The sequence below is a fragment of the Olea europaea genome, unplaced genomic scaffold (assembly GCF_002742605.1).
Source record: "Olea europaea var. sylvestris unplaced genomic scaffold, O_europaea_v1 scaffold1040, whole genome shotgun sequence".
Classification (NCBI taxonomy): Eukaryota; Viridiplantae; Streptophyta; class Magnoliopsida; order Lamiales; family Oleaceae; genus Olea; species Olea europaea.
The window spans coordinates 156,131-220,061 of record NW_019227739.1 but is presented as its reverse complement, the minus strand read 5'-3'; the positions used below and the strand labels follow the sequence as shown (position 1 = coordinate 220,061).

The 63,931-nt window shown below is 37.1% G+C and overlaps 8 protein-coding genes, 1 non-coding gene and 1 pseudogene across 15 annotated transcripts; 4 read left to right on the top strand and 6 right to left on the bottom strand.

Annotated features, from left to right (window-relative positions):
* Positions 1-3,236: 3,236 nt before the first annotated feature.
* On the bottom strand, positions 3,237-7,848 carry LOC111372879 (protein tas-like). Its single transcript, XM_022995300.1, has 12 exons — positions 7,720-7,848; positions 7,529-7,628; positions 7,326-7,434; positions 6,517-6,605; positions 6,246-6,302; positions 5,936-6,044; positions 5,744-5,845; positions 5,564-5,628; positions 4,814-4,917; positions 4,656-4,720; positions 4,255-4,309; positions 3,237-3,583 (listed from the first exon to the last, which is right to left on the bottom strand). Exons 1-12 carry the CDS (start codon positions 7,775-7,777, stop codon positions 3,423-3,425), a joined length of 1,074 nt encoding a protein of 357 aa, XP_022851068.1. The 5' UTR covers positions 7,778-7,848; the 3' UTR covers positions 3,237-3,422.
* A 65-nt stretch (positions 7,849-7,913) lies between these two features.
* Positions 7,914-7,986, bottom strand: TRNAA-UGC. Its single transcript has one exon. It is a non-coding gene; the product is annotated as a tRNA-Ala (tRNA).
* Positions 7,987-11,908: 3,922 nt separating this feature from the next.
* On the bottom strand, positions 11,909-13,868 carry LOC111372878 (probable leucine-rich repeat receptor-like protein kinase At1g35710). Its single transcript, XM_022995299.1, has one exon. It carries the CDS (start codon positions 13,562-13,564, stop codon positions 12,347-12,349), a length of 1,218 nt encoding a protein of 405 aa, XP_022851067.1. The 5' UTR covers positions 13,565-13,868; the 3' UTR covers positions 11,909-12,346.
* A 5,378-nt stretch (positions 13,869-19,246) lies between these two features.
* Positions 19,247-22,484, bottom strand: LOC111372877 (histidine-containing phosphotransfer protein 1-like). Of its 2 annotated transcripts, none has more exons than XM_022995298.1 (6): positions 22,218-22,484; positions 21,930-22,033; positions 21,757-21,825; positions 21,405-21,476; positions 20,263-20,335; positions 19,247-19,465 (listed from the first exon to the last, which is right to left on the bottom strand). In XM_022995298.1, exons 1-6 carry the CDS (start codon positions 22,278-22,280, stop codon positions 19,391-19,393), a joined length of 456 nt encoding a protein of 151 aa, XP_022851066.1. In that variant the 5' UTR covers positions 22,281-22,484; the 3' UTR covers positions 19,247-19,390. The 2 variants fall into 2 exon arrangements, with proteins under 2 accessions (XP_022851066.1, XP_022851065.1); XM_022995297.1 differs by having other exon boundaries at positions 21,930-22,060; positions 22,218-22,482.
* Positions 22,485-24,239: 1,755 nt separating this feature from the next.
* Positions 24,240-30,658, bottom strand: LOC111372876 (autophagy-related protein 18g). Its single transcript, XM_022995296.1, has 9 exons — positions 30,118-30,658; positions 28,308-28,766; positions 27,466-27,879; positions 27,025-27,264; positions 26,100-26,912; positions 25,827-25,984; positions 25,321-25,448; positions 24,625-25,119; positions 24,240-24,539 (listed from the first exon to the last, which is right to left on the bottom strand). The coding sequence occupies exons 1-9, from the start codon at positions 30,280-30,282 to the stop codon at positions 24,535-24,537; spliced, it is 2,877 nt and encodes a 958-aa protein (XP_022851064.1). The 5' UTR covers positions 30,283-30,658; the 3' UTR covers positions 24,240-24,534.
* Positions 30,659-32,336: 1,678 nt separating this feature from the next.
* Positions 32,337-36,188, bottom strand: LOC111372875 (receptor-like cytosolic serine/threonine-protein kinase RBK2). Of its 5 annotated transcripts, none has more exons than XM_022995291.1 (9): positions 35,812-36,188; positions 34,890-35,273; positions 34,557-34,808; positions 34,328-34,479; positions 34,114-34,193; positions 33,882-34,017; positions 33,631-33,780; positions 33,144-33,287; positions 32,337-32,667 (listed from the first exon to the last, which is right to left on the bottom strand). In XM_022995291.1, exons 2-9 carry the CDS (start codon positions 35,254-35,256, stop codon positions 32,650-32,652), a joined length of 1,299 nt encoding a protein of 432 aa, XP_022851059.1. In that variant the 5' UTR covers positions 35,257-35,273; positions 35,812-36,188; the 3' UTR covers positions 32,337-32,649. The 5 variants fall into 5 exon arrangements, with proteins under 5 accessions (XP_022851059.1, XP_022851061.1, XP_022851060.1 ...); XM_022995293.1 differs by lacking the exon at positions 32,337-32,667 and adding an exon at positions 35,606-35,700 and having other exon boundaries at positions 32,721-33,287; XM_022995292.1 differs by lacking the exon at positions 32,337-32,667 and having other exon boundaries at positions 32,721-33,287; positions 35,812-35,866; positions 35,965-36,188.
* Positions 36,189-42,433: 6,245 nt separating this feature from the next.
* On the top strand, positions 42,434-45,798 carry LOC111372874 (probable LRR receptor-like serine/threonine-protein kinase RKF3). Of its 2 annotated transcripts, none has more exons than XM_022995290.1 (2): positions 42,434-44,591; positions 44,679-45,159. In XM_022995290.1, the coding sequence occupies exon 1, from the start codon at positions 42,665-42,667 to the stop codon at positions 44,585-44,587; it is 1,923 nt and encodes a 640-aa protein (XP_022851058.1). In that variant the 5' UTR covers positions 42,434-42,664; the 3' UTR covers positions 44,588-44,591; positions 44,679-45,159. The 2 variants fall into 2 exon arrangements, 1 of the variants encoding a protein (XP_022851058.1); XR_002698835.1 differs by adding an exon at positions 45,228-45,798 and having other exon boundaries at positions 42,435-44,910.
* A 2,807-nt stretch (positions 45,799-48,605) lies between these two features.
* Positions 48,606-52,012, top strand: LOC111372872 (annotated as a pseudogene).
* On the top strand, positions 51,999-52,810 carry LOC111372873 (sugar transporter ERD6-like 7). The gene is made up of 2 exons (XM_022995289.1): positions 51,999-52,136; positions 52,206-52,810. The coding sequence occupies exons 1-2, from the start codon at positions 52,002-52,004 to the stop codon at positions 52,560-52,562; spliced, it is 492 nt and encodes a 163-aa protein (XP_022851057.1). The 5' UTR covers positions 51,999-52,001; the 3' UTR covers positions 52,563-52,810.
* A 2,444-nt stretch (positions 52,811-55,254) lies between these two features.
* LOC111372871 lies at positions 55,255-56,920 on the top strand. The gene is made up of 2 exons (XM_022995287.1): positions 55,255-55,411; positions 55,487-56,920. The coding sequence occupies exon 2, from the start codon at positions 55,618-55,620 to the stop codon at positions 56,218-56,220; it is 603 nt and encodes a 200-aa protein (XP_022851055.1). The 5' UTR covers positions 55,255-55,411; positions 55,487-55,617; the 3' UTR covers positions 56,221-56,920.
* The last annotated feature ends 7,011 nt before the right edge of the window (positions 56,921-63,931 follow it).

Here is a 63,931-nt window from a genome sequence, read left to right as displayed (position 1 = left end):
TCTTTCCAAGCAACCAAAGGTTTTTCGGAGCCCCAAAGAAATTTCTAGCAAAGACTAATAATTCTTGAAGTGATTGTAGCCAGAATAGGGAAAATAGAAAGCCAAAAGCATTCAACACCTTGAAGCATTGTCCTAATAAGTTCTACCTTATCGACATAAGATAAGGATGAGCAATTCCAAACTCCAATAGAAGCACCAATTTTATTAAGGAATGGATCATAACAAATCACTTTGAGCTTCCCCGAAGCAAGAGGAATACCCAAGTAACGGAAAGGCATAGTACCTTTCGAGAATTCGGTGAGTTCAATGATATTATCAAGCTCATGCCCATAAATACCAGTTGTATACAAGCTGGATTTAAAGTGTTCATCCTCAAACCCAATACAAAATCAAAGTTAGCAAGGCAATCCATAAGAATTTGCACTCGTCTAACTTAATTGTAGATTTGGACGGAAGTCATTAATGAGAACAATCTGCATGAATTAGTGTTTAGTTGGTGATGAAAACTCTTAAAAATATTTAATGAGGACGAAATGGAGACAAAATGAAAAAGTTAGGGGACCGACGGTGTAATAAACTCATGTTTATAATTAGATGGCTTTAATTTTCATTTTTAAGCTTTTATTAATTTGAATATTGAATTTTTAAAGTGTACACAAGATTGGATTAGATTTCAATCTACTTTCATTCTATGTTGAAGAATGAAAAATGATTGTACTTGTTGGGTTGCGTGTCTATATAATGGCCTCGTTTGTTTCTCATTTTGGTAAGAATGAGAATGAAAAATATAGTCATAATGGGTCTCACACAAGAAATATAAATTCAAATTTAATGGTTTGATGTGATGGATGACAGTCATATTTTTCATTTTAATGGGGAAATAATGAGAAACAAACAGGGGCAATATCTTTTTTTATGATAAAATAATAATTTATAATAAATATCTTGTGTTTTATTTATTATTGAGCATGCAAATTAAAGTGCCTACTTGTAATTATATAAGTTGGATACTTGCATTGACACCGTTGATATTTTGATTATAAATATTTTGTTTACAATCAATGTATAAGGGTTGACACCTTGTACCAGAAGGTTGTAGTGTTGATTGATTCAATATTCAAGTTTGTGATTTGTCATTATCTCAGAGATAGTTAAAGATGACACCATATAATTTGAGTGTATTGAACAAACCACGTGTCGAGTTTTATTTTATAACATGACCGTACGAAAAAATAAATTCCACTTGATCACTGCAATTTCATCTAAATCCCTTGACATAGTTATGTATATCTTTTTGTAATTTTAATGGTTCTTTGATTCATTAATGAGTGAGATGAATTGGATTGGTCAAATATCTCAATAAGTTGGGAGCTTGAGAATGAGCAAAATAGAAAATATGAACTCGTGTCCGGAACCATTATTATGAAAAATGGGTAGAATGACTACTTAAATATTTTTGTTGAACAGTTAAAATCTGAGCTCAGTATTTAGTACGAGTCGGCGCGGTCCGATTTGGTCAGATTCCAAAGGGAAACGAACCGAACCGAATACCAATAAGAATTTTAGAAATGGAACCATTAGTTCCATAGCTAACTATTGAATCGAACCGGAACCAAATCAATCGGTTCCGATTCGGTCCGGTCCGATTCTTTACATTGAAAATGTAAAAATAAAATGTTCACTAATAAAAAATCTAAAAATGCTACCAACGTGATACTTTTAACAAAATATAGAAGAATCGAACATACTATTCAAAAATTTATTTAGGTATAGATTTACAAAGTGAAAACAAAATAAAAATTTCACATCTTATAAATGAAATTATATATTGTAAATAAATTTATTTAGGTATAGATTTACCCAATATTCTAATTTGGATTGAGAATGAATTAATCGAAGAGATAAGGAAAGAATCGGAGAGAAGAAGGAAAGTGCTCGAGTCTAAAATTAAGAAGAAACCCGATTATTTTTTATAAAAGTGTTGAAGATTGAGTGATATATTTTACCAAAAATATTCTTATGAGAACCGTCTGGTTCTCGATGGTTCTCATATTAGAACCGGGAACTGGACCAGTACCGATCGATTCTTAATAATTTGTCCTGAAATCAAATTATTTTTTAGAAGATCCGGAACCGAACCAGCCAGTTCTAAACGGTTCCGGTCCAGTTCCATCGATTCTGGGAAAAAATGTCCACTCCTCGTATTTAGTGAAGGCTAAACTTTGATATCTGGACTTAATTTATAGGACCGTTGAAGAAAAATGATACTTAAGTTAGTGAGAATAATTAGAAGTGCAAAATGATCATTTATGTCCACACCTAATTATCGAATCTTGGAAGGGGATAAAATACATATACGGCACGTAAGATAAAAATATTACAGATTTATTGACTTTTGTGATCTTATATATTCAGAGAGTTAAGTCTTTTACCTTTAATGAAAAAAGTAACGACCAATAATTAGATTAGGTCGTCTAAAATCGATTAGACAAGATCTATTTATTGGAGTTTAGATAATATATGTTTGATTAGGGCCTTTTGATAGCTTCATAAAGTATTGAAACTTGATTAAAGTAATTATAATAGTTTTGAGCTCAATTATTATTACAATAATTTTGTGTACTTATTGAAGATACTTTGAAAGTTTTAAAATTAATTATAATTGAAATTGAAATTCTAGAAGTCACACATGTAATTAAATTAAACTAATTGATTTTAAACTTTAATTAAAATTTCTATTTGAATTTTAATTAGAACTCTTATTTGAATATGAAATTATTATTGTACAAAAAATTGTAACATTATAACTTCATAAATAGATATTAAATGGAAACTAGACATCCCATGCAATTGTACAACAATCAAAATATATAATTTCATTGTGTTCAAATTTGGAGAGAGAAAAAATTATTTTTATTGCCTTATTCAAATGTCCAGCTCAAGAATTAGTTTTCTGATTTAATTAAAAAAAGTTACTCGCCCACTAATGTGATCTTAACTTTAAAGAATACTACAAAAGATTTGGAGGTTTAAAACATCAATTTCTTGAAATTAAAAGGTTGAAAGTTCTCGATTCAAAATTTATTCAAGAATTTACCATTGAATTTAAGTAAAAATTTGAATCTTTTTTCCTTAATGCAACATACACACGAATATCTAGACGATTCTATTTATTTTGTTAAAGAGTTTTTTTTAATCTCTAGATAATTCCGCTTCCGCATTCCAACAATACCTACTTGTCATAATAGCGATTAAAGCTATATTTTTAATGAATAAATTTGTAATTCAACAAATTGATATGTATACCCTCTAACAAAATGGAGTGCACGTATGACATTTCCTAAATTACAAGTTATATAGTTTATTTTTCTGCCAAAAGGGCAGGAGGGAAGTGAAAAATAAAATGGAAAATAGGATATTTATCAGGGACAGGGATTTGGAAATGCAGAATGCACCCTGTCAATTTCTGCAACTATTTCTGGAATAAGCTCGACTCTGCAACCATCGAGTACCTCTTCGAGTTGCCATGGCTTCGTTGCTCCAAAAACAGCACTTGCAACAAGAGGGTGCCTCAAAACGAAAGCTGTCCAAATCATTCCAAGTGTAAGAAGCATACGAAAATAAATAGGCATTACAAGAACTACAAAAAGGATTAACAACCTATACCTCTAGGACCACAACCATAAGCAGCAGATATATGTCAATATGTAAGTTTCATGAAGCTAAACAAACCACTCAAGCGTTCATAAATATCAAGTAGATAGAAAACGTGCTGCCTAGTAAATTCATAAATGATGTACATTTCCATATCCAGGAAGAGTTCTCCAACTCCAGTGTTTCAGTCTATCGTTTATAAACAATGGTATTCCATTTGGAACCCTCTCATGCAGTAAGTTTTGACCATATCTATCTAATCTAGACAAAGCCAGAAAGATGAGAAAATTGGGAGTCACAAGTTTGCATTTCTATGTCTGATATAGCAGCAATTCTCTCATATTGAATTTCATAAGGTCAAAGCATCATTCCATTGAGAAAAAGGGAAATCAACTTCTGCCAGTAATCCAATCTATCACTAAGAACTCTCATATAATAAGGAGGAAAAAAAAAAGAAACGGTAGGACGACGGATAAGGTAAATAAATTTAAGTGGTTATCACGAAGAAGTAAATACAAGAGCTGCAAGGATATGATTTAATATTTAAAAACAACTGGTGTTGTTTGAACGTGAGCAACGGCAAGATAGATTATGTTATACCTATTGCAAGAGAAACTGGATCAATGCCATAATTTGCAGCAATGTCAAGGTACAACTGCAAGATACAATTAAAAGCATCAATCAGCAGTGGCATGTGAATTATGCCACATGCAATCTAACACCCATAAGAGCTAGATAAAGATTGGATGTTGATTTACCGCCTGAGAAAAGAATCGTAAAGTCTAAAGCAGCATCAAATTGAAGAAAGCTTCCACCATTATAGTAAACAGGTGTTAATTTATGGCCAACATTTTCACAATGCTGATTGAAATTAGCGATTCTTAACTCTCAAAAAAATAAAATAAAATAAAATAAATCTTGTCCCAGTATTTCTTCAGTCAGCAGTCAACTATAGAATCTAACAAACTGATGAATCGGTGATGGAGGAAGAACTAGCTTACTTCAGTAGTTTTTCTAACTAAACCATTTGACAAGTTGTATCTCGACTCCCCTTCAACATAACGCCCTAAAAGACATGCAGGCAGTCTTGTGAGAAAATTAAGCAGTCTTGTAAGAAAATTAAGCAGACCACAGTAATCCTGTAGTAGGTAGAACTAACCTCTGAAGAGATTCAGACGAGCATCAGCAGGACACCCATCTAGTGAGAGATACTTCCCAGAAAGGATGCCCATGGCCAAAGGGCTGTAAGCTAATAAGCTTACCCTTGAAAATTTGCAACAACAAACATCATGATTAACGATGGGACTGGAGGGTAATTACTTTAAATAAATGGAGATGTCTCATCTTTTGATAATGTTAAATGTATGATCTTTCTTAATGGAAGTCCATGAAAAAACTAAAGTGTTGCACCAGGTCATTTTTGTTGTAGCCATCCAGATGTCCGATTTCTGGAACAACTAAATGATCGATGGGTGCAATGAACACAAAGATTACTTCCCTTTAGTGATAACAGGAAAATATAACATTCATAAAAGCAAAGAATCTACCCTCCAAAAAATTTATCCCTCCTTTTCAGAACACCATTGCATTCAGTATTTGCAAAACTATATAAAGTTCTCCAACTAATAGAAGGATATGCACTCATTCAATTTTGATGTTCATAATTCGTTAAACTCTCTGTTAAATAAGTGACTCAAAAGTCAAAACCAAGCCACGCAATTGTGCATATTGTTCATATAATGAAATTATTAGCTCCAGCAATATTGTACAAATAATTAGAGCATGATACTACTTTTTACCATCATATATTGTGATGCTTGATAGAGACACTTTCTTTATAAGCAATTACACCACAGGTAGTTCAAATTGCAAGACTGCTATCGACAGATTTATGTAGTACAGTAAATACCTCTCATGATGACAACATTCAGCCATCCCTGAATCAAAAGTTCGGCAGAGCAGGTTGTATGAGTTCTGGAAATAATGTTCAAAACTATGCTTAGGGGGAGAGAGAGAGCAAGCGAGCACAATGAAGAAGAGAAGCAGCAGCAGCATCACTATTTTTTATCAGAGCTAAACCATACTACACCTGCACAGATACTATCCTGGGATAGCCAGATCCACATTCAGCAACGTGTAGGAACTTCATAAGACCATATGGTGTTTCATTACTCAGCCCGATGTATCTTATCTGCAAAATATATATTTTACTGCAACAAAAGTATATTTCCGATACATTTAATGCTGACAGCAAAGTACATTATCGTATATCATCACTGACCTTACCAGCATCAATGGCTCTGGCTAAAGCACTAAGCTGTTCATCAATACTCACAGATGAAAAATTTTGGGTTGGATCATACTCAGTTTCACCAAACATAGGAACATAGCTGTAAGAAAATTCATGGAAAGGTTGAAAAAGAGAATTGTGAATGATTTTTCATTTTAAGTTTAGGGAGATCCAAAGTTATTTTTCAAAGCTAAGTGATATAGTTTTCAATATATATATATATATATAAGGAAGAAGAAGATAAAAATGAAATTGTTATTCTCGGATCGAAGATCTAATAATAAAGAGTCGACATACAAACCGATCGGGCCAATGAATTTGATACAAGTCGATATAGTCACTTTGCAGGCGTAATAAACTGCAATACATTTTGCTGTAAAAGGTTAATACTAAATAATCAACTGTAGACAGCAAATGTAGCACTTCGAATCAAAGCACAATGATAGAAAACTGCAATGATGGCTATCAGAAGGAATCAGTAGAAGCCAGAAATTTCGGTGATGAATAGAAACATAATCAACGTGTAAAGCATCGAATGATAAATGAAAATGAAAAACAAAGTTCAGCATAACCTGTTGTCTATGGCCTCAGTTATATTCAAGGTGTCCAGACTTTCAGGTCCATTTCGAATCCAAGTCATCTGTCCAGATGGTCCACTAACCTATCCCCATATAGTTCAAAAGAATTTTAAAAAGTATACATGAGCAGCCAATTCATTGATAAACAAACAATCCATATATTGTCCGAGAAAACAACCTTTAGTACATCAAATAATGCTCTGTGCTGCTAAGCAACATGTTAGTATATATGTGGACAAACAAATAAATAAAAGTCCAATCTTATCCATCGTGCGAATATAACAGAGTTTCTTTTCATATCTGTTAAGTCTTGTGGCCACTTTTTGTCCTAATGGGACTGAATTAACGTTGATTTCTGCACGTTGAGCTCTAAGAGACTACAAGCTGAGTTGTCTACACCATCAAACTATCAAGCTCTCTCTGAATATCTTTTAGTTTATAGTCAGCTGCTGAAGATTTTAAGCTACTTGAATCTCAAATACAATTAAGCACTAGATTATTCTTCAGTTAGACTCCCTCAAGTCTTCAAAGTTAAACAAATGGCCAGCTCACTTTGATAGCAGCAACTCAATTATGCTCAGTTTAAGCTCAATTCATACACATAACAAGGAATTATATGATTTTCTTTTCGCAATACATAGAAATCAATTCGAAGATAAGATCCTGATAACAAGGAATTTATGATCTCTTTATGCATTTCATCTACTCAAATCGAAAAGTACAATATATACTTTAATTATTGTGTAGTGTGCACGTACAGGTGTAATTATATATGCATATATTATCAAGTAAACCAGTAAGACCTTTGTAGCAAAGATTACACGTTCGCGAGAGATCTTTCGACTTCGCATCCAACGGCCGAAGTACTCCTCGCTTCTTCCTTGAGTTTCTGCACGCTGCGGTACTGGATACCTAACCATCGAATATCCGAAATTAAGAGTGAAGCTAAAAAAGAGACACGGTAAAAAAAAAAAAATGTACAGATAAAGCAAAAAATATGCCATACATTTCAGCAGAATCAAAGAAATTGATTCCAGAATCGAAGGCCTTATCCAGAAGTTGAAAGGATTGAGGCACCGTGTTTTGCTCGCCGAAAGTCATGGTCCCTGTGTCCATAATTACAGAAACATAATTAAATTGAGAAATTCTTCCAAGAATTAGTAGAAGAGGAATTGAAAAGTAAAAAAGAAAAAAAACCTAAGCAGAGTTTCGAGACTGTCATATCTGGAGCGAGATTGAAAAGAGGAACCGCCATTGATGTGAAAGAGTTGGAGCACAGTGTTAATTACTTGAGAGGATAAAGTGAAAAATTGAAAATCCCATCAAATAAAAAATGGAAGTGCTACGTGGCATTCAGTTAAAAAATAAAAATAAAAATGAAATAATTAACATGGAGATGCGGGGGATCGAACCCCGTGCCTCTCGCATGCAAAGCGAGCGCTCTACCATTTGAGCTACATCCCCAGACTGATTTAAAGCCTGTACAAAAGTTATAACTTGTTTTTATCATGAACCATTTAGTAGCTCATATCCTCTCTAGATTTGATGCTATTTTATTTATTTATTTATATTTTTTCATGTTGCTCAATTGATGAATCGACAATATCGAAGCCATGAAGTTATATGTATGTCATATGTTGAAAGCCAAATTTCATTTTGTGGTCATGGGCTTGATATGTTGATGAATAAATTTCACATCGAAAGATTATGCTCTTGTTTGAGCCTCATTTTTTTGGGAAAATTGAATTTTTGAATAGTGTATTAATGGGAAATGTGTGGTTAAAAAATAAGAAAATATTTTGGATTTACGTGTAATATTATTTTATTGAAAAATGTGTGGTTGAAATAATGTAAAAATACTGTTGAAAAATGAATTTTTCCAAAAAAATGGAGTTCAAACAAGGGCTATATAAAATAAAGAACTAACGTACAAAACTTTGGGATTTTCCTCTAACATGGTATTAGAACTTATTGAACTCGAGCCCATAACAAATATCAACAATAAACCGTCATATGCATCAAATCCTTGAATTTTTAATAGGAAAAAAGTGGGTCCCAAAAAAAGGAAGAAGAAGATAATCGACTTAATATTGATGATTAATTATTCTTTATCCAGAGGGTTATTCTTGGGTGTTGTCAAAGGGGCTTTCCCCTTATCCAAATTGAAACTTCCTAAAGTTGTCTTTGTGGGGAAGATGGAATAACTCAGGTCTTGCAGCAAAAAACTATTATGTCAAGTGCAATCTACCAACTACTATTAAGAAATTCATGAACTCAAAAAGATGGTACTACAATCTTACATTGGAAGTTTAAAAGTTGAGGTAGACACGAGTGTGTAATAATATGGAACAACCTTGCAAGCTAATAATGGTACAATGAGAGGCTTAAAGCTTATGGTTTTGCTTTGAGAAGCCGCTCTATCATTACGTATATCTTCATGAAACCTAAAAGCACACTCTATTAACTACCTGCAATCATTTACTCTACCCATATTTTTTCATTTCATAGAGAATGCATGAATTTTTATTTTTTATTTTTTTTAACTTGAGGGCATTTGCTCTACCAAATGAAGATAATTAATAGATGAAGAGGTACATTAATTTTGCATCAAAGTCACGAGTGAGATGCTATTCTAAAAGACTTGAATTTTGGACTTAAGGTAGGAGGGGGTATTAAATGGGACGGGCTACTCGTCGACTTGGCTCGGCTCGCCCCCATTAACGAATTGAGTAGCGAAAATTTCGTACAAGTTGGCTCATGAGTCGAGGTAGCTCACTTGCCAATCATTGGCTCGTGTGCATAATAACTCGTCAATGACTTATGAGGCGACTAATCATGAATGAATGAAAAGCAATATCAGTAATATAACAAAATTTAAAATTTAAAAAAGAATTGGTCAATCTTTAGCCATCAAGAAGCAAGTTCGTGGAATAGATCAACTCACGTGACGAGTCAAGCTGCTCCACTCTTCCCATTTAAGACCCCCTAACTTATGAGGTGAGGGAATGGTTCAGGACACTCCAAAAAGTATAGAACTCACAAAAGAAGGGCGAAAGCCACTCTCCTTATTATTAGAGAATATGTCTTGTTTTTAGGAGAAGTAGCCTTTCAGGTATCATTTTGTAGTTTAGTTTCGGTTCCCATGATGACTTGACCTGTGGTTGACAAATGCTCTTCATACAAATGACATGTGAAATGTTGATCTATTATTATGTCCACTTCAAAATATCAAGAATGTGTACTTGTATACTTTGATAGCGTTTCTCAGTAGAATTAGCATTTCACGTGCTTACAAGTCACATAAAAATGTCTAGGTATTTTTTGTGTCACTCTTTTGTGGTAAGCGGCTTTAATTTGTCAAATAAACTTTAAGGGCTTAAGAATTCTCTGTTCTTTTTGCCCTTTTACAGAGGGATGAAGCATAAACATGATTAGAATATTGACTTGGCTTGCAAAAAATTACATAATCATGTTTGGACATTAATTACTATTTAAAGCATTCAAATTGAAACTCTCATAAAGCAAATCATATCTTTGAACTCTTTTAGACTCTTCAATTTCAATAATTAAGAAATTATTAGTGCCTTGCCTAAACAACACATAACATAACTTTACAATACTAGCATCGTTTAAGCACTTTCACAAAAAATTATATTCATCTAGCTGGGCTATCCCGATTCAATATGTCGGTCTCGTTGCGCCCAACCTCGACTCCACCTTTTTTTTCTGTTTTTCAGAAGTTAAAAAGTAACACAAAACTCAACCCTCAAGTCTCGTTGAGAAGTATAAATCGAGCATCGACCCAAAATTTCTAGGAAAAAAATGGTTTACTTGTGCAAGAGAAGCTTGCTTTGGGAAATTAAGCCCTCGTTTGAGCCCCATTATTTATAAATTATAATGAGATTAAAGTGTTTTTTTGAAAAATGAGTGGTTGAAAAGTTTTTGATTTACATGTAATATTATTTTATTGAAAATTATATGGTTAAAAATAGGAGGGAGAAACATTTAATTTAATTTTAATGTAGTGAGAAATGATGGGGTCAAATGGGGGCTCAAACAAAAATTATTATGAGCTGCTAGCTTTCGTCACTGTTTTGACTGACAAGATTTCTTGATTAACATATGATTCCCCGTCAAAAGTAAAAGACAAACAAAGCGATCCAGAATTGCCCATCTCACTCCTCCAATTGATTATGTTTCTTGTTTAATTTAGAGTTAATTATTTCAGTGTTCACTGAACTTAGATCCATATATTTGATTGGTCGTTGATGTTTAAAATGTCAAATTTTGATCATTGAATTTAGGTTCATGTCTTTAATTGCTTAGTAAAGTTAAAAATGTTGAGTTTTGATCACCAAACATTGAAAAATATTGTATATTACTCATTGAAAACTAGATATTTTTCAAAATTCAACATTTATACTAGTAAGTAAAATACAATATTTTTCAAAGTTCAGTGATTAAAATTCGATATTTTAAATTTCAGTAAACAATTGAAGACATGAACCTAATTCAGTGACCAAAATTTGATATTTTAAACTTCAGTGACCAATAAAAACTTGGACCTAAGTTAAATGACCATTGGAACAATTAATTCTTTAATTTAGCAAAAAATAAAAAATAAAAATTTAAGGCTAAATTAGCAAGTAGCCACCGTTTGGCCACATTTTGCGGAAATGAAAATGAGTGGTTGAAAAAGAAAGAAATTTTTTTTTATTTACGTGTAATATTATTTTACAAAAAATTTTGTGATTGAAAATAGGATAGAGAAAAATAGAACGTAATGGAATGAAAAATTAATAGGGTCTAATTCAACTACATATTTTATAAAAGTCACAAATTTTATCAATTTTTCAACACATGTTCTATTAACTTTTATTAAAAATCTAATTTTTTTCAACTTAATTTGTAAAAGTTGGCAACCTCTTTATTTTTAAGCCTTCATAATCAATCAATCAATAAATGCAACACGACATCCACGCCCGAATAAGAAAAGAACTACAAAATTTTTAATACATATGTCCTACTTGCTTCATTAATTAAATCGCACTAATTGATGCTAGTTTTGTTATTAATTGACTTATATTCTTAGCAATAAAAATACTAAAGAATAGAAAACAAGAAAATATTTATTATAAAATAAAAATTCTGATCTTAGTCCTGACAATTCTCAACGTCTTCTGATTCTAAACAGTATTTATTTGTACAAATGCAAAACAAGAAGCTCAGAGCCAATGATATGATGGACAAATAAAAAGAACACAAATAAATAAAGCATTATTCAAAGATTGTCCGACTTGAGAATATCAATAAAGAATCATGCTTGTTGTATAATCATTTTTACAACAAGTTTGACAATATATCACGTGACGGGTTATCATTGAACAGTTCGAAAAATATTTTATCTTTCTCATCAATACTTTTTTGACACCTACACCATTGTCAAATATGTTGTACAAATTCATTGTACAAATGGCTTATTCCATACCATTAAATCAATTGAGCTACCTATCCATTCTTGATACTTGTCATTGAATAAATGAAAGCATTATAAAAACAATAAGAAATTAACATAATAGATAAACCATTAGTTACCTAATTACAAATCAAATACCAAAAATTAGCAAACCTAATTATATTTTAGCCAGCCCATAAATTGAAATCAACTTAGCTACATTGTCTCTTATGATGATTATTATCCACAATTTAATTTTATTTTATCAGATTAATTAATTACCCATATCATTGCAAAAACAAATAAATGAATTTAATTTTAATGCCCCAAAACCACTGCAATTCCCAACGTGTCCCGTTCTTCTCCAGCTTACCCTTTCCACTGAATGCACTGCTCAGTAGGCCTTGTTTTTTGCTTCCCAGCTTTGAATGGGCATGGCGTCTCTATAGGCGGCACCATACAATTATACTGTAGGCACAATGAGCTGCTTAGTGGAATCGCAGCTGAAGGATTAATCTCGATTCCAGTCAAATAATTGTGCTGCAAATACAGGATTTGTATACCGGCGGATAATAGCTGGTCGACGAAGCTACCCGGTACTTCTCCGGTGAACCGGTTGTTGTTTAGGTATAAGTTTTGGACTGTAGAGAATAATGGAGAAATCCCACCTGAAAGCCGGTTGAAGCTGAGATCAACAGTTGGGATTGTAACCTGATCGACAGGTTCTACTGGGCCAGAAAACTGGTTTCTTTGCAGTTGAAGGTTAGTGAGTGGGAATGTGAATAAATTGCCGGGAATGGAGCCGGTGAACTGGTTCAAGCTGAGGTCGAGGTAGTTCAGCCTGTCTAAACGGGTCAGCAGCAGGTCCACTGGCCCTGTCAGCCGGTTCCATGATAATGAGAGGTATTGGAGTGATGGGGGTAGGCCAAGTGGGGAAATGGAACCGGCGAGATCATTGTGCTTGAGATCGAGCCGGGTTAGGGTCTGGGATACGAACGGCGGGACTAAACCAGACAGCTTGTTGTGACAAAGAATGATGTTCGATAACGCCGGTAGAGTTCCGATAGACCACGGAATGCTACCTGAAAACTGATTAAAGCTAAGATCAAGCGTTTGCAGTCCCCGGAGCTCGCCCAGAGTCGCCGGAATATCACCGGAGATGAAGTTCCTGCTGACAGCAAGAAACCTGAGGTTCTTCAACTGAGACAGAGTTTGAGGCAGAGACCCTATGATCCGGCCCGGAACTACAGTAAACTCCGAAAGAGCAGACAGTTTCCCAATCGCCGGGTCTATCCGACCAGTTAAACCCGGAGACCCGGCCCGTGGATCACCAAGATTCAGAGCTATCACTTTATCTCCATCACAGTACACACCAGCAAAATTGCATGGATCCGAAGTAAAATCCCACGAACCAAAATAATTCGACCCGGGCAAATCATCCAAACTCTTCCGGATCGACTGCAATGCCAGGAAATCAATCGGGTCCAAAATTGCACCCACCGGAAAACTACATTCCAGAAGGACGAAAATGAAATGAATCAAAACTCTAAACCTATAATCTCTCCTTTTCCTCACTGAACACCACATTTTAGGAGTATGACTGAAAGAAAAAGAACTTATCACAAGGGATTTATAAAGGATTTCTGAAAGTGTTCTTCAACTTCTGGTGGGAAAAATGAGGTCGTGAAAGCTTTAATGGAGACAGCAAAAAGGTTGCAGAGAGAATGGCTTCACATGAAAGCAAAAACAAAAACAAAAACAAAAAATAAAAAAATAATAATAATAAAAGCTGAAAAATCAAGAAAATTGCAGCGATTTTCGTGAAGTGGGGCTTGTGGGAGAAGGTAGAGAAAGTGGGGAGTGAAATGACTGCAGCAAGTACAAAGAGACAGCAGGTTAATGATATTTTACGTATTTTAGGGGTTTAGGTTTTGATTTTTGTTAAAATTAATGTGGGTTTTTGTTTCTTTATTAGGGGAGGTTCGGTGAGATAAACGGTAGTCCGAGCCTACGTGGGAGGGTAAGATTACTAGGTTTCGATTTTAACGGCGGTTTAGACGAGGACCCCGTGACGGTTTGGTTGTTGCCACCGCATAAATTTGATAAATAATTAAGTTTTTTTAATGAGATTATTAAAATTTTGACTGAAAGATAAATGATTTGGGGTGGTAGAGGGTAACCTTTTGGATGTGTGCATTAATGCCACCTCTAATATTGTGCTGCCACGTAAGAAGTCAAAGAAGGGTAGAATGGGAACGGATAAAGGCGGTTTGGGGCGGAGCAATGACGGTGACAGCCGGAGTCAAATTTTGGTGTCCTTTGTGGCTTCGCGTCCAAGATGTTACTCTCATTTGAGAATAATTAGTTTAGTTTTGGATTCGAATGATATTTCATTCATAATCAAAACCCAATCATTTAGGGGGGCTGTTCTCTTTGAATTTTGTAATTTTGAGTTTCGAATTTATTTTGGATTTTGTATTTTGAGTGTTCATTTTGAGATCTTTGAAAACACAATCTTTTTGTCATTTTAGAAAACTGTTTCTCAAAACCTGAAATTGAAGAATGTGTTTACTTGTAAATTTTGAGAATAATTTTTTATAATATTTTCTTCAAAAAACCACTACAACACCATGACAACTGCACCACAAAGCCGCCACGACTAGAATCACCTTTGCCAATCAATCACCACCGCCATCGCAACCACCACAACCAGTCAAAATTTACTTGTAAATTTTGAGAATAATTTTTTATAACATTTTCTTGAAAAAACCACTACAACACCATCACAACTCCACCACAAAGCCGCCACGACTAGAATCCAACCAGTCACCAAGACAACCAATCACCGCCACAAAATCGACCGTCGTTACCACCACCATCAACACCATTGCGAAAATCGTCATTGTTGACCGCCGGTACAACCATCAACGAAAACCAAAATCGCCACAACCATCAACCAAAACCAAAGAACCCCCAACAGTGAGAGAGAGAGAAGAAACCAAATCGCCACCACCATCAACACCCATCCCCGCTCACCGTGCTGTGAACGTCGGGCCCAACCATAGCAGCATCGCGAGGAACGAATAGGTTGTAACACTGCTGTGGTTTGGAGCGGAGGTCGCGACGCTGCTGTAGTTTGGAGCAGCGTCGCCTCGTCGGCGCTAGCGTTGACGCCACCACCATCAACCACTCCTTCGTCGTTGACGTCAAGAAGGGAGAAGGAGGAGATGGCCCAAAGGAGAGAATGAAGCTGAAAGTCTCACGGCCATCCACTTTTTTTTCTCTCTCTTATTTTGCGTGTTTTGATTTTGGGCGTGTTTTTAGTATTTTCAACAGAATTTGTGTTTTTTCACAAATTTTCTCACGGCCACTCCTTCGTTGTTTTGTGTTTTTTCACAATTTTTTTTTGTTTTCGAAAACGGGAAAGAGAAGGCGTTTTCATTGTTTTGAAAAATCGAAAATAGAAAACGACCAGTAAAACGTCAAAGAGAACAGCTCCTTATTCTTTAACATCGATCCATTTACAATTCATTGATGTTGATTCTCCAATATCGGATGTTTTCAAACAACGAGTTTCATCTGAACTTCATCTTGATTATGGATATGTAAGAATGTATTTCTAAATGTAAATAAAAAATTGTGTATGATATGGCCCACAAAAAGAAATACAACAACAATTAAGAGTTGTTAAATTGTTGGATAATTCTTGTTGTACATTAAAGGTTGAACCCCAACCTTAAGGGTCCCCCACAGCCCCTACCCTAGAGCATCGTGAAGGAGGTAAATCGCAGGTTATGCCTCCAAGGGTACAGGGTGGAAGGCTGCTTGTACACTTGCACTTACTCAAGAGCCAAATCCATATTTCAGGATTCGAACCCTTCACGCGGCAGTCTCAAGCAAAGCTGGATTTCTCCACCCTCCCCTTTTACCACTTGAAGATGTGCCCTGGGGGCAATTCTTATTGTACATTAGCTTGTATATAAGAGTGTCCATGGCATTGGCCGATGTGCCTGTGAGCCCAAACTTGACAGGCGTCTTGACCAATGCCGAGGCGTTGGGTGTCCATTATGGACACCTTTATGTACAAGCTAATGTACATGTAAATCTTCCTAAATTGTTTTAGTATTGCTGTTTCAATTTGTTTTTATAGTTTTTCCGGTGCTTGTTTGACCTTTTTGACTAGCTTGTTTCCAAGCCTAACTGAGATTTCAAACGTGCTCAACGCCCCGCGCCCTGTTATTGGGCTGGATTTGACCCAGGCCAAATAGGTTAATTCTTGAGATTTATGCAATTCAACAATTTTCACTTGATTTTGATTTTTTTTTAGTTTCTTCTGCTTTTAATTATTGGAGAAAATGTGCGTGCCACTAAGAGCCAAGGGCAACATTACAAGGTTTGTTGGGGTTGCTCATATTTAATGATGCAAAAAATCAAAATTAGGTACGTAGAATGTACAACGATGGTCACATCAACTACATTCTTCTATATTGTATCTAATGATTATACTTCTTGTCATTAATTATCAACATCTTAAATACCAGTTCAAACATTTTAAAACTTACCCAAAAAGGAAAAAAAAAAAAAAAAGAAAAAAAAAATGAAGAAGTCGAATTAGAGTCAAATTGGGATATGTGATTTTCTATCATTTTCAAGAATACTTCTTTGCACTTACATTAAGCATATAGCTCGTCTTCCTAACCTAAAGAGTCAAAAATCTGATGTTGATTATTAAGCATATTGCTCTCGTCTTGTTACTTTGAATCGAAATTTTTTTTCGTTATCTTCTCTTACTCATTTGAGAGTTCTAGAGAAAGATCATTGCTAAATGCATTTGTGATCTTATAAACGGTAGACCAATCAAGCGAATCTCAAATAAGTTTATGCTTAACTATTTTTTTTTCTTAATTTCTTTTGCCCTCAACCTCTTCTTAGCCCTGTATTGATAAATTATTTTAAGATTAAGAAATTTCGAGAGGTTAGTTTATAATTTTTCCAAATACTTTCTATGAATTATGTTTTAATCCATGTCCAAATTTGAGCAATGACATTGCTTTAGTATTTGGGTTGTGTAGATATGTAACTCCTTTTGGAATTGATATGAACATCATAGGGACAATGCCAACACCCCTCAAATGGTCCAATAGATGGAGTAATTGCACGGGAATGTGTGTTTTTATTTGCACCAACCCCAACAAACTTTGTAGACTCTCATCATTTTCAAGCGAAGATTTTTTTTCCTGAATAAATTCGAAATAAGAAAAGAGGCATTACGACGTCGACTTGTTACTTAGACGCTCTGAGTAGTTATCGTTGTTGATAGTCAGTACAATATTAGGCACCAGAGAAGTTTCTTCTACATATTTTTTAGATTAATTTTCTAGTTGTCATGCCCCATAAAACATTAATATAGTTTTTGTTGCAAGAGTGTATCTTTAATTTGTCTCGAGTTACAATTCAATCGTTCGATATTTTCCAGTATTTACCTTCTACTCCCTAAAAATGATACTTATGTTTATTTATTTATATACATTAGGTATGTTGTCTCTTTCATTCAGCCATGTGAATTGCTTTTCATTACTACAAGGTGACACATCTCCATGCATATGTAATTATCATGTTCGTTTCGGGTTAAGAAGATGTTAAAATCCGTCCAATGCCCAGAAACTTCTTTGACATATAAGAATTCAAATATTTTAGCATCTCTTACCGTGGTTCATCTTGAACAAGATAAGTAATATACTCGTAGCTGTATATGTTATAAGTGATCAAATTATTAAAGTTTGACGATGTTGAAAAAGAGAATTTTTGCAACCACATTTTCTTGTAATGATATTTTAATGCTAGAATTTCAACTGTACTAGAAATACATTATTGGGCAAATATCTGAAAATTTTAAAGTTCAATTTATTTTCTGAAAAGTAAATGCAAATAAAAATAAAAGGGAAAATGATAAAAAGTAAATTAAAGTAGCTGCAGAAACCCATAAAATGGAAAACTCTGCTGAGACCTTAGGCAATTCATGGAAAAGTGGATGTGAAATGTCAAGAGGAATCTTGCATGTATATATAACAAATTAACAATTAATGTGATAGAAGAATTGTTACTGTCGACCAGTTTAGTTCATTTTATATTTTGGTATCATGGGCCTGGACCAGTGATCTCGTCTTTGGCTTAAAAAGCCCCACATGAATTGCATGATGTTTACGTTGAATACTCAAGTCATTTCATTCTAATTTCAGGAGAGGAGAAGATGAAAAATCGTAGAGACATTGACATGGTGAAAGTGAAACTCACCTTATATGATATGAAATTTAGATGAAGCGGCAAAAAGATAGGGCAAAAACTTACTTACGGATCATTTGCCTTTAATGCAAATAATGTGTTCGAGATAAGAATGGTATAAAGAGAATACCCATTATTAATTCGCGTAATCAATAACGATTTTAAAAGACGTATTGAAATTTACTTTCACTTGATAGAAAATTTGTATTTTTGTAAACTTTTTTTCTAGTTAAAGTTTGAGAAAATGACAAATCAAAGCATCCCTTTGAAGTTTGTACCAAAATTGCCAATTCTTGAAATAAAGAAAATGGTGGGGGGTTGGATGTTGAGAATTTCACAGAATTCAACTCTTTTTCTTTGCTTTTACTTTCTTCCTCTATTTTTACTTTGAAAATTTGTCATTTACCTTTTTTACTTTATATTCTCTTATCTATTTAGGTAGCAGAAGATATTATACTTATATTTCGAACCGAATAATTTTTTTTTTATTTTTTATTTTTAATTTTTGTTTAAAGTAGAATTTTTTGAAATGAATACGCGTATAAACTTGCAGCTTGTTTTAAAACTTTTATCAATTTTTTAACCGATCAAACTTCAATTTTAATCACATTTTATAGGACTCACAATTTCTATCAACTTTTCAATTACATAATTCATTAATTTTTATCAAAACCTGCTAAAATATTTTATCAAAAACTTCGTCAAACAACCTCTAGACATGAAAATAGGAAAAAAAAAGAAGAAAAAATAATGGTCTCTTTCACAATTAATAAGGGAGACCACGATCACGTTGGGGCTACAATTGGAGGGTTGACTTGCACATGCTGAAAGTGTAAGGTGAGAGGGATGTAAAGAGAATTGGCTTAACTTTGAAGGGGTAAAATTGTCTATAAATGAAATTAAAATTCAACAAAAATAGCACTAGAATACAGTTATAGTGATTTGTAAGCAAATATGAAACGTAGATGCAATGAAATGCGTGGAGAATGGAGAGAAAACCAAAGGCAACACGGCCAATTTTTCTGATCCTTCTGATATTCCATATGTGCAATTTTTACTACATATAACAGAATCTAGCAGACAAAGCAGCTAAATAACAAGAAAAAGCGCTCGAAGTTGTTGGCCTTGGCCCTATTGTTTCCACAGCAACGGTACTTGTTCTAGCAAGGGAACCGTCCCTCCAGCTTGCAAGATTTGCTGCTCCATCTGCATTTAACACGGGGAAGTTCAGAAGCAAGAAAAACATATTCGAAAAAATTCTTCATCAAAAGAAATAAGGGCCAGTAAGACCCGCTAAAACATGTACGGGTTATACACATACATGAATGATTCAATGTAAGAAAAATTTGACATTTTTTGTAGTCGAAATAACTCAATTCGTTTGGTAAGTCTTTTACTTCTTGTAGAAGAGCTTCTTGAGAAAACTCTCTAAAAGTTCTTCTAGCCAGACACGCTTCCAAAAAAATATCCAAAAATGTTCAAAAACAACTTTTGACCTTTCAAAATCTCCATCAAACATGCCCTAAATCTGCTTAAGGTAAAGTTGTTTATTGAAAAATATAAAGGAAACAGATAGATCAAGAAAATGGCCAAGAAAACAAATCTGTATTTACGTCTTTTCAGTTATATAAGAACTGGATTAGACAAAATAGGAACTCCTTCAATAGGCATGCAAATTGTTTGAGCCGCATGACTTTAGGGTGATAAGACAATTCCTCAACTTTTATCAGGATTCAAAGAAACAAAGATAGCTTCTATTTATTTTTTTTTTAAAGAAAGTAACTGAGACTTCTGTAACAGCTTAATCTTCATAAGCCTGTGAACGTCCATTATTTTCTCACAGAGATTAAAGTTGTGCATAGGCTAGAAGACTCCTTTTCTATGCATCATATTAATTTTGCATGCAAGAGGCTTCATTATGCTGTGATGATATTTGAACGAAATTTCAGTTTACTATTCGTTAAATTTGCTTATATATAAGTTCACCATAAAGTAATACTTACCCTTAACAAAGTTTCCAGCTTGTTCTTCACCAGATAGAATTCTTGTTTAACCAAGTTAAGATATCTCGAGCACCTGCACCAAAATTCTTTCGTTTAGCCAATACAAAATTCTCTAATACGAGGAAGTGACTTTTGACCACCGGTCGTATTGTTTCAGAAAAAACGTCAGTGATGTAACTATGTTATCAAAGAATATTTTACAAATATTATTCTTCCAACAGAGATCATGTCGAGCTAAGCTTAAAAAGGATCTCTAAGCTTAAATAAGTAAATTTTTTTGAATATATTGATTTTTTATTGGTTGGAAATCTGTAGACCAGCGATACAAGAGTTTGCTTCTAAATTAACTAACTTTCCGTAATTAAAAGAAAGGAAAATGTAACATACCCAAATTTGTTGGGAAAGAAAAAGTTACTCAAAACTAACTTTTTACTTGCTTCTAAGCTTAGCCAATCATGCTCAGCCTCTCATATTAGCCAAAAAAGTTCGAGATATAGCTAAAAAAGATATTGTATATCTCTCCATCAATGATTTGCAATTTGCTGACTACAACTAGTGACGATAGAGGTTATTAGGTTTACACGTCGTGACTACTTCCACACTGATCATCACAACCAATGTTTAGAAAGGCTCAATCAACAACAAACGAAATCATTCAATGCATATCCAAAGGTTTTGTTTTCATCCAGTCCCATGCACTGCCCCATTTTATTATTTTGAACAAAGTGAAATTTACCATCTTGATTCAGATTAAAAAGAGTTGATCCATAATGGACACTCGTGATCCAGCGCCTTCTAGAGGTTTTAGAAGCCGTGATTTAGAGCAAATGGGATTGATGCTTTTAGTATGGGCATTATTCTTCGTGATAGAACTAAAACAAAAAATCAAAAGAGGATGAAAGCTTTTCCTCAATAGCAAATGCACATGTTCCATTTTCATATGTAACTCAAATAGAACATACGATCATGTCCAAGTCCAAATTAAGTGGACAATGCAATCCAAAATCATACTAAAGAATGTGACATAATCTTTCAATATTTGACCAGCCGAGCCTTACAAATAGATTCTTTCATAATGCTTACTCCAAATAGCACTAAGACAAAAATCAATTAAATGAAAGTATGGAACATAGTCAACTCACCCGTCAAGATTCTTCTCCTCACAAAAGTTTCTTAAGGCAACACATGCATTCTTCACTCTTTGTGCACCTACACTGTGATGTCCAAATTACAGAAAAAAATTCACAATGAAGAATAACTCTGAATTTCTTGACCAGATCTGAATGTAACAATAGCTTTTCTTATTGGCTACTTCACATTAATTCATATGTAAATAATTAATGATGAGCAAATTAAACCACAAATATCAAAATTCAAGAATTTAGTTAACGAAACAGTGAAGAATGTAAAATAGTTAAGCAAAAATTACCAAAGCCAAGCTTATTTCTTTTACTAAATATGCAAAATCGAAAAAAATAAAATAAAAATTGATACCTGGAGCTGCTACCCTTGAACTGGTGGACATAGCCATCAACCTTCTTAAAATCTACAACCTGCTGTTGACTATATTGTTGAAATAAAAAAAGTAAAAAAACAAAACAACCATCAATAAAAGTGAAGGTCTTAAACACAAAATAAAAACCCAAAATAGAGAAATTGAAACTAACAGAGAAGAAGCCAAATCATTCAAAAGTTTTTCAGAATCTTCAAAGAAAATTGAAACCACTTCCCCCACAAATTCTGGGTTGCTGTCATCTTGTAATTTCTGCAGCTGAACATACTGATCATCTAAATATGCCTTTATAACACAAGAATAAGAAAACCCATGTAAAAAAAAACGTCAAATTGAACAAAATAAAAAAAGAGCACTTTAATTTTTTTCCAAGAAGATCTGTTTTCCATCATTTCTTGGGAAAAAAAGGGAAAAAAATATATTTAAAAAAAAAAGTAGTTACCTCACGAAACAGAGAAGTTATGAAGTCAACATATTGTCTCTGCAACTGTCCCACAACTTCCATTTACTTTTGCTTTCGCTCAGGCTGAAGTTGTTCAATTTTCTGGTGCACACAACCGCTCAGAAATAGGGTCTTTTTGTTTGTGTCTGTCCTAAACGTTAAGTTTCACCTTGCAGATCTCATATATGATATGCCCAAGTGAACGTACAATCATTTTAGGAAAGAAAGTTGAAACGGATTAGAATGGTATGTATTAATGATGAAATTAAAACCTAAAATCATTGACTAACCAGCGATTAGTGGAACTTTGGAGTGATTTGTTAAGATTTGGGCTCAACCTCGGAGTGGCCCGAGATCTTTTTAAATTGATCAATATTTCAGTATTTAATTGATGTGAAATTTTTATCGTTTAACACGTTCCTACAAAATGGTAGCTCGTTTGAACAGATCAATTTTGCAATCCATTGCTCATTAATTGAGATTTATAATCGGATCGAATCACTCGTTCAAACTTAATGGCTCTGATACTATGTTAAAATTTGGGGTCTATCTTAATAAGGTCAATCTTGTTAAGAGGAGTAACCCAAGATCTTTTTAAATTTGTCAATATTTCGATATTTAACCTATGTGAAATTTTTATCCTTTAACATGATTTAAGGATATTCGGAAAAATTGTGTGTTTGTTTGATAGGGATATTGTTAATTGATTTTTTGATCGTTAGAGAGATAAAGTGGGTCTTATTCGCGAAAGAAGAATTCAAAAATGACGATTGAAATAGTAAAATATCGATGAAAAAATTGATATAAAAATATTGCCTTAAAAGCGTGGCGATTACACACCCTGTAATTTCAAAAACAATATTTTATTACCATATTGGCCACACCACCTAATTTTTGCCTTTTTCTTTCTTACTTATTCGGGTGAAATTAGGGATGTAAACGAGCCGAGTCGAGCCGAACGACTCAGGCTCGTTCCGATTAAAATGACCAAGCTTTTTTGCGGACTCTTTTGCTCGGCCAGCAAAAAAAAAAAGGCTCGGCCCAAGATTTTGCTCGGGCTTTTTTCGGGCCGAGTCGGGCAGACTCGTTTTTTCCCCTTTTTTGTTCGTTGCCTTTAAAAGGTAGCAGTTTTGCCGCCAAAATTTATTTATTTTTGGAGCTCACGGGCCAGCTCGAACAAAGCCTGTGTCCCCGAAATGGGGCTAGGCTCGGGCCTACCGAGCCGGCTCAGGAAAACGAGCCCGATTGCCATCCATAGGCGAAATAGTATTTTCATAATGTTACACAAAATAAATTTAAGGATTTATGTTGGATATTTATAACTGGATCAAGCGTCCAATTGTTTTCTGAAGACTCGTACTCGTTGGTTTCACGTAGATCTTGATTTCGAGAGTTTAAACTTTGATCAAGTGCTTCAAAATTTGAAAATTTGAAGACGGGATGTGAAGTTAATCTTATAGAATATTTATTAGACTAGTTAATTGTTATACTCTTGTCGTATTGACCTTTGACTTGCCAAATAATACAAATAGTTAAAAATGTATTCCGTAAATGCAAAAATACTTTGTACCTGAGTGTTATGGCAAAGAGGGTTACGTAAAGCATGTAGACAAAGATTAATTTGTAACTACAAAAGATTTAACACCTGTTTGATGGTCATTATCTTGAAAAAAATTAAAATAATAATAATTTTTTGAATAGTAATTTTTCGAATATTGTGTAGTTAAAAAATAAGCAAAAGTTTTAATTTTATGTGCAAAATATTTTTTTATGTAAATGCATGATTGAAAATAAATATGAAATTTAAGAGGTTATGATTTAAAAGAAGACAAACAAGTGCTCAAAGTATTATATGAAACAACAAAATTAATTCATGCAGCTGACATCCAATTTTATTTAGTATAAGGCTTAAATCATTGTTAAATTTGTTATTCTACCATTTCTTCATGCCGGTCAAGAGCGTTTTATGGGCAAGGCAAGTATCATTCCATTAACAACAATTAGCCATTAGCTACAACATAATTAACAACAAATCCCAAAATGGAATTAATAGTTTAAATTTTTGTTTCATTACTTTTCATTTGTTTTTCCCTCTTTTTTTTTTTTTTAGCAGACGAGCTGTTCACAGTAAATCTGTACATACCACGAATTTAAGCCCAGGAAAACTTCCACCGAACATCTTCTTTCACGTCTCTTAACGATTTCTATATACAGAATATACATAAAGAGTTGCTGAGCACACACACCTCATAATTTGAGAATGAAATTCTTCAAGATGGTAGAACACAATTTGTACAATTTAATGCACAAGAAGCAATTAACCTGCAATTGAAAAAAAATTGCATGATACCAAAAAACAGTACAATAAAAGAGAAATGAGACATTTTATAATTCAATCTGTGGTTACCTTCTTCGGAGAATTCGAAAACACCACCAATCCATTCATCGTCTTCGGTTTTTTCCTTGTCGTTGGAATTACTGCTACTGCCTTCCTCCTGATTATTTTCAACGTCGATTGTTTGGTGGGGTTCGCGAATATCTGGCTTATTACAGTAGCCTTCCTTGAAGAACTGCCCAAAATCTACCGTTTTCTCCATTCCTGAAGGCATAAGAATGTCTTCAACTGAGTCAGTATTGTCAGCGTCCAATAATGGGGTCTCGTTCCCAGATGAGCACGACATACTCGCGGTTGTATTATTATCGACATTAAAATCTACTCTACCCTGTTCACGAGCTAAGGGCATGTCATTCCCAGATCTCTGGTCCATTATGGAAGTCTTGAGACTGGTACTCTGTTCTCTACCTACGTGTAATTCACTGGGAGAATTGCTAAAGTGCATTGGAGACTTATCAATGTTCATGTGCTCCAAATCAAGCAAATTCTCAATTCGCCTGGATGATCCTGATAAAAAAAGTCGAGAAGTGAGTTTGACATCAAAATATAACAGTTTTATACGTGAGATCTTTTATTTTAAGGAATGAGATTTCATAAAGGTAATTTCTTGCTGTTGATAAATCCAGTAAATTCACAAAGTATTCAGGATGCTCGATCCACCAAAAGAACTAGGGGAACTAACGCATTAATAGGAGACAAAGGACTAACCACCATCAGAGCTTTCAGTAGAACTAAATGATGGTGGCTCTGAATGACAAATGATACTCGCTTCATTTGTCTTCTCTCTAGGATCCGAAGACAGCACATTAGGATATCTTCCCTCAAAAGGCACTGATCTTGGATGAATAACTCGATTTTCTGAAAACAGTTGTAATATCGCAGCAATACCACTTCAATTGTCCTAAAACTTCTTTCAGGACCACCATATGATTGTCCGAAAACTTCTTTCAGGACCACCATATGACAAATTACGTGATATTTGAGTTAGCAAAATACATATAGAACCACCAACACCGCCAACCACATTTGAAAAAGTTTCCCATGCTAATCATATATATCAATCCTAAGTAGCGACTTCCATCAATGTAAGAAATTCAAATGACTTAATCCACTACTGGACAAGATCCAAAATAAATTTACCAGACAGGAACAGATTATGAACATCAAGACAACAAAAATTGACCAAAACAAGAAAACATTAAGACAGCAATCACCTGTTTATCCAGGGAGTTCTCAAGACAGGGAAATGATCAAATACTGGCAGCAAATCCTTTTGTCTTACTTCAACTTCATGTGAAGAAACCTTCTCAATTTCAAATTCCCCACCTGAATAACATTCCGCTCTCGAGGGTTCCATAACATAGAAATGTATCTAAGAATTCAAAGTTGATAACCATCAAAACAGCACATAATACAATGATACAAGTAATAATACTATTAGAAGTACCTCGGACATGTGTACCAAACAGAAGAAAATATATAAATACCTCAGTCTTTTGCCATACTGGTAAACTAGAGGAGTTTATTTTCACTTCAGCATTGGACAAGTACCAGTGTGATCTCTCAGGGGACGAAAAGGAATCACTCTGGACTAGTTTCTTTTCCTTAGCACTTTCCTTCTCCTGGAAAACCGTTTTTGAGTCATCATCTATCTCAGGATCATTCTGTCCATCAAAGCTGCTCCCAAAAACGCATTCCTCTCTTTCCAGATTATCCGATCTTCTACAAACGTCCCACCATTGAATAGGTTCAGCTTTGACCTTCAACTCTTCGTTTTGTGTTGGTGCTTGTGGACCTGACCAAGTTTCTGCTTTAAAATCAATTACTTCTATCCCCACAGATGACAGAAGTTCATGCTGAACCACAAAGCCTGATGGAGTGTAAACTAAGACGTGTTCCAAGGAACAAGCCCTTGATGGAACATTCGCAAAACTACTTGACTTGGAACTGTGGAAAATGACAGCAAGAGCTCCAGATGGCACGCATATCTTCCCTGCCATCGAAGAAGCAGCATTGCTTACTGAATTAAGCAAACCTGAGTCACTGCTTTTTATCCGGCTCACCACAGAGAGGGTGCAAGGAGGTGGAGGCGAAGAACATTTCTCATTTACAGCGAAAGATGAAGTAGGCCACCACGGTGGAGATGAAAATGGATACAAGGTACCTTGGATATGAGAATGTAGAGCTTGAATCCCAGCATCTCCACCAAAGGGGGATAGAACAAAAATATGGCAAGTCCCTTTTGATGAAACAATAGCAATCCACTGGCTGTCATGACTAAAACAAATGTCTTGGATGACCTGTTGTGTAAAAATAAAAAGGGAGGTAGCAAATTACATGAAAATGAGGGACCCCTTGGGAAGAAGATGATACTAACAATAAATAAACCTAGAGAAATGGATGTATTCATACAGCTGTAGTTATTCCACGATGCAGCTTGTAGAGATGTACATATGAAGTGTTCCAGTCATGGCAGCCTGATTCACTGCGCGTTTGAGAAGGCATGATCCTGAAAATATTTATGTTGTTTCCATGTACTGAAGCAGTGACCAAAAGGGTCCCACTTGGATCAAAACACAAAGCAGATATTGGACTCGTATGAGCTCTAAACTGGGATATAACTTCTAGCGAAACAACATCCTTGACAACAACCTGCAATTTACAAATGCGACAAGGTAAAACGATAATAACAATAGTAACTCTCTCGCGTGAGTGAAAATGCAGAAAATTTTAAGTTAGAGCATGGTTAAAGGGAGAATTTACACATAAAATACTTAAAACCCATTTTCTGGCCAACCCATTTGTTCAATTAACTGAAAGGGAATACTTATTGTATCACAGCATTAAACTCACCACTCCAGCATCTTCTGGTTCAGAAGTTAATAGCTTCCCACCTTTCCAGCCAGGAGAACTAGAACCATCAGGAAGCAGCTCTGGGTAGTACTTGGATAATTTTTTGTAGCCCATGTCCCCCAGGGTGAGTATTCCCGTTGCCAGTTGCTTGCTGGACTCCAATGCATAACGAGCCATCAAACTGCTGCCCGGAGATGTTGATGGACTCACACTCGATGCCAGTTTTTTTGGACTCAACCTACCTGTGTTCAATATAATAGGGCGACTAGGAGGATATGCCAACCACCTTGATCCCATGGCCATTGGACCATAGCCTGTGCCAATCACAACTGTTCCTTGCTCTCCGAATCGGGGAACAGGATAGGTGAGAACAGTAAATTTCTTCTCAAGAGTGATAGTATCAATGCAGTATATCTGTTCAACGAAATGTAAACCAGTTATTGATAAAATCATAGTCCTGTAAAGCATTGTACTTGGATCAATTTTTTATCATCAGAATAATGTGCACTTCAGTAAATAATCAAGTTGCTTTTAGAGCTAGAAGAAAATAATTCAGACCATTGTGAGATTGAAAGTCAAGGACCCAAAAACCCACAACATGCAGAAACCACAGGGACAAATACAGGAAGAATGCAGAGCAAGGAAAAAGAGTGGGCACATGTAATTTAACAATTGGCGTATTTCTACTTATGACCCTGCTGATTTATTGGCTGTTGTGACAAATTTAGGAAAATATATAGATAATTCACATCTCACTTCTAATTTTACACTTTGAAGACAGCTTACCCTCTACTCTTGTAACTATTATTTAATTGAAAAAATGAAGGAAACCAAAACCTTACCTGTTCTTCAAGACCCACAGCTACAATTCGAGGACTGCATCTGACCATAAAGACAGCAGATTTAAAATTGATAACTTTCACATATACATTTGATCGAAGGGAGTAAAATCTAACAGCTGTAGGAGGGTCGACAGAGTTCCCAGATTGAGACTCAGCAGAACCATATCTACCACACCCATAGCTATAGTTCTGAACCGGGCTCGGTCTGTCATCCTCATCGCCCCCAACCACCACCATCAAGGGATATGATGATCTGTACTTTTCAGCACCATCACATTTAGCAGGAAGAGGAAGCATCTGTAAGAATGTAACTGGACCGTCACGTTTGGAAACCAATTCACTTAGACTTGATGCCTCTTCAACATCAAAAACCTGAAAACCATTCTGATAACCAAGTAAGAGAACGCGTCTGAAGACAGCTGGACCAAGCTCCAATTTGTCAAAGCCAACCCATAATACCTGTTCAGTAAATGGAATCAGGTCTTGTAAACATCACCATAAAAACTAATATTAAAATGTCAATCAGACAAGAAAGATTGACTCTGAAGGAAAATATAGTTACCAAATGAAGCATGTTTAAAACTTTGACAATGTATACATTCATAAGCAAGAATGAAAATTCAGAAACAAAGAAAAGGAGTTCTTTTTATTGATAGTAGCCACAAGTAGACAGGAAATACCTAAAAAGAAAAATTCCTATTACCAATGATAAAATCATTGAGAGCCCTTGACTCCAGCTATTTTCATCCTGAACTCAAAGATAATAACTAAGAGTAGGCTGCTCATTATTTCCATGGTACATAAGATAAAAAATAAAAGGAAGGAGGCTTTTGGTAATATGGTAACACAAACAGAATGAAGGTAAATGCATATGTAACCCACAAAATCTTGCAGTTGTCAGCCTGTTCCCCGACTAAATCAATGGAATATAGTTGCAATTTTAGCCGTATCTGAGTCATCCAACCTAGCTAAAAGTAGTGTAGTAGTTTCCATTAACAAAAAAATGCAGAATAATATATAAATAAGGTTATTTCAGAATCTGCTAAAGAGTGATATACTTGCAGTATTCATGTGGTATAGATCACATGATATCCACTGAGAACAACCGTACATACAATTGAATCACAGGTTGGGATGATGTCTAGCAACTTTCTATCGAAACACATTAAAACCTAGTAAGTGTTATACAAGCCGAAGAAGAGAAACAAGAAGGAATTCCACTGCAATCAGAACAATAATCATGGAGAGCACTAAAATAATAACACTAAGGGTACCAAATGACAGAATTAGCTAGAAATATAAGCTCTCTGGATTGCTATTCTCTTATAAAACAAGTCTCTTAAATCTTAACAAATTCACACGTACAACTCTAAAAAAATCCCCTATATTTGTGTGTAACGGTATGCAGTGCATAAAAATAACTGCAAGGGTAAAATCCTTTTCTGAATCATCTCAACTCTGCTAGTCTGCTACTTTTACGTTGAGCAAGATAAGGTTTTGCCTTTACACATTAATTTATGATAAACTAATTGGTTTCTGAGTTTTTTTTTTGGTGAAATAATAAGTTCACATAAACAAAGCTTAAATTTAGTTTATAACATAATTCTTCAAATTAAATAATAATAATAAAAAACTAATCAGATAATTTTCCAGAATCAAACTTCTCAATGTCAATCTATAACATCCAAAGCCTAGAGAAATGCATAAGAAATGACGATGAAAGTAAAAAAGGCAAATCAAATAAAAAAAAAAAAAAAACTGAAAAACCGGCGAGATTTACGGAAAACTAAATACACAACAAACAAAAGACCTGCTCTTTGCGATCGTCGGACGAAGAAGAAATGGAAGCGGCTACTGTGGCACCGGCTGAGCGCACGGCGGTGCTCGCATTCGTCGACACTGTCTTAATACAAGACGATATGATTCTCAAAGAATTAGGTAGCAATTTGCTGTTCTTGCCCTTGCTTTTCTTCATTTTTATTTTTTTTCTTATTTTTTTTATTACTTCCCTTATATTTTTCTCTCTCAACCGTTCCCAACCACCACCGACTCAGCGGAAACCTCCAAATCTACTCCACCGCTTCGGTGTTCTGCTTCAACTAACCAGGCTTCTGCCACAGTGGCCGACGAATCAGCCGCGTCGTGTTCGATCATCCGATTTTCGATCGCCGGAGGAATGACAACGCCGTCACAAAAACACGCAAGATTTACCGATTTTCAGATTTCAATTTCCGTGTGCGGTTTTGGCGTTTGACTACAAGCAAAATGCCTTTCTTTACTGTTTCTGAAATCGGAGACCATTTATATTCCCACGCGATCCCTCTTTGTGGTTCTGTTTACGCAGAAGGCAAAATCAGAAAATCTATAAGAAAATCAAAATGTATTTTTTTTTATTTCTTTACATCTTTTTATCTGTCTATCTTTAAAATAAATAATAATCAAAAAACAAAAATAAAAAGGATATCAAAAATAAATAAATAAAAGTTTTATTTATTTTAGTATTTCTTATTATTTAGTGGGAGTTCTCAATTAAGATTGTGGTGAATTTTTATAATCAATAAGAATTTAAGCGTCCTCAATTGAAAATTTTAATTTAGGTGTTTCTATTTGAAATGTTAATGAGATTCAATAAAACCCCTTAAAATTTAGGCATTTCTACTTTTTTGGGAAAACCGGTTTTCGGGTATCTAGGCATGGTTTATGCCATGATCAGCATAGGCGTCCTCAATTACGTTGGATTTATAAAGATTTCATTAATATAAAGAATTCAAAAGATTTGAAAGAATTTTGAAGCTTAAAAATACATACAGCTAAGTATTTTGAAATTTTACTATATTTAATGAGATTCTTATGAAATTTATAAAGATCTATTCAAATCCACGAAATTCATTAGAATTTATAATCTTATAAAAAATTCATCAAAATTTTAATTGAGTACACCATGTTAGTATGATTGAATTTCTCATTTCTATGTCCTAATTTTGTTTAAAATTTTAAATATACATCGAAAGATGAGCTTCATCCTATGTCTTTTAATTTTCATCCATTCGATATCATGATATTATCTAAATGGATATCAAGAGTTGAGCATTATCAAGTGTTTTTTTCATTTTTAAAAAGCTTTATTTCATCATATATATGTATTCCAAATTGTGTATCACGTGAATGTGTCCATGTTTACGGCTAAATCTTCTAAATTTGAGCGAATCGAATCAAGTACGTTTTACTCAATCGTCTCAAACCATTCCTAAAACACACAAATGTGTCCTTATAACTTCACACATTATCAATAAAATATCAATCAAGAGTTTTTATTTATTTTTTAATATGTGAAGAAAATAATAGCTAATGTCATCATTTAAGTTTAGAACTCAATTACTCTAAATACGTAAGTAGCTGTAGGATATCACAACTATAGCTTTTGAAGAAAGGAGAAATAGCTTATTTAGGTATTTGGATAGCTATATTCCCTTGTAAAATGGGGAAGGCCTAATTGAAGTCTCCATCAATGTTATTATTTGTACAACGTAGCTATCATCAAAGCTTTCCTGCGAGGATTTAATTTTTAAAAATGTTTAACAAAAATGGCCAAAAGAAAATAAAAGAAAAAAGAGATGTATTGTTGAAGATAAGAGAGAGAAACGCAAGAATATTTGATTAAGTCATGTAAAACGAGTGCAAACTCCAGGTTTAGTTGTTGACATTGAATTTGAAATATTGAATATACTACCACCGATACACCAGAGGAAGGTGAGGATAATGTCAAATCATCAATTTCAAATTATTATTGAGGCTTTTGGTATGTTGGCAAGAAGAATTTAGACACAGTACTTTTTAAAATCTTGTCGAGATTGTCTAATCCTAAAGTAACGAAAATAAGTCAAAAAAAAAACCCCGACAAGCCCCCTTCAAAGTTTATGTTGGCTAGTCAGATTAATTATGTACAACATAGGATCACTTGTCTATAATAATTGCACCAGATATGCGACAAATTTCAGTCTGGACTTAACCAGAAAAAAGCAAAAAATATGTCTATCCTTTCCTCAGCAAAAAAATTTTAATATTCACAATCGCGTATTTGATTACTTAATACTGAACAACCTCAATAAATCTAGACTCGACTACATAAATCCTTTTTCACTACTTAATTCAGTTCATTGTTGTAATATAACTTTACAATTTTCTTAATCTCGCCCTTTCGGTCTTGAGTTGTACATTGCTTTCTTTGCTTGATAATATGTGAACCTGCAAATGGCGCTTTCTTCAAACAAATAACTCCTGGCAGCAGGCGGGCTGCACGAGCCATATACAAGCAAATGATAGGAAACTCTGGCTCTAATAATCAGACTTCCCGGGCCATCTGTGATCGCAGANCAAGCCCCCTTCAAAGTTTATGTTGGCTAGTCAGATTAATTATGTACAACATAGGATCACTTGTCTATAATAATTGCACCAGAAATGCGACAAATTTCAGTCTGGACTTAACCAGAAAAAAGCAAAAAATATGTCTATCCTTTCCTCAGCAAAAAAATTTCAATATTCACAATCGCGTATTTGATTACTTAATACAGAACAACCTCAATAAATCTAGACTCGACTACATAAATCCTTTTTCACCACTTCATTCAGTTCATTGTTGTAATATAACTTTACAATTTTCTTAATCTCGCCCTTTCGGTCTTGAGCTGTACATTGCTTTCTTTGCCTGATAATATGTGAACCTGCAAATGGCGCTTTCTTCAAACAAAAAACTCCCGGCAGCAGGTGGGCTGCACGAGCCATATACAAGCAAATGATAGGAAACTCTGGCTCTAATAATCAGACTTCCCGGGCCATCTGTGATCGCAGACTAAAACTGCGATTTGAGCTGTGTTCTTCTGCACTAAAAAGCTCTTTATAATACTTCTTCCAACTGGACAGCTTTCTACATTTTTTTACCAAGTCTAGGCTACCACAGCTTCCTCTTAGAAGCAGCAGAACCTGCACAATCAATACAGTTTTTGACGCTCAACGATGCAAAAGTATAATGAGACCGAACTACATTGTAATGTCCTTAATTAGGTCATGGATTTTCAAAAATAAAAAAATTTTAAAAAAAATCGTGTTATGGAGTGTAAATTACAAGAAAATTAAACATCGTGTGAAAGTTCTTCTCATACTAGTAATATTCATAGAGACACTAGTTGTATGTTTAGTATTTTGGACTGGACAGTACCTCACGGGATTAAGGAAGAAAATAAGTTAATCCCTTCAAATCTAAGGGAAATTTCTTTGGTTGTAAAATTCACATAAAAAGATAAGCCATGTTAATAAGTACACGTGCCTGACTCATTTGAGGACGTCGAACAGAAGACTGCTGAACACACAGAGAAGCAACCAATATCATGAGATTCATCTGTACCGAGTTGTAGTCATCGGCAAGAGAGGGATCGACGAGCTCTTTAATTTTGTTCTTCTTTAACAGTGGTTTTGCCTACCATAAACCAAAAAGCAATGCCAAATTTTGAAATGTCGCTCATTAGTCCCAATCATATATAGCAACTCGAGTGGGACAGGAGGAAAGAGTCATCATACCCACATAACAAGGCTTTGCTGTGAATAATCCAGTGCTCGACGACCAGTAATAAGTTCCAACAGCAGCACCCCAAAGGCAAAAACGTCAGTTTTTTCATTTACTATACCGTGCATTAAGAACTCTGGAGCAAGATATCTGCAGAGAGGTAGCAGAGAAATCTTATAAGAGATTAGAAGTAGAATTTTGTATGATTATAGACGGAAAATTGAGCAATGACGATATTCTACAAACCCGAATGTGCCTTCGAATTTTAATAGGGTGAGGTGAGTCCATTGCTCTGGCAGCCATTTTGCAAGTCCAAAATCACAAATCTGAATTGAAAGTAACTTTTAGGACTAAGCACCCAAAACCTTATAAAATATAAAATTCTTTGGGCTTTTTCATCGACATCAAAAGAGAGGAAAAATAAAAACGTTGTATCAGCTCATTAAAATTTTGATGATACCTGAGGTTCATAGTCTTCCGTAAGCAATATATTTGCGGCCTTGATATCTCTATGGATAATTCTCCTTTGACAACCTTCGTGAAGATACAGTAAGCCCTTAGCTGTTCCCAAGGCAACCTTATACCGGATATCCCATTCCAGCTTCTTTGAATCTGTATAAATCATCAATAATGTGTCAATGAGTATAAACAGAAACAATAAATTTGAGAAAATGATCACGTGCACTAACTGTGAAGTAAAGAAGCCAAACTTCCGACTGGAGACAGCTCGAGGACAAGGTACATTCCACCTTCAACTCCATAGCCAATCAATTTAGCAGTATTGGGATGGTTAACATGAGCCATTATCCCGAGTTCAGATAAAAAATCCCCGATTCTCTCTTCCATGGGTCCTCTTGTCAACCGTTTAATTGCAAATAGCTGGCCTCCTTCCAAACAGCCCCTGTATACTTCGGCATAACCGCCTTTCCCAATCAAATAACCTAGATACAGCAGCAATTCACACTTAGTAATCAATGATGGAGATATTGACACAAAATTGAAATTCAAAATATATTACTAACCTTGGCAAAAGAAGTTGGTTGCAGTTTGAAGTTCGGAGAAACTAAAGTTCTTCCAGTGAGGCTTGAAATAGTTTAGATTGGAATTGATAAGGGGATTAGACAAGCCACATGCGTACTCTCTCATGCTGCTGCTAAATTTCTTGGATAGTTTGAAGGCATTGAGAGGATGCAAGTTGGCGAATTGTCCTTTCGACTCATATCTAAATAGTTGAATAAATGCAGCCCATAAAGAAGCAGGTTTTCGATCTTCTTGGGCTTCGATTTCAGACGTGCTTGCTTTCGAAGACACTGTTTCAGAGTCCTCACTTCTAAAAAAGTCCTCCAGAACCGTATCAGGGGAATGAATATTTGGTTTCTCTTTATCCATACTCAAAGAACACGAATCTGCCAAAAATCAACCACAAAATATTTGTTATTAATTTTTTTTAATTGCCTATTCTTTCGATTGATGACGAAAAACGAGAATTCTAGGTTCAATTCTCCACCTTAACAACCAATCTTGAGCAAATTTATGGCAATTAGTGCTAACAAACAAGAAGAAGACTTCAGAAGAAACAGACTCATAAAAAGAAAGCACGTAAATGCGAATTCTCTTGTGCTCCTCAAATCAACATGCTTAAATACTGCCAGAGATTAAACTCAATCCCTTATTACATGAGCAATAATAAACCCTCAATGAAAATAAAAAATAAATAAACTAAACATACAATATTTACATTCGATTCAACTTAAATGTAGGAGCTACGTCAAACCAGGACAGCAAGTTTTGCCAACAATAAAAAGGAACAGCACAACGTTTTCTTCACGAATCCTACACCCATAAAACCGAAACCTCGTAGAATCTTTTCTAAAGCAACTCAGTAAGAATATTAAAAGATTCTAGACATAGTCCAACAATACATCAAACACATAACAGACGTACCATAAAACAGAAGCCGACAGTTCTCAGAGATGTTCCAAGACAAAAAAAAAAAGGGCTGCAGAAACAAAAAGAAAAACAGAGGTGAACAAGACAGGGCGAGCAGGACAAAGAATACAGTGAAAGACAGGGATTTTATGTTTAGTTTTGTTTAACCTTGTACACCTTCTTCGGACCAGAAATTGTTCGTTTGAGGCTATTAAGGAAGGAAACTGGTAATTATGAAAGGTTATTCTTCGAAGATAAGGTGCTGGATTTTACTCCACCAACCCACCAAAATTCTGTCGAAAATATCAAAGGAAAATTGAAAGAGAAGATCAAAGTTATTATAATTTTCGTCTTCTTATCTCCGGAACTCAGGCATTGCGTATTACAGAATGACTCGCTGTAGCATCAAGGATAGTTATTTACAATTTACCCCTACATTTAAATCAGTTATTTTTTTATTTTTTTTTATATATAAGTAAAATTAATTATTTACTTTTATAAATTGGGTTAATTTCAAAAAGGGTCACTGAACTTTCCAAAAAATTACAAAACGGTTGCTGAAGTATAAAACTTTCAGTAACGCATTTAAGTTTAAAAACTTTCACAAATGATCACTAAAGTTACCAAAATGATTCTACTTCAAACTTAAGGACCAAAACATGTGACCAAAGAATATTGAGGACCTCAGGTGCAAATTTTCGAACAAAAAAACCCCAAGCCCAGAGATGTTGGATTCCAAAATTTGTTATATCAAAGCTGTAATTTCTACAATTGAACAGTTACCTAGTGCCTTTTGAACCTAAATGTCAGTTCTCCCAAGTTGATTTGTATGTTGGGTCGCATTGGAGCCTCCAATTGATGGATGAAATTCATTTTCTCGTGAGTGGATTTGGTGCGGATAATCCATAAATTGGCTCAGTTTGATGATTAATTGGTGCAATTTATTCATGAACCAACGTACTACCAACCTAAATTGAAGATATTAAGGGCGAATTTGATGATTGGGATGATGTAGAAAGCTCAGTTGAATGTGGACTAATCGAGGTGCCTTGCGTATGAATCGTCCAACCTATTCATTCACTTTGTGCCCAAATTGGTGATGACTCATGGCTGGAATAGGTGCATCATGAAGAGAGGATGTTAGGACCGGTGATCCGCGATCATGGGAACCACCATCATCTCTAGAAAATGAGTTTGTCGGCTGCGAGTTCGCTGTTTCAAAAAAATGCTCTATATTTTGATTTTCTTGATTGTTTGTTGTTATATAAACATGGTTAGACGCGTCTAAATGAGCTTGAGCGATCTGTGAGGTGTTATTAACATGGGCATCAATGGAGTTGGATGAATTTGGAAGAAAGCGGTGGCAATTTTAGATGATTGGGAAATTCATTTTGGTCGAAAATTTGCACCTGAGGTCCTCAATATTCTTTGGTCACGTGTTTTGATCCTTAAATTTGAAGTAGAATCATTTTGGTAACTTCAGTGACCATTTGTGAAAGTTTTTAAACTTAAGTGACCATTAGTGTAACCGCCCGAAAGTTCAATGACCGTTTTGTAATTTTTTGGTAAGTTCAATGACCATTTCTGAAATTAATCCTTTATAAATTATTAACAAAAGATGAAAAAAAAAAGTTAAAAACAATAAGTAGCTTATCAAAAAATTAGAGCTTGCTTGGGAGGGATTAAAATTTGATTTTAATTTAAATCAAAGTCAAATAAATAATATTAACCACGTTTTTCATGGATTCCACAACTTTTCAATAACACATTTTAAAAAATTCTATCACAATCTATAAAAAAAAATCCAATTTTAATACCTACCAAATATTCACTAAGGGGGTGTATTCAATTAAAACTTTTGAAGATTTTGGTGAATTTTTTTCAAGTGATGACTTTTGTGGATTTCGTGGATCTTCTTTTATAAATTTTTACGGAATTAGTGGAAGTCTTTTGTAGACTTCTATGGACTTTTATTTTAAAATTTTTATAAATTTTTGTAGAATTCGCAAGACTTTTGAAAACTTTCATTTGAAATAGAATTCATGTGAATCTAGTACAATGGTGTGAAATTTTCATAAATAAGATATTAGTTCCCACAATTCACCTTCTTCCCACATAATAAAAATTTTGAAAAAATAAAAATTTAAGATCTTAATTAAAGAAATAATATATATATATATATGTGTGTGTGTGTGTGTGTGTGTGATTCAATATTATTAGTATAGTATACTTTTAAAAATAAATAAAAATCAATATATTTAAATTTAATTAAAAAATTTTCATATTAAATTTTATAATTTAATAATAAAATAGATATTTTTCACAAAAAAATGAATAAAAAAAGCGAAAAAAAACTACAAGAATCAAAGTTTAATTTTTTCATAGAAAATAGTGATAAATAATAAGAGAGAGAAAGAAAGATAAATAGAAATAAATATAATCAATAGAAAAAAATAAATTTTAATCATACATGTCTATAGAAATTTAAAGGAAAAAAGATCGAAAATTTTGTTTTTTAAAGTCACCCTAAATCTCGTGATTAATGAGAGACAAATTTTAAAATTTTATATGAGTACTTTTTGCCTAAAAGTTAATACTCCAGAGACTTTTATAAAAGTCTCTAAAAATCATTAAAATTTGAATACTCCAAAATTTATAGAGACTTTTAAAAAGTTTTAATTGAATACATCGTAACTTTTAGAGGTTTTTAAAAGTCTATGAAAGTTTCAATTGAATACACTGTACTTTTTAGAGACTTCTTAAAAGTTTATAAAAGTTTCAGTTGAATACACCGTAATTTTTAGAGATTCTAAAAAAGTCTCAATTGAATACTTCTAAACTTTTTAAATCTCAAAAAGTCAAAAGTCTCAATTGAATACACCCCTTTATTAAATTAAAATTAAGTGTGAAGGTGGATGTAGTTGACCTTGATTAAAATGGAGAATATGGTAACAGAAAATCAAGAGTTTAACAAAGTTACAGTTTTTTAATGAAATTTAAATATCGAATCAAATAAAGTATTCTTTTTTAAAATTCAATTAATGTAATTGATCATCAGAATAAATAAATAAATAAATAGTTTCGGTAATAATAATTATAAAAAAAATTTGATCATCAAAATAAAATAAATAATCGATAAAGAATTGTGGTTGTCCCACTGATACAATTTATCGAACTTTAATAATTAAAATAGAGGTAGCTGATGCCGTAAGGAAAAATTCTGTCTCCCAATGGGTTTTAATCACTCAATCATTGCAACCCATTTCCTACTCAATATTAGTTTTGTACACGAAACCTATCATAAAAACTTGATTAGGGTTATAAACTTCTAAACACATTGATGCATTCTTAGATGAGTGAGTTTACGTTTATTTCGTCTCTAATAATGCTGACAATCTCTTCTCTCACTTTATTGCATTGGCTCTGGACAAACAGACGCCAACCTTATTGAGTTTATAGCGAATTAAGTCAAATATAATTTACGTAACACAATACTTATTAAACTAAGAATCGTAAGAAGATTGATTATATTATTCGATATACTTTTAAACGAGTTCGGTTGGACAAATACTTGAAATGTAAGCTAATGACATCTTTAATCATGCTTACAACTAACAAAGAGAGTTTCGTGCAGTTATCTTTTCTAATTTCGCAGAGTTGTATGATTGCTTCTTTCGTGCATCTTAAGACTAAAAGGGTTGGTGGCATGTTAAATGAGTAAATTTGAGGTAAAATGTCATTCTGTCCAACTTGTAATATATATATATATATATATAATAGGAGTAGACTACTATTATAGACGGAAAAAGCTATTATATCAGATTGATTCCTCCAGAATTTGTACAGATTACTCACAATGGAATGGGTCCCACCCAATTAAAAAATAGCACAAATAATACCACACCTACTTACCTGTCAATGATTCTGGTAGTGTAGCATCTCTCTTTTAGACATACTTCTAAGAGAATAGACTATTATTGTACGGACATGTTGTATTGAAACCCGAAATTACATATCTCAATAGAAAATTTAGGTGAAATGGAACTTTAATTGACACATAACCAAACAGAAAATGTAGGTGACACGTCTCTTTAATTGAAGACACACTTTAATAAAGATAACTATTATTGTAGATACGCCTTGAAACAATGAATTATATATGCAAATAGAAATCTCATATCCAAATAAAAACTTGGGTGAAACAGAATTGTGATGCCCCAACCAGTAGCAGAGATTGTAAGTCAGTAAAATTACGTTATGGTCCAATTATAATCGGTAACAAATCGGTGTATTTTATAATTACGTATTGCGTCAATTCTTGGTCATTGAGATTCATGTCAATTTGGTCTCCCATCGAAACTCAAGAATTTATAATGCATCCCTCGGGATGTTGCACTAATATACATATTTTGTTGGAAAAAGGCTAACCTACATATACGATGCTCGACGTGCTTATTGGCACTCCCAAGAGCAACGAGGAACCTTTTGGCACAGCCAATGTACAGATGTTCAACCCTTCAAGTATCCCATTCTAGACTACCCTTAATGATTGTCGGGAGCCTCAAGCGATGTATTATCCAAACACATAATAATATGACATATCTATAGTGGCATTCACACTTACAACAAACATCCACAACTCTTAATATGAATAATAATATAAAATGCACGTTCAACAATCTCAATACACAAATAAGACATATCATTGTTAAGGAATAAAATCTCACATCAAATAAAAGATGGAAATATAGAAAATTTATAAGGCTTTGTGTTACTCCAGTTAATAATGTTGACTTTTTAAAATGGAATTTCAAGTCCTAACATGATATCAGAGTCTATTAAACTCCAACGAGCGATTCGAGATTTCAAGATTGATCTACTCAAACAGGCTACCATCTTGTGGGGATATATTAAGTAAGAGATAAAATATCACATCGAAAAAGATGAAAACATAGATCAATTTATAAGTAGGGGTTCCAAAATCAAATATACCCATTAAATAAAAAACATTTCATATTGTACTCAGAGATTGCAAATAATATTAATGATACTACAAAGAAGATGAAATATTACCAAATATATTGTTTATGAATTTGCCAGAGGTAGGCCTTGCCTTGGTCTTCCACAGCGGCTATGAAGAATAGAGAATTTTGACTACCATGAAATATTTCATTTTATCATTAGTCGTGTAATACTTTTTGTACTTAGAACATATATACAGTCTTTGGAGAAAAAATATGATGACAAAAGTTAAATAATTGACAAAAGAAAAAAAAATTTATAAAATGTGGTTTCAGAGAAAAAAAACACAAAGAAAACTAAACCAGACATTATCAGATATAGAGATATACAAGTACAAACTGCACGTCAACTATCATATAAATTCAAAGAGTTAAATGCCATTTTTTTTTATCAATTCCAGCCAGTAATTTTCCAAAGGCCTTGAATCTTTTGAATTATTAAAATAGTGTGCAAAAAATTGCACAAAGAATGAGAATTTAATTTTGTAGAATGCATAGAGGGATCTTTGAATTTCTTCAATCACGAGCAAAGGTTGCGAAATTGAAGCTATAGGCATAAATTGCACAATCCATACACACAAAAGAGAGATTTTTAGCACAAGAAAATGAAACTGAGTTTGTGCGCAAAGATGTTAATTTAAGAGCCAAACCATGGGAAATTCTCGCCACTGTTGGCCCAAATGGTGCCGAAAATCCCGAACTAGAATTTTCTTAGATTCTCCCTCTCTGTCACATTATTTACATTTGTACATTTTCACCTATACAAGCTCTAGCTATCTTTAATCACTTGGACAAGCAAATAATAAGATTGGCATAAATGAAGTTAGAAACATATACTGCACCTCATGAAATGTACAGCTGATACCCGTCATCAAGCGTAGGACCAATCGATATGTTCGTGAAGTCAAGGTGCACCTTCTAGCGTATAACTTTCACCTTCTCTGGGTCCCACGTATCATGATTTAAATGATTGATCTTACCTTGCGTGCGTATGAAAGTAATGAAATAAAAATTTTAAATTAAAAAACTAAATGCAAAGATTCTCTAGAAAATTCCTCGAATTACACCATCTCTCATGTGACTTCAAGATTTGGCCGTGTAGAAACTGATTAGTGTATGAGAAATTGGATTTTGTAATTTGTACATAAAAAATAAGGTCCCGTTCAGTGTGGACCCCTCTCATGTGAGATGATTGTGTGTTTTGCTGTACACAAGCACAGCCCTAAAAAATATATTACTTAATATTATTTAATAGAAAAAATTGGATTAAAAATTGATTGTATTTTAATTGAATTTTGTTACATGTACATTACTGTGTACAATTTAATTTACACTTTATCACATGTCATTTTCCTATTGAACAATTTAAATTTCAAATAACTTTTGCATCCAATTGACACTTGCTAACAATGCAAGTATCAATTAAAGTGTAAAAAATCAGTACAAATAGCAAAGTAAATGCTAGGGTGTAACGTGGCATAACGTAATCCATCACATGAATCTTAACGTATCCTTTGACTATTTACAATTTCACCTTTACTTTTCCACGCATAGCCACAGCTCAACAACAGTGGTGGACCCCCAGATTCAACGACTCTGGCATCAAAGTCATCTCCTGGTATTTCAATTTCCACTTCCTTTTTCCCAGAACCTACCTTCCTTCTCTTCAACTTCGAATGAATAATCTCCACCTTGGCTGCCTAATGAATAATTATGTGCTTCGTCATCAACTTTATTTCCCAGACCCTACTGTCGGCCCACCTCAAATACTCATTCGCAAGCCGCCGTCGAATAAAGCAAACCTCCTTTTGATTTTTGTGAATCGTTGTTGTGAACCCGGAAACTAAATGTTACGTATTCGTTATTATTTGCTGTTTTTATCAATTTTGTGCCAAATATTGGTCCCTTCAACCTCCAGTCGTCACCAGTCCCGTCGGGAACTCCTCCAGAACGGTAATGTCTCCAACCGTTGCCCGTTAGACTTTGGTGTTTTACGGAGAGGCAAGAGGCCCAGTAACTTGGATACCCGTTCGGAATGCCAGTATATTAAACAGGGCATCCGGCTTGTTGAATCTGAGTATATACGAGTCACCAGCTCCTTTCTCCCGCCGCCAGACTCGGCCGAATCATGCTGGGACTCGTATGAGTCTCTGGTCAACGAGTATGAACCCAACTTCGACATACGCAGTCGGTGTGGTTTCGAGACGGAGTGGATTGCCCGTGGCTGTATGAACATCACGACACGATCCGAGTTCGAATCCTTCATCCCGCGAAACGACCTCGACGACGTCATTTCAGCATGTAACCATTCCCTCCTGAACGGCTCCCCTTGTGCCACCTGTACCACCGCCCTTTCAAGGCTTCAGGCCTCGTACCTTACCGGCCCGTCAATTGGGAACGTCTCCGACTGTACGGCCTACCCTTTTATCTACGTCGCTGCTTTTGCAAATCACTTTGGGCCCACCAATGAAGGTACAGCAAAGTGCTTATTCAATCTCGATTTTGCATCACACAGGTCGAGTGGTAAGAAGAAAAAAGTTGTAATCCCGGTAGGCTTGTCGATATCTGCGGTGGTTTTGATTCTGGGTTTTTTAGGGTTTTGGTTTTTCCGGCGAAGAAGGAAGAAATTTTTGAAGCGAAAGTTGACAAAGGCTACGAAAGAGGTTAGCTTAACTTCCGGGTTGGATTCGATTAATGGGAGCACTACATTAATTAGGTTCAAATTTGATGAAATTAAGGCGATCACGAAGAACTTCTCAAGGGAGCATATAATTGGGAGAGGAGGGTATGGGAATGTGTACAAAGGAGTGTTACCAGATGGGTCTGAAGTGGCACTGAAGAGGTTCAAGAATTGTTCTGCTTCTGGTGATGCGAGTTTCATGCACGAAGTGGAAGTTATTGCCAGCATTAGACATGTGAATTTGGTGGCGTTGAGAGGGTATTGTACAGCGACAACCCCTTTTGAGGGGCACCAAAGGATAATTGTGTGTGACTTGTTGAAGAATGGGAGTGTTCATGATCATCTATTTGGGTTGGTGGAGAAGAAGTTGAGTTGGCCTATACGTCAGAAGATAGCTCTTGGGACAGCTAAAGGGTTGTCTTATTTGCATTATGGTGCCCAACCGGCAATTATTCATAGGGATATCAAGGCTAGTAATATACTCTTGGATGAGAGGTTTGAGCCTATGGTAGCGGACTTTGGATTAGCAAAGTTTAACCCAGAGGGATTGACTCACTTCAGTACTAGGGTGGCTGGGACAAGGGGATATGTAGCGCCTGAGTATGCATTGTATGGACAATTGACTGAGAGAAGTGATGTTTATAGCTTTGGAGTAGTGCTTCTTGAGCTTTTGAGCGGGAAGAAAGCTCTGATAGCTGTTAATGATAGCCCACCTAGCCTCATCACTGATTGGGCATGGTCTCTGGTTAGGAATGGGAGACCATTGGATGTTGTTGAAGATATGCCAGATTTGGGTCCTCCCGATGTTGTGGAGAAGTATGTGTTAGTGGCTGTTCTTTGTTCGCATCCGCAATTGCATGCTAGGCCGACAATGGACCAAGTTGTTAAATTGTTAGACACTGATGTATCAATTCCTTCCATACCAGAAAGACCTATATCTCTCATAGCAAATATTGATGATATTGAGCGATTAGCAAGCAGCAGCGGCTCTGGTAACTTGTCAACGCCTGCTGGTTATCAGCATTATACTTTTGATGAAGACCATCCTCAGACACCCAAGAAGGATAGTGAGAACTCTGACGGCAAATAATTTGGTACTTGGACGAGAATGTCAATAGAACTTCATACTGCAATTTGCTTCCTTGAATTACTATGCGTAGCTCATTCTTTTGTTCATTTAGATAGATTGAATGGTACGTTGATCTGGAATCACCGACACCCTACTGTACAAGAGCTTCTCACGGCTGCTACGCGTAGAAGTATATAGATCAATAAGGATGGTGGATACTAGCAATTAGTTTATGCTATTAGGACGGAAGATTCAAGAGTTCTCAGATGCACCATGGGGCTTTGCATATTAAAGTATCTTATGCACGAAAAGGTTATCACTCAGCAGCAGCGAACGACTGCTCGGTATATTCTTAAATCTCTTTATCTACTGCAATATATTTGTACAAGAGCCTAATTGTGCCGAGGTTTTTATTTGTGTGTTTTATTTTTTCCATCAGAAAAGATCTGTATGATGGTATGGTATATGATAAGTTTTAAACTAGAAGCACTGTTTATTATGTAAAAAAAAATGAATTATGTACTCTCCCGACCTTGGTGTAATGAGAAGGAAATGTTTGATCTTTTTAGGTTGTAAAATGTTGTTACCTGCTATCTTGTGTTTCTGCAACCTGAATGAGCTGTTTATTTGAATCTGAATTGACTTTTATGATGAATTTTAGGTGGTACTGTATTCATTTTTACATTGCCGCCTGAATTCGCATTTCGAGTTTCTCAAAAAGATCGCTTGCGAGTTGCGATATGCTTTCTCTTCCTATTGTGAGGTTGCTGGCTTTGCAACTTCGCCTAGCATGGTCCAACAATTTCACTAGCTTGCATAGAGTTGGTAGTATAGTCCGCGTAGCAATCAAGAACACGGGTTCAACAATTTGATGTTTCACGAAAGCACTGAACAAAAACTGAAGAAAACTTCTTCATTTTGTCTCAACGTGTTTAAGGGCTCAGCTTGCAGTGTTAGTGCTTTTATTTTTGCTTCTATTTTTGCTTCTACTTCTGCTTTATTTGAGGTGCCAACTTGTCAAAGCCCGTTTAGCCTTTTATGCTCATGCTTCCTGGATCATGATATTAATGAGGTCCATGTTTTTCTTGCCCAAATTTGTTGATATTCTCAATATTGAGTTTCTAGGATTTCCATAGTTCACTTGTTTATTGGTGCAATAAGTACCATATTTGGCTCCTTAATTGGTGCAAAATGTTTGAAAATCTTACATAATTAGAAGTCTTCGATTATCATGTCTAAGTGAAGTATGACACTTATTCAACTGTCATTTAAACTTGTGCACTTATGTTAGATAAGATTATTCTTGCCACATTTATCTCTCGATATAGATATATTTTTTCTCGAAGATGACGTGTCCAGGTGGTAAGATGACAGAAGCATTATTTTTGCCGAATTCATGAACCTACTCACTCTAATACGTATATATCCAAACTTTAAAATAGTCATCAAATGGATAACTACAATTGTTTATCTTCAATAAAGAATTCTTAATAACTATCTATACTTAATTATGTCATACTTTTGATTTTATACTCACAAATAGTTGAACACGAGACTTGTCGTGGAGGCCTGGGACCACAAAAAGTAACCGAGGGACAATTTTTTGCCCTTCATATTCCCTCCAGATCACCAAGTTCAACTGATTAGACAACTTTTCGATTGAAACGATATTTTCGATCTTTAAAAAATCTCACGTTCTTCGTCAACATTTTTCATCATTCTCATGCAAATTTATGTGTTGAAGCTATTGAATTTCTATTGGAATCGGTTTACTCCAAAAAGTAAGTTTTAAGTCTTGCCGAAATCAAATATTTAAATAATGTTACTTTTCATCTATCTCCCCTTCTCACAATGTGTTGCATCACGATGAAAATCTTCGACTCCACGTTAATCATGCTTTAGCTACCTCTTTCAGTTTAATCTTAATTAATTCAATCATGCTTTACTACCACAAAGTTTAACACATTGGTTGACACAATACACTCACATGGGAGGTCGACATTATTTTATTCGCGCGGGACGCACACCTCGGTTGTGAGTGTAGTGTCATCTTTTGTGTCAAGCATTATGTTCGTTTGGCATTTTCCTAATTAATTTCATCCCACTTATACAGCTTAATATTTAATCATTATTCATCTTAAGAATTTTTTTTACTCCACAAACCCAAGAAATTAACGAACTGAAAAGTGATATGTATGAGCTATCAACTTTTGGTAGGTGAAAATATTTTGCTAATTGGATTTGCGGCATATTCTTTTCGAAAGCAAATTTTTATTTCTCGATGTACACTATTATATGATTTTGAAAAGTTTTTATTGAATGCAATTTTTATCTATATTTTTAACGAACACATAAAACACAATTTTGATTTTTTTTTCCTTAAAATTATCTAACGTTGTATAAAAATACCTTACACAACAACTCAGAGGCATTTCGATTTTGTAACTTCGTTTGTCTTAACTTTTCATTTCAAAATTCAATTATTATATTTAAAGAAATTTAGTAGCATTAAAATATAAGATTGAAACAAAATTGCTTAAGTGGATAATATTTTAGCCATTCGTTTAATTAAAAAAGGAAACAATAATATACAACCAGAAGCCACCATTTCGGAAAAGTTTGTAAGAATAATTCCCCGTGTACAGAGAATTATTCACAAAGCTATAGCGGTGCTGCCTGTATGATGCAATTTCTGCCCATATTCGGTCCAAAATTAATGAATTTTTGCCAAGTATTATTCTATAAAAATTCTGTCAAATATTTTCGATACTTGTAACATAACTGATTTTGTAATTGGTCCATCAAGCTTGTCCTTAATCTCAATTGTCATTCAAACCCATTTTCCAGTCAATTGACTCAACTCATTGCTGTCTTATCTTTTTGCACTGAAATTCTAACTGGATTTAATTGACATATTTTTGTCTTTTTGGTGGCATCTTTTAATGATAATTTAACTTAGCTTGTATAGATGTTAAATTGAGGTGTGTACGACTATTAATAGCAGTTTTCAAAAGGAGAAAGTGCAGCTAAATGATAAGATCAAGTTTCAAATTTTCACGAAGCTAAGTAATTCTAGATGAAGTCTGGAAGTAGAAAAGCAGTAAGGCCAAGTATTTAGCTTTTACGAGTCTAAGTGATTCAGGCGTAAAAGAAGTGTACAGCATGGTTAAACAACGATGCAATGCTTTATGCCAAAACGAGCTTAATAGAATCAAGATTAATAGTGCGACATAGTGAATCTTTTCTAAAGCTTAGCTTTGAACCTTCCTTTAATATGGACTTTGGACACGCGAAAATAGCAATCGAGTCCTCTAATCATGAAAGAGGACAGGTAATTTATTTACAGAACAATCTTACGCTCCCAGACACTTAAATTGTTGTCTTTATTTCATGAAGATAGTAAATTAGAATGAATAGTGACAAACAATTATAAATTTTTTCTTTCGTTGTACAAAGTTTAGATCAAGTGGCACAAGTTAAATGTTCGATGTTGAGAGTAGTGATGTATACATATTTTAAAAATAAATGAATGTGACATGCACGTCGTTGTTCTTTTCTTAATAGCTTAAACTTTCAAACAAGATAATTATACAAATAAATGTGTGCTGAATAATATAACCATGGCTCCATCCAAGAACTCTCTTGTTTATCTCTTATATTTTTAGTGCTTGTTCTTTGAAAACAATTTTCTTCTCTAGGATACATAAAAAAAACCAACAATATATTCACTTGGCAAGTGAAGTGTTGGGCTGTGATGACCAATAACCTTTCTGGGCTATGACGACAAATGGGCTAAAGCCCAAATAACTGTTTTAATATTCTAGACTCTTGCCCAATAACTTGACCCTGATCCGCCCCGGCCCAAAGGTAGATAAAAACGTGTTTTTTGGCATGGCGTTTTTTAACGCAGCCAATAAACACGTTTTCTTTAGATTACTGAAAGCCCCCTGATCATTGGATTAAAATCTGATCTATAGCTGCCTTGATTGGATATATATACTTCCACCTCTTGCCCTAATTCAGCTGGACCGTCATTTTTACTCCTCTCTTCAGCTGCGGCTGTGCTTCGAGATCCTTCCAAACCCTTCCTTCTTCGTGACCATCCAATCTCTGATTGGATCTGAAATCTGGGTGATTCTTTCTTTGTGATACTAAATACTAAGTGTATTGGAGGGATTGGTGTGTGATTACCCTTGTGGTTTCCTTTAATCTGATAGAGGAAAACCTTAGGGTTTGGGGCAATCGGTGTGGGTCATACAGACGGGTACAATCCTGTATTTTCTTGAGTTTGAGCCCCATAGATGAAAGGACCTTTATCTGGATGCCGTTTGGTTCGAGTTTCAGTGAATGGCTGAGGATTTGTTCTTCTGCCATTTTTCTTGTAATATTTTTCTTGTTTATTTTCTGGTTTTGTAGTGATATCTTGGTGTAACATGAAGAAAACAAGAAGAGCGGAATGGCTAAGAATCAAGATATAGAGAAAGCTGAAAACAGTTTGCAAGAAGAAATTAAAGTTCCATTTATTTCACAAGAAAAGAGAGCAGAAAATGTCGAAGACTGCAATGGAAGTGATAAGCAGATCAAGGAGTAAAGATGAATGGTTTATTTCAGAACATTTGTTGCAGTTTGTGGCTCTTATATATTTGGATCTTGTGTAAGAAATAAATACTTTTTTTTTTTTTCGAGTTTCTTATAAGTTCATTTGTTTGTTACTTATTCACAGAAGCCAGAAGTTGCTGTATTAATGTGGAAAAGTGTTTTATTAGTCTTTTTACATTTTTCAGGCAGGGTATTCATCACCTACGCGATCTGCCATCCGAGATGATCTGAGTTTATCCCTGGCAGAGGTTAGCATGTTTGATAGAACGGATTAGATAGTACTCGACCGCAAACTTGTTTATTTGGTACTGTGCCCCATTTTGCCACCATTATTTCCCATTATAATTTCTCTCGCTCTTATTTTCAACTATACAATCTTTCATAGTAAGTCTATTTTTTTTTTTCTTTTTCAACCACACAATCTCCCAAAAAAACACTATTCCAAATTTTTTTATACCAAATAATGGGGGTGCAAATGGGGGCTGTATATTGCAATCCAACACTGTGCATTTGACATGGTTTAAACGTTTATACTAGGATTATCTGTCCTAATTCTAAAGAATTTTGTGAAATCGGTCCAAAATTCATTGCTTAAACATTTCTTTTGACTCTTCTACTTTGCAGTACTCATTATTTGGCTCAATTCTAACTTTAGGAGCGATGATAGGAGCGATTACAATTGGTAAAATTGCTGATTGTATAGGTCGTAAAGGGGTAAGCTTGACGAGATTCTAATACGTGTAGGAATATCAACCATTATTTAGAACTTCCTCCCGATTAATTTAGGTTCGTTTGATATGAAATGCAAGCAGGCGATGACAGTATCAAGTGGATTCTGCGTAGCAGGGTGGCTATTGATTTACTTCGCCAAGGTTTATGTTACTAAACATAAGTAACTAGTTATTCTATTAGTTACCAACAAATGGATAAGTATACACAAAAATCTGTATTTGATAAAATTATGAATAATTACTCCAGGAAGCTCTGCCTCTGGACATTTGAAGTTTAGCAACAGGATATGTATCAGAAAAATTGAAGTCAGTTTGGCGCCAAATATTTCTGATTAGCAACATTATTATTTGAGTGGGGATTAAAACCTGTGTAATTGCGTGAACCAAGTTTCTGCTTTGGCTTGTATCCAGGTGGATATCCATGGAGTTTATAACATCTATCAATCACATGTCATTCATATCCACAGTATGTACAAGTTGGTCTCTCCTTCTTTTGATTCCTGTCTTGAGGTGGCTGCCCCATACCTATCCTCTTCACTTCATTTCTAGCATGAAAGGCTAAGGAACCAGCAGATCCAACATTCAGGTTAATAGCTCTCTGATGTTCCTCCTGTGAAATTAGTGAAAACACCCTATTTATTGATGGAATTGGATCCATGAGCAGCAACTACCCCCTGACCTGTGCATAAAAGTCTTTCAATCCCATTAGGAATGACATGACATACTCCATGTGATAATGATCTGCCAACCTTTTTTTACCACCACATTCACATTTTCCACAGGTACATGACGGCTTGTAATTGCTTAATTCTTCCTAAATTGATTTCAATTTGGTAAAATAAGCACTAACGGATGACTGTCCTTGTGTCAAATTCATCAATTCACGCCTTAATTGGAAGATTCGAGGACCATTCCTCTGCTGAAATCTCTCCTTGAGATCTCTCCAAATCTCATGAGCAGATTCCAAATAGATGATGCTAGCTGAAATTTCCTTTGTTACGGAATTAAGAATCCAAGAGATGACGATGTTATTGTTGCGGATCCAGGCATTAAGCAACTCAGTGTTGCCTTCGGGTCGAGTAATCGATCCATCAACAAAACCGAATTTATTTTTCACCTTTAATGCTATGGTCATGGCTCGATTCCAAGCAGCATAATTTTCACCAGTTAGCTCTGTGAAACTAGAACTATACCAGGACTGTCTGAGTGATGAAGGTAATACCGACTGGAGACATCATCAGTGGAAGAATGATTCATTAATGAAGATGAAGCCAAAATGGAAGATGAAGCTAGATCTCCCTTTTCTGCCATGGCGGATCTAATTGAGCAAATTGCGAAGCTAAGGAAGCCTCTGCTCTGATACCATATTAAAGGAGAAGAGGAAATTGAGAAATGGAAAAATATCTCATTCAATTGAAAATATTCTGTACAATCACGTTAAATAGGAAGAAGAAAAATGGCGGGAAAGGTAGTTTATAACATCCAGCTAATTGACAGCTAAGCAAACTAATCAGAAATATTTGGCGCCAAACTGACTTCAATTATTCTGATAATATGGAATGGGAGTCTTTTCATATGTGGAAAAAAGTTTTTTCATTCCTTGATAGAAATATTCCTGTTTACGACTCCTATTTATGTTTGATCTTTTCATTGTTAGGTACCAGTGTTCATAGCTGAAATCTCTTCCAAAGATTTACGAGGCGCTTTGACAACCACAAACCAAGTAAAGATCCCCTTCATTACATATGTTTATTTCGTGGTTTTGGACTCTAAAATGGAACCACCGAACCGACTTATTTTCTTCTTATTCATCCACAGCGGATGATTTGTACTGGGGGATTTTTTCCTCTATCTTAGGCATATTTCTAACTTGGAGGGCTTTGGCAATAATAGGTGATAATGCTTGGCCTAAAATGACCCGAGGAATTGGGATTTTCAGAATAGAAATATAGGACAAGTGGTAATACTGCTAAAAATAATCATCTCTTGAATCTTGCAGGAATAATCCCATGTGCTGTTCTCCTTGTTGGTCTCGTTATCATCCCAGAATCTCCAAGATGGCTGGTAGGAAAAGAACACATATATTAATGTATTTGTCATGAAGAATGATCGAAATTTTACTAAAATGTTTAGTTGAAATATACTCTGGCAAAAAATGGAGATCAAAAAAGTTTAAAGCTGCATTAAGAAGACTCCGGGGCAAGAAAGCTAATATATCAAAAGAGGCAGCTGAAATCCAAGTACAGGCTTCTAGTTCCTGATTTCTTCATTAGTTATATATGCAGATGATAGTTATCATTCTTTGACAGGATTATATAGAAACTCTTGAGAAACTTCCAGAAGCCAAAGTACTCGACTTATTTCAAAAACGATACCTGAGTTCTGTCACAGTAAATCTTTACTTCTGTTTCTTTTTTAGCCTATCTCATGAGTTGGATACGACAACATTATATAGTATTAAGGAAGAAAAAGAAATTATACTCTTGTTTATTTATATTGTCCAGATTGGGGTTGGACTAATGGTCTTTCAACAATTTGGAGGAATCAATGGAATATGTTTCTATACCAGCAGTATTTTTGAGTCTGCGGGTAAATATATGAAGAATGACTTCATTCTATTTATAATCCTTCCGAGCAAAATCCAAGTTTCCGACTTTGTCAAATGAATGATCTGTATTTCTCAGGATTCTCAGCCAACGTAAGAACAATAATGTTTGCTGTTGATCTCGAAAATTGGTCCTTCCACGTGGCCAATCGATAACTACTCCACGTATTCCTCTCTGTGCACAATCAGCGAATGGTTAGACGCACACGGCCGGGACTAGCGAAGGTGGTGACGGCCATATACACTCCGACGGTCAAGTCAGGTTTAAGTGGTCGGAACAGTACCCAGGGGCTGTGCAAATTAATGATAAAGGGGAGGAGAAAATATATAAGCTTGCTATGGAGTGCTATGTAGTAAGAGATTCATTACCTTTGCCTCTTGTCAAACCTTGGATATTTATAGGTGGTATGAGCCGTTGGATGTGGGACGCGTATATACATCTGACGGTATGAGGCGTCCGCTCATAGGCGTCAATCAGCCGCGTCTGTAGAGTGGGTGAACAACTTGTTTCTTCTGAGTTGAATTGACATAAAGTTGATAAGTCACATCAACTAGCCTCATGGAGACGTCAAATCAATTTAAACCTTAGGTGCAGGAAAGATCTTGGCACAAATCTCTTTCTGAAATTGGCGGCGGATCTTCTAACTGGGGTTCACTTGGCCTCGACGTCGGGGGCGAGGTGCTTTGGTCAGGTCAGTACTACTAGGTTGCAGGCATTGCTGATATCACTTCGAAAACATTTCGGACGATCTTTATCAGGTCGGAATAGATGGTGGTGCGCATTTCGAGGCGTATCAGATCGGACGGGTCTTTATCAGGTCGGAATATATGGTGGTATGCGTTCTGAGGCGTTTCAGATCGGAGTGTAACAGTGGTCCTCCAAGTTCAGGTATGAATATTTATATCATGGGTGGACTTGCTTTCTTGACCGGACCGCGACTTATGGGAGTTTGGGGGTTGATCTTTTGCAGTAATCGAGGTTATGATCCTAGGCAGATGTGCCAAAGTTTCGTTACTGTGCGCAGCGTTTGAAGCGGTAACCCACATGGGACTTCGTGTCAGGTGCGTCCAAACTTCATAAAGTTGAGTGAGGAGCTCATTTGCCACCGGTGCGCTGACCCATAGGGCCGATGCATTGGGAGATTGCTAAAACTTTGTAAAGCATGGGAGGGAGCGCAGCATCCGAGGCGATGACCAACAGGGGGCTTCGCGTAAGGTGCGTCCAAGTTTTGTAAAGTTGAGTGAAGAGCTCATCTGTCATCGGTGCGCTGACCCATAGGGCAACGCATTGGGAGATGGCTAAAACTTTGTAAAGCATGGGAGGGAACGCAGCATCCGAGGCGATGACCCACAGGAGGCTTCGCGTCAGGTGCGTCCAAGCTTTGTAAAGTTGAGTGAGGAGCTCATCTGCCACCGGTGCGCTGACCCACATGGTCAACACGTTGGGAGATGGCTAAAACTTTGTAAAGCATGGGAGGGAACGTAGCATCCGAGGCGATGACACACACGGGCCTTCGCGTCAGGTGCGTCCAAACTTTGTAAAGTTGAGTGAGGAGCTCATCTGCCACTGGTGCATTGACCCACAGGGCCGACGTGTTGGGAGATGGCTAAAACTTTGTAAAGTATGGGAGGGAACGCAGCATCCGAGGGATGACCCACTAGGGGTTTCGCGTCAGGTGCGTCCAAACTTTGTAAAGTTGAGTGAGGAGCTCGATCCGAGGCGATTCAAACGTCAAATGATTTGCCAACTGTTGCGTGTTTCCAAGGTGAGAGTTGGGTGCCATGCCCATTTTCTCAAAAGGCTGCCGCGGCTACTTATTATTATTGACGGCTAGTTGTAACCGAGGTGACGCATTTTTAAGCAAGCGTGAATATCACAGCGACATCTTGGACGTAGATCAAATCTGGCGTTTCATTTCAACGGCCTAGATTAAAGATGTGATGAACGGCTTAGATTGATCGCATTTGAATTCGACAGTGGAGATCGAATTTGTCTTTCTATAAAAGGAGGACTCTGAGATTTTCTCAGGCTTTCTACCTTTGCGAAACAAACAATTTACTTTGCTCTCAAGTCATTGGCGATTTTCGGCATTTTCTAAGCAATTCCAGCGAGAAAATTGAACTTCCGGCGACCTTACACCATTTCTGGCTAGGAAAACCTTCAAACTCGTAAGTTTCAGTACCTTTTAGGGCTTTTAAATTTTGAAAGAATGGCCTCAGAGGAGAGTTCTGGTTCGGGGAAGGGGTCATAACTAGTGAGGATGGACTACCCCATTGTGGCGACCTCCTCAAAAATAGCCGAGGCAATAATGAGGGGGAAAAATATATGGAAGCGACCGGATAGCCCAGCAGATACGTCTGTGCATTGGGGGGCATCGGACTACCCATCCAAATTAAGAGAGGCCGACCTGGGAAGACTTAGGACAGAGTATAGGATCCCTGATAGCATAGATTTGATCCTCCCCAGGTCGAAAGAGAGAGCCTGCTACCCTAGGCCGGGCTATGTGGCCATTAGCGAGGCGATCCTTAGGGCCGGACTTAGGCTGCCAGTTCACCCATTCTTTAGGATGGTACTTAGATCCTATGGGCTAGCCCCGGCGCAGCTCAATCTGAACTCCTGGAGCCAAATGATGGGCTCCTGGATGTTGTGGAAAGAGACGTCATTAGGGATGGAGATACCCCTCTCTGTCTTCGAGACCCTTTATATATCTAAGATTACTGTCGGGGGGGATAAGACCCGGGGATGGTATTACCTTACTTCATGGGGTTCTCACACTCCATTCGTGCTCGATTTGTTGAGCTTCATCAAAGAATGGAAGAACTCATGGTGCTGGGCCGCAGGGCGATGGGACACGATGGAGGGGGACCCCCTGGCACCTCTTACGGTCCCGATGAAGTACTCAACACTTAGTGAGTATAGTAGTTGTTTTTCCTTATACTTCTCTTCGGTTCAAATTGTGCCTAACATTTACATTTCCTTTGTAGGTGCTCTTCCTCGGTGCGAGCTGTCATCCGAGGACTTTGAAACCATCTGCATCATTTATCAGCTGCCTCAAAAGAAGAGGTCTTACCATAGGCTGATCTGAAAGAACATCCACTTTGTTACCCACGATCTGATGGCATCCCAAGGTAACTGGACCGAAGTCTTTACTTTTTATTCTGAACTCTCAACACTTGTACTAATTTCTCATTCGCTCTTTGCAGACAACTTTAATAAGAAGATGTCGGTGCGCCCCGACTTTAAGACTGTCCAGAAGATGATGGCAGAGGCACAGGCGTTGAAGGCCTTCTCCTCTTCCTACAAAAAGCAAATGGAGGATTTGGTGGAAACTAGTAAGAGGCTTCAGCCTTCGACGGAGGAGGAGGTACCGGAGGACCCGGAGGCTGACCTTTGGAGGAAGGGCAAGAAGAGTGCCGCCCCTCCAAAATGCCCAACTGTGGCGAAGCCACTCTCTGCTCTGAGGCAAACCACAATTCCCACCGTAGTGGCCATTCAGGAAAAGAGGCTTGCCCCAATTGAGTCTGCCACTGCCCCGGCCACAACACCCCTCGCTGCCATGCCAATTGATCAAGTGCCGGGGCAGCAGAAGAGGAAGAGGCCCCATCCCTCTAAGGAGGTCGACTTTCTGGGCACAAACCCGGAGGAGCCCGTAAGGGAAGTGTTGGAGGCTCTTCCTCCAGAAACAGCTACGGTGGCGGTGGTCCACTGCAAATACTAGACCGAGGAGTGGAGGGACCACACCGTCTCCTACACAGCTGAGGATTTGGTGGCTACAAATAGCGCCTGCGTGGCTCGGGCCCTAAGTACAAGCATTCAGCTTGAGGGCTTGATGAAGGATCTGAACTCCAAAAGGGAGGACCTCACTAAATGCCTCGAGGAGGTGATGCATTACGGGGATGCCGTGCGAGCAGCCCAAGCTAAGGCCACGCAGGCGGAGGAGGGGAAGAAGGAAGCTGAGGCCCAGCTAACTGCCGCCAAAGCAGAAGTGGAGCGGCTGAAGAATGAGTTGTACGAGGTGGAGTGCCAAGTGGCTGCTGTGACTCGGTGGCTTGATCACGCCAATGAGTACCACAAGCTCATCGTCGAGGCTTTGGAGGCCTCCAACAAAGAGAAGGCGAAGCTGAGGCAGAAGGCAGAGGCTCAGTCAGAGGAGATTGCCTCTTTGAAGGAGGAGTTGAAGTCTGCTGGGGAGGTGGCAGTTCAGAACTTCATCGACTTCTTTGAAGACCATCCCCTGTATGACGACTTCGCCAATTTTTGGGCCTCATGGAGTGCCCAAAGCTTATTGGGTCGACTGAAGGAGGTGCACCCCACTTTGGAGATCTCCTCATTGGAGGCAAAGTTCGGGGGCCAACTGGAGGTCGGCCTGATAGGCTCGTCGAGGAAGCTCCAGAGGCCCCAGAGGCGGCCGATGTAGAAATCCCTCCGGCAGAGTAGGGTTACCCTTTGTAATGGCTTCGGCCTCCTTGTACTTAAATTTATTCAATGAAATGAAATTTTGCTAAGTATTTGTGCTTATGCTTTTTTATCTTTTCGATCTGTTCATACTTGTATGAATGACAAGCGTCAGACTAATTGCCTTGTAACAGTAACCAGTTAATAACTGCGGACCGGACCACTCAAGTTAATATAAGTTGAATCACTTAAGTGAGTACGAAGCGACTCTTAATGCTAATCTGTTAACAATTTAAGATCGGACCACTTAAGTTAATATGAAGCGGACCACTTAAGAAAACATGAAGAGCCCCTTAACGTTAATCAACTAATAATTGAAGATCGGATCGCTTTAATGAACCTATTGAAGGACTGAGGAAACTATTTACTAACTGATGTGGCTTGGAACAGAAGCTTCATTACATGAGATGAATTACACCACCCTTTACCAAGGCAATTCTAGCACTTAGTAAATTAGGAAATTTAAAACTGAGATCAGATCAGAACAATCGATTCATTAAAACATATTGAGATCAGATCGGAACAAAGGCTCATCATTGATAGTACTTCCTCAAGTGTTCGATGTTCCACTGATGAGGCAACGCCTTTCTTGCCATATCTTTGATTTCGAAGGTACCAGGTTAGGATTCCTTGCGGATGTGGTAAGGGCCTTCCCAGTTCGGGCCAAACACTCCTGACTCGATTGGTTTTGAAGATTGGAAGACTCTTCTGAGGACGAGGTCGCCCAGGCAAAGAGTTCTATTTCTGACCTTGGAGTTGTAATAGCGGGTCATCTTGCGATGATACTTTGCCAAGTTCACTTGGGAGGTCTCTCTCCTTTCCTCAAGGAGGTGTAGTTCGCTTATTCGAGCCTCATCGTTGCTGATCTCATTGAAGTGTATCCGTTGATGTGATGGGACCCTGACTTCGACCGGACTCATGGCCTCGGCTTCGTAGGTCATGGAAAATGGTGTTTCACCGGTTGCAGTCCGGCAAGAAGTCCCGATACCCCAGAGGACGTGGGGGAGTTCGTCAACCCAGGCCCCCTTTGAGGTATCAAGCTTCCTTTTCAGGGTGTGCTTGATAGTCTTGTTCATTGCCTCAAATTGCCCATTTACTTGGGGGTGATGAGGTGTCGAGAAGTCCTTCTTTATGCCCAGTTCGTCGCATAAGTCTCGCATCTTCCTGTTGTCGAACTGCCTTCCATTATCAGACACTAAGGAGTGGGGAATGTCGAATCTACAAATGATGTTTTTCTAGACGAATTTGGTAGTATTAGCCTCGGTAATCCTGGCAAGGGGTTCAGCCTCGACCCACTTAGTGAAGTAGTCAATGGTGACAATGGCGAGAGTTGCACCTCTTCTCCCTTTTGGGAGTGGACCAATGAAGTCAATGCCCCACTTGGCGAACGGCCAAGGGCTGGTTACTACGGATAGGCTCTGAGCAGGCTATTTTTGTATGTTCGAGAAGCGCTAGCACTTGTCACATTTCTGGACAAAATGGCTAGCATCCCTTTTCAGGGTCAGCCAGAAGTAGCCTTGACGGAGAACCTTGTGTACCAGAGCCGTTCCTTCGAAGTGATTTCCACAGATTCCTTCATGAATTTCCCTAAGTATGTATGTGGCCTCTTTGCCTCCTATGCGTCGAAGAAGAGGCGAGGTGAAGCCTCTCTTGTAAAGGGTATCTTTTTGCAGGACGAAGTGTGCAGCCCTTCTTCTTAACTTCCTCGCCTCGCCTCTAGAAGCAGGCAGTGTTTGATCCTTCAGGTAGGCAATGATCGGTTGCATCCATAATGGGGTGCCTTCTGTCCACAGTATCTCTTCACCTCTGGAGGTGGAGAGCTTTGATAATTGCTCAATAGGGATGACCTTTAGCAACTCTGAATCCATGCTGCTGGCCAATTTTGAAAGGGCGTCTGCATGTGCATTCTCTAGACGGGGGATTTGAGTCAGTTCGAACCTTTCAAAATGAGGAATTATGTCCAGAACTAACTTCAAGTACACAATCATGCTACCATCTTTGGCTGCGAAGTTTCCATTGACCTGATTTACTATAAGTTGAGAAACATTGCTCGCCAGGAGCCTCCTGACCCGCATCTCCTTAGCGAGTCTAAGATCTGCCAGAAGGGCCTCATATTCAGCAGCGTTGTTCGAGACTTTGAAGCCAAACCTCACTGTACAATTTAGCTTGTGGCCTTCCGGGCTTTCCAATACAATCCCTGTCCTTGCGCCAGCCTCTCCTGAGGACCCATCTACGAACAATTTCCATGTGGGGGAGTCTCGGTCGGTTCCATTATCGCTTCCATTTCTGGGGCTTTGGCAAACTCAACCATAAAATCAGCAAGGGCCTGACCTTTGATGGCGTGTCGAGGTTGGAAAGTTAGATCGAACTCACTGAGCTTGATTGCCCATTTTAGCAGGAGTCCTGATGCGTCTATTTTCTGCATCACCTGCTTTAGTGGAAAGTTGGTGAGAACTTGTATTGAGTGGGCCTGGAAGTACGGCATCAGTTTTCTTGAGGCTGTGATAAGGGCGAGTGCTAGTTTCTCCATATCTGGGTAGCGTGTTTCAGCTGGGAAAAGTGCTTTGCTGATGTAGTACACTGGCAATTGGCTCTCATTTTCTTCTCTGATTAGGACTGCGCTGACCGCCACGTCCGTAACCGCAAGGTACAGCAGTAGAGACTCATCCGGTTGAGGTTTTGACAAGAGGGGGCACCTCTCCAAGGTGCTTTTTCAGAGCCTCGAAGGCTTCTTCACACTCCGAAGTCCATTGGAATTTCTTTCCTTGTTTCGGTACATTGAAGAAAGGCAAGCTTTTATCGGTGGCTCTGGAGATGAAGCGACTGAGCGCGGCTATCCGACCATTGAGACTTTGGACCTCCTTCGGTTTCTGAGGTGAACTCATTTCTAGCAAGGCCATTACTTTCACTGGATTCGCCTCAATTCCTCTCTGATTGACAATATATCCTAAGAACTGGCCTGATGCCACTCCAAAGGTGCACTTGAGGGGATTCAATTTCATATTATACTTTCTAAGTATCTGAAAAGTTTGGTCGAGGTGACTTACGTGTTCGGCTGCCTGGAGGCTTTTGACCAGCATGTTGTCAACGTAGACCTCCATGGTTTTTCCAATAAGTTCGGCAAACATCGTGTTGACCAACCTCTGATATGTAGCTCCGACATTCTTCAATCCAAAGGGCATGACTTTGTAGCAATACAGACCCCTGTCCGTAATGAACGATGTAGCTTCCTCATCAGGTCAGAACATGGGTATCTGGTTATACCCTGAGTATGCATCCATGAAACTCAGTAGTTCATGTCCAGCAGTAGAATCCACAAGTTGATCTATTCTTGGAAGTGGGAAGCTGTCTTTGGGGCACGCCTTATTTAAGTTCGTGAAGTCCACGCATATCCTCCACTTTTAACTGGGCTTTTTCACCAGGACCGGGTTGGATATCTACCTTGGATAGATGGCCTCTCTTATGAAACCACTGCGGCTAAGTTTGTTTACTTCATCTTTCAGTGCCTCATACCTTTTCGAATTGAGGGCACGCCTCTTCTGTCTACGGGGGGCATAGGAGGGGTTGACGTTAAGGTGATGGCAACTGATCCTAGGATCTATTCCCACCATATCTTCATGTTTCCATGCGAACACATCCAGGTTCCCTTTCAGGAAGCTTATCGTCTCTGCTTTTGCTTCAAGGGACAATGACTTTCCTATACACAAGACCTGACTGGGGTCTTCTGGGTTGACGGGGAAAGTCTCCAATTCTTCCATCGGGGTCGCATTTGGTTCAGAATCAATTATTCGGGGATCTAACTCATCAAGAGGGTGTCCATGTTCAGGGACCTCTTCCATGTCGACGTCTCCCTCTTGTTCAGAGGTATGCCCTTGTTCAGGGGCGTCAAGCATTTCCATGTTCGTACTGACTTCAGCGGGTACCTCAGTTAGGATTACATTAACAGTTCGGGGCTCGAACTTTTGCAGCGAGTTTAAGAAGCATGCCCTGGAGCCCATTTGATCGCCTCGGACCGTAGCAATCCCATGTTCGGTTGGAAATCTCATGCACAAGTAGTGGATGGACGTGACAGCCCAAAGATCTTTTAGAGCGGGTCTGCCTAATACTCCATGATAAGTCGATTTGTGATCTACCACCAAAAATTCCATGAAGTGCTGGGCCACTAGGGGTGCCGAACCCATTTCGACAGACAGGGTGATTCGCCCTCATGGGATGATGCTGTCCCTAGTGAATTCGAATAGTGGGTCGGTCATGGAGATCAACCCATGTTCAATTTGCATTTTGTCAAAAGTGGAGCCGAACAATATGTTCACGAAACTGCCATTGTCAACGAGCATGCGTTTTAATCCGTTTCTAACTACTACAGCTCTTACAACTAATACATCACAATGGGGGTGGTGAACCCCCTTTGAGTCTTCCTGGGAAAAGGTGATTGGGGTCATCCTATCTGCTTGCGATTCGTTGACAATGTAAGTGATCATTAGGGGGTCTTTTACTTCCCTTGTATAATTTCTCTGGGCATTCCTGGCGTTGCCACCGACGTGGGGTCCCCCAATGATAGTATCGATTCCCCTGATGACCTAGCTTCCAGAAAATTGGGCTTGGTTTCCCGATCTTGATTGACCTCGGTCCCTTGATTCTCTTCTCCGAGGCGATTGTTCCCTGTGACCTCTCCCCCCCTCCTCGGGGAGGCGGATCTGCGAAGGTATTTGTTCCTACTGGAAGGGTGTAGGTTGCTTTGATCAGGGCGTCGATTGGCGTCTCGGCACTTACTAGTGTCATGTCCATAGAGTTGATGGAACGTACAAAACTTTGCCCCTTCCAAGGGTCTGTTTGACCTCTTCTTCTTCTTCTTCTTCTTGTTATCAGTTCTTCCAAATGGTCCCGCTTTGGTAGGAGCATTATCATATGCCAACACTGGTACTGCATTCAATGTCGCGGTAGCCAGGGCCTGTTCGGATGTGGGAGCTATTGTATGACCTGCTTGGGTCCATTTCTGAGTAACAAGGTGTGCTGCGGATCTTCGACCTACCTGCCTCTGAGGAGGAGGGAGTCCCTGCGCGGCATGGTTGCGATGATCAATCATTTCTTCCCTAACAATTTCCACTCTCATCATTTCCACCAGCTCGTCATATGTGGAGGGATTCTTGCTGCGAACGTCCCTCCAAAACAAAGTGTTCATGTTGAGCCCACCTTTCAGGGCTGAAAGGGCTTCTATGTCAGTGACCTGTTCGCAGTAGGTGATTTCGTTTGTAAACCTGGCGAGATAGCTTTTCAGCGTCTCCCCAGGGGCCTGCCTCATATCTTGCAAGCGTTGCACTGGTGCCTCTCCTTCCCTGCGTGAGAGGTACTGGTTCAAAAATACTTTATTCAAATCTGGCCAACTTCTGATGCTTAGGGGAGGAAGCCTGCTGTACCGCCCAACGTTAAATGGAAGGCTTTGCATTTTAAAGTAGGCGAGGCTCCCCTTAGGCTCATCTGTGTCATGTACTTGGTGAGGTACTTCTCCGGGTCCCCATTTCCTTCATACTTGGGGATTTTAGGGGGGCATGAAATTTGCTGGCATTGGAAAGTTTTGGATCTCCCTTGAAAAATGGAGGTTATCATCATCATTGTCAATCTCATAAGATCGATAGGGTCCATCTGACCCTTCATCATTTTGGATGTTCTAGGGAGGTGGAGGTGCTTCTCCTCGACTTTCCCAATCGACTAGGTTCCTCCCGTCTCTCCTATTTCTAGGAGGGGGAGCATATTCTTGTTCGTGATCTGGACAAACTGATCCTCTTGCTGGGCAAACCCTATTGCTAGGACCCTCCCCTATCCGATCGAAGACGTTTACCGACCTCTGTTCCTCATGTTCTTTTCCCCCAAGCGTGGTTCTGATGGCTGGCTCCCTTACACATAAGATGTGGCTTCGACGTTCATCTCCCTTTCGAGGTGATGTTCTGTGTGCCGGCTCATGGGGCCTCGGGAGTGAGATACAGGGGCTTCCCGCACCGGATAAGATCCTTGGGGCATTTGATAGCCCCGATGACCCTGGGCTTGCATGAGGAGTTCATGCATTGTCATATTCTGAGCTGCGATGTCTCTCATACCTGTAGCTATCTGATCCATTCCTTCAGTGAGTATGGCTATTCTTCCACCTTGGCGACGCCAGTGATGTGGTCTCTGATGAGTAACATTGTTATGGAGTACCTCTTCTTCAGAGAACTCTCTCATGGGGTTGTCGTCTTCACGGCTATAACTCATCCTATCTCTTTTTTCAAGGGTGGTGAGAACTTGGATTGTAACTCGACTTTATTCTTTTTCAAGAACGTCCCCTTTTCAGGGTTAGTCACTAGTTTTCCAGCAACTTCTCTGATGGAGAATGCAAAACTTCGAATGGGAAGTGATTCCCATAGACGGCGCCAATCTGTTGACCTTGAAAATTGATCCTTCCACATGACCAACCGAGAGCTACTCCAAGTATTCCTCCCTACGCATAATCAGCGAATGGTCAGATGCACACGATCGGGACCAGCGAGGATGGTGGCGGCCGTATACACTCCGACGGTCAAGTCAGGTTTAAGTGGTCGGAACAGTACCCAGGGGCTGTGCAAATCAATGATAAGGGGAAGGAGAAAATATATATGCTTGCTATGGAGTGCTATGTAGTAAGAGTTTCATTACCTTTGCCTCTTGCCAAACCTTGGGTATTTATAGGTGGTATGAGCCGTTGGATGTGGGACGCGTGTATACATTTGACGGTATGAGACGTACGCTCATGGGCGTCAATCAGTCGCGTCTGTAGAGTGGGCGGACAACTTGTTTCTTCTGAGTTGAATTGACATAAAGTTGATAAGTCACATCAACTAGCCTCATGGAGACTTCAAATCAATTTAAACCTTAGGTGCAGGAAGGATCTTAGCACAAATCTCTTTCTGAAATTGGCGGCGGATCTTCTAACCGGGGTCCACTTGGCCTCGGCCTTGGGG

Coding starts and splice junctions, on each gene's coding strand:
- LOC111372877 (XM_022995297.1), bottom strand. CDS start 22,280: ATGGAAGTTGTGGGACAGTTGCAGAGACAATATGTTGACTTCATAACT. Junction 21,826..21,929: donor AATGATTTGGCTTCTTCTCT/GTTAGTTTCAAT, acceptor TCAACAATATAG/TCAACAGCAGGTTGTAGATT. Junction 20,336..21,404: donor GAGGAGAAGAATCTTGACGG/GTGAGTTGACTA, acceptor ATTTTGGTGCAG/GTGCTCGAGATATCTTAACT.
- LOC111372874 (XM_022995290.1), top strand. CDS start 42,665: ATGTTACGTATTCGTTATTATTTGCTGTTTTTATCAATTTTGTGCCAA.
- LOC111372876 (XM_022995296.1), bottom strand. CDS start 30,282: ATGAAGAAAAGCAAGGGCAAGAACAGCAAATTGCTACCTAATTCTTTG. Junction 28,767..30,117: donor CCGACGATCGCAAAGAGCAG/GTCTTTTGTTTG, acceptor TTTACTGAACAG/GTATTATGGGTTGGCTTTGA. Junction 26,913..27,024: donor ATCGTGGAATAACTACAGCT/GTATGAATACAT, acceptor TTTACACAACAG/GTCATCCAAGACATTTGTTT.
- LOC111372875 (XM_022995291.1), bottom strand. CDS start 35,256: ATGGATAAAGAGAAACCAAATATTCATTCCCCTGATACGGTTCTGGAG. Junction 34,194..34,327: donor CGGAAGACTATGAACCTCAG/GTATCATCAAAA, acceptor CTTTCAATTCAG/ATTTGTGATTTTGGACTTGC. Junction 33,781..33,881: donor AGCAAAGCCTTGTTATGTGG/GTATGATGACTC, acceptor GGTTTATGGTAG/GCAAAACCACTGTTAAAGAA.
- LOC111372873 (XM_022995289.1), top strand. CDS start 52,002: ATGATCGAAATTTTACTAAAATGTTTAGTTGAAATATACTCTGGCAAA. Junction 52,137..52,205: donor AAGAGGCAGCTGAAATCCAA/GTACAGGCTTCT, acceptor ATTCTTTGACAG/GATTATATAGAAACTCTTGA.
- LOC111372871 (XM_022995287.1), top strand. CDS start 55,618: ATGGCATCCCAAGGTAACTGGACCGAAGTCTTTACTTTTTATTCTGAA.
- LOC111372878 (XM_022995299.1), bottom strand. CDS start 13,564: ATGTGGTGTTCAGTGAGGAAAAGGAGAGATTATAGGTTTAGAGTTTTG.
- LOC111372879 (XM_022995300.1), bottom strand. CDS start 7,777: ATGGCGGTTCCTCTTTTCAATCTCGCTCCAGATATGACAGTCTCGAAA. Junction 6,045..6,245: donor CAAATTCATTGGCCCGATCG/GTTTGTATGTCG, acceptor ATTTTCTTACAG/CTATGTTCCTATGTTTGGTG. Junction 3,584..4,254: donor TCCAGTTTCTCTTGCAATAG/GTATAACATAAT, acceptor TGATTTGGACAG/CTTTCGTTTTGAGGCACCCT.